This window comes from Mustela putorius, unplaced genomic scaffold (genome assembly GCF_011764305.1).
Source record: "Mustela putorius furo isolate JIRA1106 unplaced genomic scaffold, ASM1176430v1.1 tig00003983_pilon_pilon_pilon, whole genome shotgun sequence".
NCBI lineage: Eukaryota > Metazoa > Chordata > Mammalia > Carnivora > Mustelidae > Mustela > Mustela putorius.
In genome coordinates, this window is record NW_025422123.1 from 10,032,106 (window position 1) to 10,104,194 (window position 72,089).

The 72,089-nt window shown below is 46.7% G+C and overlaps 2 protein-coding genes and 1 pseudogene across 2 annotated transcripts; 2 read left to right on the forward strand and 1 right to left on the reverse strand.

The window, feature by feature from the left end:
- The first annotated feature begins 7,557 nt into the window (after positions 1-7,557).
- On the forward strand, positions 7,558-8,053 carry LOC101678002 (histone deacetylase complex subunit SAP18). The gene has a single exon (XM_013061295.2). The coding sequence runs from the start codon at positions 7,573-7,575 to the stop codon at positions 8,029-8,031; it is 459 nt and encodes a 152-aa protein (XP_012916749.2). The 5' UTR covers positions 7,558-7,572; the 3' UTR covers positions 8,032-8,053.
- A 10,149-nt stretch (positions 8,054-18,202) lies between these two features.
- On the forward strand, positions 18,203-40,637 carry LOC101677699 (transcription initiation factor TFIID subunit 10-like). Its single transcript, XM_045071018.1, has 2 exons — positions 18,203-18,207; positions 40,023-40,637. Exons 1-2 carry the CDS (start codon positions 18,203-18,205, stop codon positions 40,558-40,560), a joined length of 543 nt encoding a protein of 180 aa, XP_044926953.1. The 3' UTR covers positions 40,561-40,637.
- A 29,997-nt stretch (positions 40,638-70,634) lies between these two features.
- LOC101677425 lies at positions 70,635-71,374 on the reverse strand (annotated as a pseudogene).
- Between the last annotated feature and the right edge of the window lie 715 nt (positions 71,375-72,089).

Consider the following 72,089-nt stretch of genomic DNA (forward strand, 5'->3'; position numbering starts at 1 on the left):
TCATTACTAGATATTGGCCTCTTCAGGTTGTCAATTTCTTCCTATTTCAGTCTTGGAACTTTATAGGTTTCCAGGAATACATCCATTTCTTCTAGGTTGCTTAACTTATTGGCACATAACTGTTGATGATCATTTCTGATGATCATTTCTATTTCCTTGGTGTTAGTCTTTTCTTCTGGATTCATTGTCAGTGGTTTATTGATTTTTTTTAAAGATTTTATTTATTTATTTGACAGACAGATAGGCAGAGAGGCAGGCAGAGAGAGAGAGAGGAGGAAGCAGACTCCCTGCTGAGCAGAGAGCCTGATGTGGGGCTCCATCCCAGGACCCTGGGATCATGACCTGAGCCGAAGGCAGAGGTTTAACCCACTGAGCCACCCAGGCACCCCAGTTTATCAATCCTAATGACAGAATTAGCACCTAAGCTGTGAATCTGCCCATACCTTTACATAATACGTGGTTATAATTTTCAGAGAGGACATCTCTGCTAGGTCCTACCTTAGATGTTGACATACTAGATTGTTGATATTAGGCATGCATTTGTCCTCTGCATCACTGAAAAGACTGGAGTTTAAAATATCTAGAATGTTTTTTTTAATTTTTTAATTTTAAAGATTTTTATTTATTTGAGAGGGACAGACAGCATGAGATGGGGCAGGGGACACTGGGATCATGACCCGAGCTGAAGGCAGATGCTTAACTAACTGAGCCACCCAGGTACCCCTTTAGAATGTTTTCTAATGATAATTCTATTGAGATTTTAAGTCCTTGTGCAAGGGTAACAGTAATATTTTCTTTTTAAAGCATTTTTATATATAAATTAGGAATTCATATGCCATATAGAGTTTATTGGTTTCCATTTATTCTTCCTTAAAACCTTATTATTAGTTAGCCCCTTTCTTAAAAAAGAAAAAAATTGTTTAATGTGGCTGTCTGTAGCTACCTTCATATTTCACTTTTCTTTTATTCCAAACTTCCAAAGTAAGTGGTTTATACCAGCTTCCTCCTTTTCTGCATTATCTTTCCTTTCTCACTTTTTACCAGAAATCAGGAAGCTGGAAGGAAGTGGACACCGAGCATTAGGCTGCATCTTGCTCTTGGCACTCTTCCCTGGTCAGGACACTTAATCTTTAAATCTAGGTTGCCAGGTGTCCAGTACTGAACCCACATAGTCTGGTATTGTAGTTTCTTGTTTGGCAGAATGAAACTTATAAACAAAAATGTCCCTTGTTTTTTGTATTTTTTTGGGGGGTGGGGTGGGGTTCCTTAAAGGGTTGTTTATGGCTCAGGATTCTCTGAGACCAGACCTTGGTGTTACTAAACATTGGTAGAAAAAAAAAAAGGTCCCAGGAATTTGCTCCTGGAGGTGCTAAGGATAGAAACCTGTCTGTGTGGGTGCCAGCCCTGCCCAAGAGAGCTTGCTCTTCTAGGGCTTAGGGTCCTGGAGATGGATGCCCAGTGCTCACACTCCAGATATAGCTGGGGTCTCTACTGCCACAACAGAAGACTCTCCATCTAAAACCAGTTGCAAAGTGGCTGTGCCATTGTGCATTCCTACCAGTAAGGAATGAGAGTTTCCATCGCTCCATATTTTTAGCATTTGGTGGTGTCAGTTTCCTGGATTTTAGCCATTTTGATACATGTGTAGTGGTGTCTTGTTTTACCTTGCAGTAGTATATGATGTGAAGCATCTTTTCACATACTTATTTACCATCTGTATTCTTTTTTGATAAGGTGTCTGTTTAGATCTTTGTTCATATTTTAATTGAGTTTGTTTTCTTTTTGTTTCAATGGTTCTTTATGTATATTTTGAATACAAGTTCTTTATTGGATATGTGCGTTGTAGATATTTTATCCCAAGCTAGCTTGTCTTCTCATTATTTTAAGAGTGTTCTTTACAGACCAGTTTTTAATTTTAGAGAGGGAGGAGGAGGGACAGAGGAAGACAGAATTTTAATCAGGCTCTATACCCAGTGCAGAGTCCCACATGGGACTCATTCTCACAACCCCAAGATTATGACCTTATGACCTGAGCTGAAATCAAGAGTTAGGTTCTTAACCAACTGAGCCACCCAGGTGCCCCACAAACTGGTTTTCAATTTTAATGAAGTTCACCTTACCAGTTTTTTCTTTCATGGATCATGCCTTTGATGTTGTCTCCAAAAACTTACTGCTAAACCAAGGTCATAGACATTTTCTCTGATGTTCTTAGAATTTTATAGTTTTTCATTTTGCATTTAAGTCTATGATAGATTTTGAGTATAATTTTTGTGAAGGTGGAAGGTCAGTGATAGGATCACATAATTTCCCTTTTCTTCCTTAGCTTGTTGATGTGATGAATTGCCTTGATTGACTTTTGAATGTTGAACCAGTCTTGCATACACAGAACAAGTTCCACTGGTCATGGTGTATAATTCTTTTCATACATTACTGGAAATGGTTTGTTAATACCTTGTTGAGGATTTTTGCATCTCTCTTTATGAGGAATACTAGTTCATAGTTTTTCTTTCTTGCTGTACCTTTTTAAAAAGATTTTATTTATTCATTTGAGAGAGTGGGAACATGATCTGGGGGGCAGGGAGGAAGAGAGACAAGCAGACTCCCCACTGAGTGTGAAGCCCGGTGTGGGACTCCATCCCAGGACCCTGAGATTGTGACTTGAACCAAAGTCAGATGCTTAATCAACTGAGCTAACCAGGCACCCCTTTCTTGCTATATCTTTATCTGTTTTGGTATTAGGTTAATGGTGGCCTCATAGAATAAATTAGAAAGTGTTCCCTTTGCTACTATTTCCTGGAACAGATTGTAGAGAACTGGTATCATTTCTCCAAATATGTAAATATTTTGTAGAATACACCAGGGAAACCATCTGGGCCTGTTGATTTCTGTGTTTGGATGATTGTTAATTGTTGATTTGATTCCTTTATCAGACATAGGCCTATTCAGATTATCTATTTCTTGTGTGTGTTTTGATAGATTGTGTCTTTCAAGAACTTCATTTGTTTTATCTAAGTTATCAAATTTGTGGCATAAAGTTTATATTCTTTTAATGTCTAGGAGGTCAGAAGTGATGCTACTCTTTAATTTCTGATATTAGTACAGGTTTGGTTCTAGATATTGTGGGTTTGGTTCTAGACCACCACAATAAAGTCAGTCAAATAAATTTTTTGGTTTTGCAATGCATATGAAAGTAATGCTTATACTGTACTTTGGTCTGTTAAGTGTACAGTAGCATAATGTCTTTTAAAAAGTATGTACATTAGTTTAAAAGTATTTCTTTTAAAAAATGCTAACCATCATGTGAACTTTCAGTGAGTTGTAATCTTTTTGCTGGTGGGGGGTTTTGCTTGATGTTGATGGCTGCTGACTGATCAGGGGGGTGGCTACGAAGGTTGGGGTGGTTGTGGCAAGTTCTTAAAATAAGGCAACAGTGAAACTTGCCACATCAATGAATTCTTTCACAAGTTATTTTTCTGTGGCATGTAGTGCTCTTTGATAGCATTTTACCTACAGTAGAACCTCTTTCAAAATTGAAGCCAATCCTTCAAACCCTGCTCCTCCTTGGTCAACTTAGTTTATGCAATATTCTAAATCCTTTGTTGTCATTTCAACAGTCTTCACAGCATCTTCCCCAGGAGTGAATTCCATCTCAAGAAACCACTCTTTGCTCATTCACAAGAGCAGATCTTCATCCATTCAGATTTTATCACAAGACTACAGCAATTCATTCCCACCTTCACATTCCACTCCTGAATCCACTTCTCTTGGTGTCTCCACTGCATCTCAGTGACTTCTTCCAAGCTCCTGTTAATGGTATTTTGACCTTTTCCCATGAATCACAAATATTCTTGGTGGTATTTAAGAGGGTGAATCCTTTCCAGAAGGTTTTCAATTTACATTGCCTAGATCTATTGAAGGAATCACTGTTTATGGCAGTAATAACCTTATGAAATATATTTCTTAAATTGTAAGACTTGAAAGTTGAAATGACTCCTTGATCTATGGGCTGCAGAACAGATGTTGAGCTAGGAGGCAGGAAAACAGCATTAATCTCAAGGTACCTATCAGAGCTCCTGCAAAACCAGATGCCTTGTCAATGAACAGTAATATTTTGAAAGGAACCTTTTTCTCTGAGCAGTAGATCTCAACAGTAGGCTTAAAATACTCAGTAAACCATAGTGTAAATAGATGTGCTGTCATCCAGGTTTTGCCATTGCATTTTCAGAACACAAGCAGAGTTGACTTAGCATAATTCTTAAGGGCCTTAGGATTTGGGGAATGGTAAATGAGCATTGGCTTCAACATAGTTACCAGCTACATTAGCCCCTGACAAGAAAGTCAGACTGTCCTTTGAAGTTTTGAAGCCAGGGACTGACATCTCCTCTTTAGCTATGAAGATCCCAAAAGTCCTAAATGGCATCTTTCTTTTAATATTAGGCTATTTCATCTACACTGAAAATCTATTGTTTAGCATAGATAGGACAGGAGCCATCCCCTTTGCACTCACAGGAGGCACAGAATGATCTGCCAGATCTTCTGGATAACTTGCTCAGCTTCTGTATCAGCACTTGTATTTCTACATCACTGTGTACTTTTATGTTATAGAAAGAGCTTCTTTGCTTAAACTTCATGAGCCAACCCATGCTAGCTTCTAACTTTTCTTCTGCAGCTTCCTCACCTCTCAGCCTTCATGGGCTTGGGGAGAGTTAGGGCCTTGCCGTGGATTGGGTTTTTGCTTAGGGGAATGTTGTGACTAGTTTGATTTTCTATCTAGACCACTAAATCTGTCTCCATATCAGCAGTCAGATTGTTTTGCTTTCTTATAATTTGCTCACTGGAGTGGAACTTTCATTTTATTTTTAATTTTATTTTTTCAGTGGCACTTTTAATTTCCTTCAAAAACCTTCCCTTTGCATTCACCACTCAGCTAACTGTTGTGGTGCAAGAGGGGCCTTACTTTCAGCCTATCTTGGCTTTTGACATGCCTTTCTTACTAAACTTAATCACATCTAGTTGTGTTTTTTTTTTTAAGATTTTATTTATTTGACAGACAGAGATCACAAGTAGGCAGAGAGGCAGGCAGAGAGAGAGGAAGAAGCAGGCTCCCTGCCAAGCAGAGAACCCCATGTGGGGCTCAATCCCAGGACCCCATGACCTGAGCGGAAGGCAGAGGCTTAACCCACTGAGCCACGCAGGCACCCCACCCCTAGTTTTTTATTTAAAGTAAGAGATGCATGAATCTTCTTTTCACTTGAACACTTTAAGGCCACTATAGGGTTATTAATTAGCCTAATGTCAATATTGTCTATCTCAGGGTATAGGGAAGCCTGAGGAGAGGAAATGAGGCAGGGGAGCTCTTGGTTCGTGGACTAGTGAGAGCACATTTAATAAGTTTGCAGTCTTACATGGGTGAGGTTCATGGTGCCCCAGAACAATTATAATAGTAACCAAAGATCATTGGTCACAGATCACCATAACAAATATAATACTAATATTTTATAAAGTTTTTATAAAACTTTATAAAAGCTTTAAAACTTTATAAAAGTTTAAACACTTTTATAAAGTTTGAATACTTTTGAGAGTCACCAAAATATGGGTCACAAAGTGAGCAAATGATGTTGGAATATGTATGGCACCAATAGACTTACTTTACATGGGGTTGTCACAGACCTTCCAATTTATAAAAAATGCAGTATCTGGAACGTGTGATAGGGCAGAGCATAATAAAACAAGTTATTCTTATTATTGTATTATTTTTCTCTAGGTCAGCCCAGCAGGAGGTTTACCAGAAGTATTTTAAAGAGCTAGCTTTTGATTTCACTGACTGTTCTTTATTGTTTTCCTGTTTTCATTTGTTTGTGCTCTAATTTTTATTAGTTCTCTTCTTCTGCTTGCTTTAAGTTGTTCTTTCTCTGGTTTCCTAAATTGGAAGCTCAGATTATTGACTTTACATCTTTCTTTCCTAATATACACATTGAATGCTATAAATTCCCCTCTAAATACTGTTTTTGCTGTATTGCACAAATTTTGGTGTGTTATATTTTCATTCAAATAATTTTACATTTCTCTTGATTTTCTCTTTAACCCATGTGTTACTTACAAGTATGTTGTTTCATCTCCAAATATGTTGGGATTTTTTCCAGCTAGCTTCCTATTACTGATTTTTAGTTTGATCCCATCATGGTCTGGGGGGCATTCTTTGTATGATTTCCATTCTTCTAAATTTGCTGAGGTATGTTTTATGACCCAGAATGTGGTATGTCCTAGCGAATGTTTTGTGTGAGCTTAAAGAGAATGCATGTGTGATGAGCACTGGGTATGATATGCAACTAATGAACTAATGAACACTACATCAAAAACTAAGGATGTACTATATGTTAGCTAACTGACTGTTAAAAAGAAAAGAATGTGGGGTGCCTGGGTGGCTCAGTGGGTTAAAGCTTCTGCCTTCGGCTCAAGTCATGATCCTAGGGTCCTGGGATCGAGCCCCACATCAGGCTCTCTGCCCAGCAGGGAGCCTGCTTCCTTTCCTCTATCTCTGCCTGTCTCTCTGCCTACTTGTGATCTCTGTCTGTCAAATAAATAAATAAAAATCTTTAATAAAAAAAAAAAAAGAATGTACATTCTTCTGTTAGGTGAAGTATTCTGTAGTTTAGAACCAGTTCATTGATGGTGCTCTTCAGTTCTGTTATCCACATGTTATTCTGCTGGCTGGACCTGTCAGTTACTGAGAGAGAGTACCGAAGTCTCTAGCCAGTATGGTGGGCTTATCTCTTTCCTCAGGCGTTTCAGCTCTCTCTGAGGGGTGCATACACATGAAGTATTGCTATGGCTTCTGGGAGAATTGATTCCTTCATCCCAATGTTACGCCTCTCTTTATCCTGGATCATTTTTTGTCTTGAAGTCTGCTCTTAACGAAATTACTATAGCTATTCTAGCTTTCTTTTGGGGTGTTAGCTTGGCATATCTTCTCCATTCCTTTACTGTTAACATTATATGTGTCTTTATATTTTAAAAGTGGCTTTTTTGTAAACAGAATATACTTGAATCTTGTTGTCTCCTATGCTGATCTTTTAATTGATACATTTAAACCATTTATATTTAAAATGATTAGTGACATGATTGGATTAATATCACCATACTTGTAATTGCTTTTAATTCTTCGCACTTGTTCATTTTCTTTTTAAAAAATCTTCTCCATCTTCTGCCCTTTCTGGTTTTAATTGAGCATTTTCTGTTCCATTGTCTTTCCTCTCTTGTCATATTGATTATACTTTAAAAAAATATATTTTCTCGTGGTTGCCCTCAGGTTTGGCAGTATATATTTACAACTAGTCTGGGTCGATTTTCAGATTGCACCATACACTTCACGGGGGGGGGGGGGATTGGGGGCACAGATTCCTTGTGGCAAAACATTACCATTCCTCCATCCTGTCCTCTGTAGTACTGTTGTCATTAATTGGGACTTGATCCACAAGCTGGAACCACTCTGTATGTTGTTGCTATTATTACTTTGAGTAAAGAGTTATCTATTAAGAATAAGAAACAGGTCTCGCGGGCCGTAGGAGGAAGATGGCGGTGGAGTCGCGCGTTACCCAGGAGGAAATTAAGGAGCCGGAGAAACCGATCGATCTGGAGAAAACGTGCCCGCTGCTGCTGCGTGTTTTCACCACCAATAACGGCCGCCACCACCGAATGGACGAGTTTTCCTGCGGAAATGTACCGTCCAGCGAGCTGCAGATCTACACCTGGATGGATGCAACTTTGAAAGAACTGACTAGTTTAGTAAAAGAAGTCTACCCAGAAGCTAGAAAGAAGGGCACACACTTCAATTGTGCAATTGTTTTTACAGATCCTAAAAGGCCTGGCTATCGAGTAAAGGAGATTGGCAGCACCATGTCTGGGAGGAAGGGGACTGATGACTCGATGACCCTGCAGTCGCAGAAGTTCCAAATAGGAGACTATCTGGACATAGCAATCACACCTCCAAATCGGGCACCACCACCTTCGGGGCGCATGAGACCATATTAAATTTTATTTACTATTTCTTGAATTATTTTTCATTCAGTTATGTAAAATAAATTCTTTTTCCTCCCCTCAAAAAAAAAAAAAAAAGAATAAGAAACACAAAGTTTAATTACCTTCATTTATTTCTTCTTTAATGCTCTTCATTGATGTCAACCTTAAAAGTAAAATAGCCAGCAACATTAGTTTATTTGGGAATTGCAATTTGGGGTGTGCAACTATGACAAACCATAGGCAAATGCAGAAAACAAAGGAGGAGAACTTGCTTTTACAGAGGAAAGGAGGAAGTTAGGGGCTGTGGGAATGAAAGCCCACTGAAGGAGGGAGAGAGTTCAGGGTTATGGGGACTTTTCATGGCTGAGCTGTTGCTGGGCAGGAGGACATTTTTCCTCCTCCTGGAGTGGTAAGCTGTTTCTTGTTGGGAAATACAAACATACTGCTTTTTTCCTGCTGAGGTCTGTAGATGGTACAAGTGCTGGTGCATAGTAACTCCCCCTTCAGGGCTTTCTGACTCCCTTTGAAATGAGTCTTCTTTTGTTCATTTTCATTTCTTTATGGAGATCCAAGTTTCTGGCCTATATAATTTTATCTGTAAGAACCTCAAACTTCAGTTTTCCTCTGATGTCCTTGTTTTTATTTCCCTCTACCCCCTCTTGTCTTTCAAAAATCCTTCCAAATGAAGTCAGATGTCAACCTTGTTGATGGGTGATATAAATAGTAAAGTAATTGAGGAAGGGGATAATTCTATAATTTTATATTTAATCTCCATTTTTTTGTTCTGTGGGGTATTCTTAATTTTTAGTGGGTCACGGTACCTGGGATATGACCTTCAGAAGAGTTTCTTAGCCTTCATCCCCCTGACCCCCCCCCCCCCCCCCTTATTTGAGACATGAAGGCTAGAGAGCTGGATTTAGCTAATTGTCCTTCTTCAGGTCAGATGAGGCTTTAGTAAAACAGTTTTCTCTTGAAGGCTGGCCTTCCTTGTACAGGAAAAAACAAGAGCAGAACAACATTGGGCAGATTTCAAAATGGTTATTTTCCCCCTCTCCTGCCAGAAGCCCCAGGGGAATTTTCTCCTGTCTTCATAGTAAGAACTTGGTGGGGGCTTCTAGCAGTAATAGTCATGAAAGTGTGAGACTCCCCTGTAAGACTGAGCACCCTGGAATTTTTAACTGAAGCTTCTCCAGGATGAGCCTCCAGCAACCATCAGTTACAGGTGAAACTATAGTACTAGCCCCAGCATTGGTTTCTGCTGCCAGTAAACTATGATTCTCCATATTGCCTATCTCTGGTTTGGGGGGCATATCTTTACCTATGAACCTAATTTTCTAATGAATCTAAGAAGCACTTTGTTTTTCAATTTCTTTGGCTTGTTTCTTGATGTGGGTAAGAGAGTGATGATTTCCAAGCTTTTTACATGTTGGACCAGAAACTAGAAGTACTCTCAGTGGTTCATTTCTAACCACCAGTGGTTACTCAGATGTGTCTGTTCTCTAATGGGTCATTCTTGGTACAGTTTAGCTATGGATTGTCAGTACTTAAAACTGAAGTGCCAAGTATTTTAATAAAGGGAAAGGCTATGAGGTGGAGGAAAGTAGAGTATACTGTGTGTGTTCTTTTTTTGATAATAGGAGATGGACAGTTTCTCTTTTGGGGACCCTAGGAATGGAGGAATAAACATAAGAGGAGCACTGAGCGGAGCTTAGGAGAGGTAGGCGAGCTTTGTCTTTTTTTGTTAAGTTTTAATTTGAGTTAATTTAAGGTTTAATTAAGTTTAAAGTTTAAGATGTTTAAATCTGAAACATTTTAAGTATATTAAAGTATTTGAAAGAAATACATAGATTTGTGTATATATATAAGGAACAAATATGGAAACAAATGTAGTAACTAGTTCTAAGTTGATGCCTTGTATGTGGAGTTTATTTCTAGAAAACAAGTACTCACCCAAAAAGAAAGCCATATGGGTCTATTATTGGGTATCATGCAGATTGAACTGATTTGGTACTCATGTCTGGATGCACACACTTTAACCAGCCACTATTTCTCTTCAGAGCACAGGAAAACACTATACTCACCAACCTGTGAAGTAGATATCCTAGTTATCATCATACAGCTGAGAATATTGATGCTCCTTGAGGTTACCTGGAGAGAGGAGGTGAAGGAACTTACCAGAGGCTTGTCTGGCATCATTGCATCTTCCTGCAGATGCTCTGACCTTTGCCCAATCTTTGTGCCCCTTGAGTTCTCTGTGGGTGATTACTGTCCAGAGCACCCACTTTATGAAAATGCTTCCAATCTTTTTGCTTTCATAGCACCCTGTTCTTTTCCAGTCTCCTTGACCAGCCTTTCATTTTCACAAGTTCTTCTTCCTAAACATCTTATGTTTGTCACTGAGAGATCAGCAGTAGCTCCTGGCCTTTTATTACAAAAGAACAATGTCCTTTGGGCCACCTGTTCTAGGCCAATATATAAAAGTTCATTTGTTCTGTGTCTAAAGGGACTCCACTTCTCTCCAAGAAGGGAAGAATGTTTAGATTTGTAGCTACAACCCTTTGTTTGGCTCACAGAACTCAACATACTTCTTCAACCAGCACGGGATTGACCGTCAGAGGAAGATGAAATAATTTTATTCTTCAAAAATAAATAAATAAAGGGGCACCTGGGTGGCTCGGTGGGTTAAGCCTTTGCCTTTAGCTCAGGTCATGATCTCAGGGTCCTGGGATCGAGACCCACATCGGGCTCTCTGTGCAGCAGGGAGCCTGCTTCCTCCTCTCTCTTTCTACCTGCCTCTCTGCCTACTTGTGATCTCTCTCTCTGTCAAATAAATAAATAAAGTCTTCAAAAATAAATAAACAAATAAATAAATAAATTTAATACTGGCTGAAGAATTGGTAGGAAATAAACCTGTATCAGAAACCCTAAAAGGGGATGTATTGTCAGGAACACAAGATCTTACCTCGGAAATGCGAGGTCTTTGTGATTAGATCCAGGTAGATTCTTGGCTAGAATGCTAAGTTATTTTGTGTCCTGTGAGTATCAAATCTGGGTATAAAGGGTTCATCTGCCTCTCATTTGTTACACTGATTTTGATTGCCCAGTGAAGGGTTTGTCTGATTTCTCCACTGTAAAGTTAATATTTTTTTTTCTACTACTGTTACTAATAAGCTATCTGGGGGAGAAAACTTTCAGACTATGCAAATATCTTATTCCTCATTAACATTTGTTCCTTTGATTTAGCATCTGTTGATGAATTTTGCCTGGGGCCAGTGTTTACTTGTTGCTGAGTGATGATTTTCTAACTCTAACACTCCCTCTGTGTTTACCAGTTGGCACTTGGCATTTTACTTTTAGCAGGAACCCTGCTTTCTTGCCTTTTTATTTTTTGTTGTGGACCCGTGGATTCCAAGATTTTTTTCAATGATTTATAACTTATTACTGTCCTTAATTACTTTGGTGCTCAAATGCTTTTTTGCTTTTTCCCTCCATGAATGTTGTTTACGGGTATAGTACTAACATTGACCAGAGGAGAGCACCTCTGACTGCATCTAGGGGCTGTGGGTGGGCAACTACTGAGGGCTATTCTTAGATGCCGGAAAGGCCTTTCAGGTTTAGTCACATGTTCATGGTTACTAATCTGCCTCTGTACTAATTCAGTGCTGGTGACTCTAATCTGTAGGATACACGCTTGTGTATTTAACATATCCTATCTGCATATAGTTTGCTTTTGCCTCCATTATATTTTCTCATCACATTTGATATTTTGAGAATAGTCAGAAAAAAATATCTCCTTTTTCTAACTACATTTTTGGTCAGGTTTACTTTAATTCATAGAGTATAACTTTAGGCCCACAGTTGGTTGGCTTCCACCCTGTCATTTTTTGTCTGATTCCACTTGAAGTAACATGGAGGCAGGAGCGTGTGACTCAGTCAATGCTCTGTGCTTTCTGGAAATACAATATTCTGATTATCCGTGATTGAATATAAATGAAAATATGTATGCCTACATGTTCAGCACCTGTTCTGTGCTATTCATGTCCATTAATAATCTCCATTCGGTTTCTCTAAATTTATACCATGAATTGATGAAGAATTATCTAGTAGAAAATATATTAATAGTCCAATGACTAATCTATACGTCAAATGAAAACTTTCTATGTGTTCTTACCAGTAATACTCTAATTTTATTCAACTTTTTAAAAGGCCATTCTGCTTATTGACTAAATTTGTATCTTTATATAGCATTGTCCAAAATTTTGGACATGTTTGTTCATAGCTCCTAAAATTGGAGTGATATCACTATCAGCTATTTGTATGAATTTTAGGGAAGAACTGTTGGTAGACATTGACTTTTAGCAATGTCAAGTTCATGGTTTTGAAATATGTATATATTTAAATTCCTTTAATATTGCCATTTAAGAATGTAATTTACTCAGACTGAGTCATACTACTGTACTTACTGTAGTTACATTCTTCCCAGAATGTCTTCTCAGAACCTAAAAGGGAAAAAGGAAATGGTTGATCCAGTACATACAGTGATATGATTTCTGAGACCAGCACATTGGTTCCCGTTTGGGTGGGTATTTAGTTCTGCTCCACCCTCTTGAAAAAAATTTTTTTCTTCTCAAATGTAGTTTATGAAAAATTAGATTACAGGGCTAGAAGTAAATAAATGTGTGTGATGCCACATTTTAGACATATTGCTATATTTAAGAATAAACTTCTGTAGATTATAGGCTGTTTTCATTTTCCGTTTCAAGGTACACTTTTGGCAGCTCCCTAATCACAGTAAAGATGTTTTCTAATCCTTCTTTTGACAGAGGACTGCTGCTGCTATTAAGTCAGCATTTAAATTCCATGAACTGTGAGAGACAGGAATCACAAGGATAAGGCCAGGTGTTCTGTTCCTGCCCAAAGAGTGAATGAGCTGTTTCGTGCCTGAAGGGAGAAAACTCTGGGTGGGGAGGAGCCTCAGGAACTAAGCACCAGGTTCAGTAGTGCCCGTTTTTACTAGAGAGCCCCGCTAGCACTTGCTTTTGTTTTGGCAACATGCTTCCCAGAGATCCACATGATAAAAGGTTGTAGTGATAAAGTTCATGATGGTCTTGGTGGGGGCGGGGTGGTGGTGGGATATGACTGCCTTGAATGTAGCCTGAATCTCTCTGATTTGAGCACAATTATTTTGAGACTTTTTTTTTTTTTTTTTTTTTTTAAGTAGATCTGACTTGCCAAGAGTGGAGTCCTTAATTTTCAAGTAATTGAAGTGGGGTTTTTTTTGTTGCTGTTGTTTTTCATCTCCAGCCAGGAGTTATTTATGGGTTTAAAATGGATGTGAAAGTAACTCAGACTATTTCAGTGTCTGAAATCACTAAAAGATAAAATGATATATTAATATAATCATATTCTTGATCATGTGAAGGTTACCTTTGTGAAGAACTCTGATTTGTTTCACGTTGCTTTAGGAAAACTTAATTATGGGAGAAATGAAGTCAGTGTCATTAAGGATGGAGGGTGGGTATCTTGATAACTTGGTGTGGTGTGGGTAAGTGCTGGGGATGTGTCTGCCCTCGCTCTCAGGTTTGTCCAGCAGGCTATTCTGTTAGAGGTTCCTAGAATAACAGGCTGCTTAGGGACTTACAAGTTATGCACCTATAACCTTCTGAGGAGAGTCTCTGTCCCAACCATGCCATGGTTATTTTAAGCAGCATTGTTCACAGTAGGCATCACGCTGAGGAGTTGGGTTTATTTGGGATACCATGGGGGCTAGGGGAATGACCTGGTACTTTTGATTTTCAAGGATCCCTGGCACCTCGGAGGAAGAGGGTTTGGAAGAGAACAAGCTGGGAGTCAAGAGAAATGATAAGAGCTTGAGGGGCAAGACCTAAGAGGTCCAAGTGGTGAGTTTGACTGTATTGTTGGGGACAGACTAGGGAGACTCATCCCCCACCCCTCATGGGACAGATGATGGGGTCCACAGAGACGTCACAAGTCATTCCCACATACATTCTCTCCTAGGCAGGGAAGGACTGGCACATATGTTGCCCAAGGAACCAGGATGAGTAAGGGACATGATTTCACAAAGAAATGAGTCTTTGTCATTGAGTGTGACATATGGGTAAAGTGTCAATCAACCCCATGGAACTGTCTGTGAGCTGGCAGCCAAGAGCTGGGATTAGAGACTATGGGATGAATTCACTTTTAGACATGTTGAATGTGAGGTACCTAATGAGATATCCAGGTGGACATTTTCAGGACAGGGATGAATTTCTTAGTCTTCAGATGGGGTAGGGAGATTAGACTGGCCATTTGAGAGTCATGTGTCTTTTTTAAAAAACATTTTTATTTATTTATTTGGGGCGCCTGGGTGGCTCAGTGGGTTAAAGCCTCTGCCTTCGGCTCAGGTCATGATCCCATGGTCCTGGGATCAAGCCCCTCATCGGGCTCTCTGCTCAGCGGGGAGCCTGCTTCCCTTCCCCTCTCTCTATCTGCCTCTCTGCCCACTTGTGATCTCTGTCTGTCAAATAAATAAATATAATTTTAAAAAAGATTTTTATTTATTTGACAGATAGCAAGAGGAGGAGCACAAGCAGGGGGAGTGGGAGAAGGAGAAGCAGGCTTCCCAATGAGCAGGGAGCCAGATACGGGGCTCAATCCCAGGATTCTGGGATCATGACCTGAAGGCAGATGCTTAACAACTGAGCCACCCAGTCACCCCGAGAGTCACATGTCCTATTTCTAAAACAGGGCACCGTAGTATTGTAAAGTTTTTTCCGGCGAGATAAACACAACACCAGGCAAAGTGGGTGCAAGGCAAGATTTATTAAAAACGCTCTCCAGCGAGTTTCAGTTGTGCCGGGAGGAGGTGGGCACCCTCGGGCGAGGTTCCGCCACTCTGGAAAGCAGAGTGGCGGAAGTCACACCCAAGGCAGGGAGGAGGGGGCTTTTAAGGGGTCTCGGAGGAAGCTCAGGGGTCTTTTGGAAGTTTCCCTTGTTTGGATATCCCGCCTGCTCATCGGGATCCCATTTTGGTCCACGGGAGCCCGGGGCGGGGGTCTCAGATTCCTGCTTGGGCCTTTGTTCTCCTGTCCGAGCTCAGGTCTTGTGGAGGGAACTTTCGCCATCTTTAGTAGCCCTTCCTGCCGGCCCAACAAGTATCATTTGTGTAAAGTTGATAGCTGAAGTTGATGAAGTTCTAGAACCTAGGTGAGGTTTGGTGGGCTGAGGTCCGGAGCCGATGACCAAGAAAGAATTCTTGAGACATCTTTGGTGCAAAATGGTGGTTTATTAAAGCACGGGGACAGGACCCGTGGGCAGGAAGAGCTGCTGCCCCGGGTTGTGAGGGATGGCAGGTTATGTACCCTGCTGTTGGGGGAAGGTGAGGGGAAGGGAGGTTTCAGTGGAGTTTTCATATGCTAAAGAGGGCCTACAAGGTGCCAGGATGTTCCAGGCCTGCCGGAGGCCTTGCCCTTGCTGCTGGATCAATGTTGTCTTTAGACCAGCCATTAACATTTAAGATAGTTGGGAGACTTTTTGGTGGGGTGTCACAATCCTGCTATCAATCGTCTTTGTTAGTGAGATTTAGGACATTTGTAAGCCAAGGGAGACTCCTGTCTAGCAGGATTGTGAGCTCTGCAAGTTAACTATTTGCTTATTGTTCATGGCAGTCAGGGCTGCCTGAGGGATGCTACACTTATGGAGGGGAAAGGGTGAAGAGGGGGTGCAAGGTGCCAGCTTTTGCTTTGTCCTCAGCCAGCCTCCTGCTCCCTCATCAAAGTCATAGTCTAGTTGGTGTTCTGTTTCTTTCTTTGTATCTACAATGGTCTTAATTTTAATTCTCCTTCAGCTGCAGCCTTTCAGTTTACCCAAGGAATTCCTACCAGGCTGTGGGAGGATCTACCCAACATATTTTGTTATTGTTTATTATGGTCTGGTGGTTGTTTGAAATGATTGTTTTTTTTCCAGTTCTTAGGTCTCAGACCCCTTCGGTTCCTGCAGATAAGTGAACAGGGACAGGCTCTTGTTCACCTTTATCAGAGTTTAGTAGCAGAGATGCATCACACTGCCTCAAACTGTAAGAGATGTACTTTGCATATCAGGTGGTTGTCTTGCTGCTTTTGGAGTTAAGCTCAGAACATTCTCCATGTGACTGTACTTGTTTCAAAGAATTGGTGTAGTCCCTGGAGATATAAGGCAGAGTACTGCCCTTGCTGCATTTTCCTATGGTATTAATATTTTCCAAAATGATACAAGAACTAATATGAGATAAAATAACCTTTATCTTTTATTACTTGACAGATAATCAGATTACTCCGGGGATTCGATAAAAATAAGTCATTTATTCTTATAGTTACTATAATGACCATGGTAATCTTGCATAAGAGAATTTAAAAATTGGATAAACAAGATTCAGCTTAGGGAATGAGAAGATACGGAAAGCATGATGTGAATCTGAAGACAAAGTTGGCATTCTTTGGATGAGCAGTGTTGTAGAGTAAGTTTGCTGGTGCCTGGGTCCCTCTGGCACCAACCCTGCCACGGACACACTGTCGGTATTTCCAACATGCCACAGGGCCTGATGCTTCAAGGTACCAGAGGGTGGCAGTAGATTGTGCTTCATTCCATTATTTTAATTTATTTAATATCTTTACAAAATCCACACAGTGACTTTTCCCCTTAATATCTGGTTTTATTCCAGGCCGTGTTCTCATAAAGATTTCAAGTGCCTACAAGAAACTCAATGAGAGTCTTGATGAAAATGTATATAAACTATTTTTATACTTATAAAATAAAATATATTTTATTTCTAAACTTTATGTTGGTTAATGTCTCTAATCTGGTATGGCTTTTTAATTCCTTTTGTTAACATTTTTTAAAAATCCCATAAAGAGATTATACATGAGCTGGAGAAGAACTTGATGTGAAATGGAACTTGATGTAAAATATATAAACGTGAGTACATTGTTTTCTCCACCTCCATGGTTGGACATGGGTATGGGGCATGGGGGCCTGGCATTTGGGGAGGCTGCACTTGCCTGATTTCTGAGCTGGAAGAGAACTTTCTTTCCCCATTTATCCAGCAGCAAAGAACGTGGACAGAGCTTAGTGTTGAGTATATACACAGATGCATGAAACTGACAAGGTCTCTTGAAGCTGGGTGCCCTGTTTGCTTTAACACCTGAGATCTTTATTAAAAAGCAGAGAGGAGTATATTGCAAGGAATCCTCCTGCTCCTCAGAAACACTGTTTTCAAAGGACACATATATGGGGACAACATCCACACCTGTATGAGTGCAGCTGCGCTGTTGCTTTCACAAACCAGCACTTCAGGATGTAAGACATGGGTGGGAGAACACCATCTAGGGCTCACTAGAGATCCCAGGTCCATTTATCAGAGACTGCTCCTGTCTGGTGTCCCTTGCCTGTCATCCAGTATTGAGGACTCCAGCAGTTTTCTCCTTCTGCCTGACCCTCCAGCCCTGTCACAGATCTCTTTCCATCTCCCTTATCTGCTAGGGAATACCTGCTTTCCTTGCCATTCAAAGTCCCCTCCTCACCAAGACCCCCCACATGGCAGTAAGCGGTGTAGTTACCCTGAAATCACCCCATTGCCCCTGTGTGCATGTGCTCTCTCTACACTGGAGGAAGGCGGCAGGACCATCGACAACAGCTTAGGGGGATGTAATGACAAGCATTTTCCATATATTGTCAGATTTTTATCCCTACAGAAACTCCATAATGTAGCTACTCTTATTGTTACTGTACGGATTAAAGGGAAAACGTGAAATTTAGAGAAATTAAGTAGTTGCTGAGATCACATAGGAAGTGAAGGATTTCACCAGAATTCTAACTCAGGTCTGTGAAGCTCCAAAAACACTGCTACACAGCAACTAAAATAATCTGAAGTGCTTGTACTTGCTCATTCTGTTTTTAAAAACTGGAAGTCATAAAACAGGAGCATGTGACTTAGTATTGTTTGTTTATTTTTATTTTATTATTATTTTTTAGTATTGTTTATTTATTCACCAAAGAACTTAACACTCAGTGTTCTAAGAAAACTGAGAAAATGAGGAAGAAAAGACAAGACATTCTTATCTTCTAAGAGCTGCCCAGGGGCCAGTAGCCCCTTGTAAGAACAGGGGACTTTAGGTCAGACAGCTACACATTGAAGGGAGGGACCAGTATGAGGTGAGGGTGCGCAGGGTGACACCGAGGGGAAATGTTAGTCAGTGTAACTGCCCAACAGCTGGGATGGTGCTGCACTCAAATCTGCGTAATGTTTAACTTACAGGCAACTCTCAAAAGACACCAAACAGAAATCTCAAGCTGAGTTGAAGATCAGAAGGAAAAGTCAAGGAGGATGACATGCACTCAGATAAGAACACACAGAAATCGAGGTGAACTTTTTAGTACTATTTTGATGTTGACAATTTGTACAATTTACAGGGCTGCTTACTTGGCTCAGTTAGCCTATACTATACTACACTACGCTATACTATACTATACTATACTACACTACACTATACTACACTATACCTATGCTACACTAACTACACTACACTACACTATACTAAACTACACTATACATCCACTCAGTGCTGTGCTGCTATTGAAGTTAAAAATGAGCATTTTTGACTTGGTATGAGCTCAAAGCTACAGAGTTTTCCAGAGTTAAGAATAATTAGTAGCCTCCTAAAAACATTGGCATTTTCTCCTGATTTGGGGGCAGTAGGGGTGGGGGGTGTTGGCAAGAGATGTTGCATGATTAGCATTACTCTCCCCATGTTACAGATGAAGAAAATGGGGTTTGGGCCAGGTCACGTGGTTGTTACTTAGAACTAGGGTTTACATATGAACTTTCCGGTTTCAAATCCCTTGATTTTCCAATAGAACACAATCTTATCCCTGAAACGTGAAGTAATATTTGGTGCAGATTGCCCTGTGCAGAATGTAAGGCCTTTGGCAACATCCTTGCACACATGAGTCAGGGATCTTAATGAGAATGATGATACCTGCTCAGATCAGATTTCCACTTTGTTACTGTATCTCATGTTTATCTGCATTTAGTGTTTACTCCATTTCAAAAGAAACCAAGTATAAATATGGCACAAGAGGAATGTCTGGCTGTTCAGCTATTTGATTACTCATGACATACTTGTATAATTATTACTTATCTTCCTAGTATGTAGAAACTGCTACATCTCACCAGAGCGAAATCCAGAGATTTACTGCAGATGGTTGCAAAGAATCTCTACTTGAGGAGAAAAGGCACTTCTGCTTTCTGGTCGACAAACACCGTAGTTTTGCAAATCACTTAATTATTATCATTTATAGGTGGGTTTGTGATAGCAAGTTTTTTTGCATTTTTTTTTAAAGATTATTTATTTATTTGCCAGTGATAGAGGGAGAGAAAGTGAGCAAGCACAGGCAGACAGAGAGGCAGGCAGAGGCAGAGGGAGAAGCAGGCTCCCTGCCGAGCAAGGAGCCCGATGTGGGACTCGATCCCAGGACGCTGGGATCATGACCTGAGCCGAAGGCAGCCGCTTAACCAACTGAGCCACCCAGGCGTCCCTTTTTTGCATTATTAATAATTTAATTTCATACTCAAATGCCCTTGGAATGCCTCACCTTCCACATGTGTCTCAATGTAAAGTGGGGGGCCTAGTTTGCCGATGAGAAGAGATGCCCATTTGGATATGTAAACTTTCAGAAATGTGGATGAAATGGTCAAATATTGCTTATAAGATAAATTTAGTAGTATATCCATATTTAACATCTTTCATAAAATAACACTTAATGATCGAGAAGTAGCACTTTTTTTCTTATCTCACCTATGAGTCAGCTGTTCTCAGACTCTCTGATGCGTCCTCAGCTCAGTGCCTTCACGAGAGCCATGGGATGAGAGTCCCAGTGGGCCCCAGGCCCACCCCAATTGGGGAGTTCAAGTGTTCACCTTGGGAGTCCATGCACAGAGGTGTCCCTGGAAGTTCCTGCGTCTGGGACATGCCAGCCCTCACTGATGATTGAGAGAAGCAGCGTGGTAGGGATGGGTTCTCTCCAAGATTTCAGTTGTGTATTTACTGATAGGACTTGGGCCAAATTTGCACGAAGAATGAAGGTCTTTGGTGGTGGCAGTCACTGGTTCTCCCCTCTTCTAGGGCCTCCCTTGGCTCACTCTGATCCCCTTACCTTCAGATTTGATATTAGCTGTGCAATGCTCAGCCCTGCATAGTGTTGTGTTATGGTTACTGTTTTTAATTGTAATGATTCAATTTTGTTAAGTTTATTCCCAGTGAAGGAGGCATTGGTGTCTTAGAGAATAATTAGCAGAACTCCGGTGCCATTCATCACAACATAAGGCACTTCAGAAAAAAGTAGCCACCAAAGTATTCAAGGTAATGAAATCAAGCATTGCAGTTTGCCGCTCCTTGAGCCTCAGCTTTATTACTTTTCACAAACATGGAAATTTGGATCCTATGGATAGTTTATACACGTGGGTCCACTCTAACCTCTGAAATGAAAGCAAAGATGCTAAAGGGCAGTTGACAACCTACAGGATAGATCTGAAACTGCATAGGGAGTAAGAGAAGGTGCTGTCATTGGGCCAGAAACACTGAAGGAGTCTCAAAGAGAGAAAGGCAAGATCAGTGTGTGGAGAATCAAGAGAGAAGAAAAACTCAGCCTCAAGCATGTGCAGGGCAAGACTACAGCAGAGGGCAGAGCAATGACCTCAGAGCCAGAAGGTATAAGAGGAGGTGGAGAATGGTACGTGGCATTCCTGTATGTGGTCAGTTCTAGACTATTTGGATCCTCTAAGCTCGTTGGTTTCTTCCCCCTGTCCCACTTGCATTGACCAGTAGGCAACAGGGACTTTTGTCCAGTGGCCGAAACTGTGTGTTTCCACAGAAGAAGCCAGGCACACTCCTGGCTGTATCTTCCCTGTCCCCACCTCACTGTGAGTAGTCTGTGATAATGAGAATAGGTGAAATATAGACTAGGATAAATAGGCAGAAGACTAGGGAATGCTGTGCAATACAGAGATGGACAGATAACCAGGAATCCCTGAACAAGTGAGGAAAACCGGTATCATGAAAAGACACACTGAAAGAAAAAAAAATGGGAATAACCAATATTGGAGGCAATAGAGGCAGTAGGGCTGAGAAGAAATCTTTAGAAAGAAAATGAAGATACTACGTCCCCAGGAGAAAATCAACTAAAAATTTTGGAAATTAAAAATGAATTATTATTCACAATTGAAATGTCCAGGCACAAGGGAAGAAGGATGTAGCATATATGAAACAATACTGGTGATGAGTTCTTAATTGTTGAAGCTGGGTGTTGGGTACAGGGAGATTTACTGTGCTGTTTCTCCTGTATACATGCTTGAAATTTTCCCCTCCCCTTCTCCCCTTCCACAAAGAACATAAACAACAAAACCCCCCACACCAACGGACGGGCTCATTAACAGAATGGAACTGCTTGGAAAATTAATCCAAAGACCTCTCCCAAAACACAGAACGAAAATGGAGAGAGGATGAAAACATAATGTTAAATTGGAAATACCCAACTGCCTTCTCAAAATCATCACCAGATATCTAATGGGAATCTCAGATTCAACTTGTCTAAAACCAGATTACTGATTTTCTCACTCTAAATGGGCTTCTCTAGTTTCCCCATCCGGGGAGATGGCATCTCCATCCTTTCAGTAGTGTGGGCATAAATGTGAACTTCTCTCCCTCCCCCTACCCCGTCCCCCACAGCCAACCCCTGGGCATGCCCTGTTGTTTCCAGCTTCAAAGTATATCCAAGTCTAGCCACTTCTCAACCCTCCACTGCCCTGTGGTCCCTGAACTGTAGTTGACTCTGCCTAGTCTTTAACACAGCAGCCAGAGTGAGCCTGGACAAATGAAAAAAACCCAAAACCTTGATAGATTTGTGGTCAAGTTGCAGAAGGGGATAGAGAGAAAATTTTAAAAACTTACAGAGGGGGTGGGGAATAGATAACTTACAAAGAGAAGAGAACTCCACTGGCACCAGATTTCTTTTTACTAAAAGAAGATGTTAGAAATCAATGGAGCAATGCACTCAAAATTCCTTGGAAAATTGATTTTAAATGTAGAATCCTAGAGTACCTGGGTGGCTCAGTTGGTTAAGTAATGGCCATCGGCTCAGATCATGATCCCAGGGTCCAGGGTCCTGCTTTGCAGGGAGTCTGCTTCTCCTGCCCCTCCTCCCACTTGTTCTCTCAATCTCTCAAATAAATACGATCTTCTTTAAAAAACAAATAAATGTAGAATCCTGTAGGTAAGTATTACCTAGGAGGGAGCCTAAAATCCACAGAGACAGAAAGTAAATTAGTGGTTGCCAGGAGGTGGTAGGAAATGGCGAGTAACTGCCTTTTAAAAAAATAAAGACCAAAAAAAAAAAAAAGAGAATGTGCTATCATGAAATAATAAGTATGGGACATTGCTATCCAACCAACAGAACTTTGGGAAGAAGGTGGAATTTAAAGCATGTTGAAATAGCCCTGGGAATCTCTAATTCCATCACTGTAATACACTAATATTAAACTAATGAGGAATTTTTTACAGGTTGGGAAAGATGATGACACTTTCTAAATATTCATCAAAGGTGCCCCCAGCTCCTTCAGCCAGTGTGTATACTAGTCTTTTGATCAATATGTTTAATAACCTAGCAACACATGGATAGAATTCAGAAAGGATGTAGAACTCAACAGGTAAGATATTTGATTTCTTTAAAAATACCTTTTTAGAGGTATCTGGGTGGCACAGGCTGTTGGGTATCCGACTTTTGGTTCTGGGTCATGATCATTGTCTTGGATCATGATCGCGGGGTCCTGGGAATCAGCCCCAGTCAATTTCTGGGCTCAGTGGGAAGTTGGCTTTATATTCTCTTTCCCTCTGCCCCGCTCCCTGTTTGTACCCCTCAAATAAATAAAGGCTATAAATTAGCTTGGGTAAAAATTAAAAAGCACCTTTTTAATTCTTTAAATATTTTGTCTGTTACCCTGAGGTAGAAGTAAATAAACATCTGTGGTAACACACATTTAACCCTGTGTTGTTGAACAAATTTTTTTTTAACATTTCATTTATTTATTTGAGAAAGCACAAGCAGGGAGAATGGGCAGAGGGAGAGGGACCCTGATGTAGGGCTCAATCACAGGACCCTAGGATCATGACCTGAGCTAAAACCAGAAGCTTAACCAACTGAGCCACCTAGGCATCCTGTCTTATTGAAACTTATATTTCAAAGTAAATAAACATCTGGTTTATTATAAAACCATAAGACATTTTATAAGTGACACATTTCTTTGACAAATTTTAATTCCATGTCCTGATTGATGTTTATAGGAAGGAAATGTACTATGGAAAGGAGTTCACCTCAGCACTGGAAAATTGGGCCTGTCATGCCCCTAGGCCCTAACCTCAATGCTAGGTTGGACTTTGAGCCTTCTGTCCCCAGAGGCCTCACAGCCAAGTTCTACATATTGGGGATATCTGAAAAATACCAAGGAACATGCCTGCCCTCCTCGTCCCCCGCCAAGGGAAACCATACCATTTGGAACTCTGGAAATAATTCAGGGCAGGAAAGAGATATCTGCATGCCCAAATGAGGCCACGCCCATGTTCAGTGGCCCCCTGCAGTCTATCCAGAGTCTGACAGTCACCCTGACACAGGCCCTCCACTCTGCTGCCTATAGAGTTCACCTCAGCACTGGATATTTGGGCCTGCCATGCCCCTAGGCCCTAACCCCAACCCTAGGTTGGACTTTAGGGCTTCTGTCCCCAGAGGCCTACACATTGGGGATATCTTAAAAATACCAGGTCTTGCCAGGCACCCAGAAAGATACTGTGGCATATGGACCCATGGAAAGGATTCCGAGCAGGAGAAGTCTGCGTGCCCACATGAGGCCACCCCTACATTCAGTGGCTCCCTGTTCTCGATCCAGAAGCCGGCAACTCACCTTGATCCAAACCCTCAACTCAGTCCCTGGGCAGTTGTTCGCCTCAGCACTGGCTTATCAGGTCTGCTATATCTCTAGGCCCTCACCCTAACCCTTGGTTGGATTTGAAGCTTCTGTCCCCAGAGGCCTGGCCACCAAGTGCTACCCATTAGGCATACCTGAAAAATGCCACTGGACTCTATCTGTCACCCAGAAGGAAACCCAACCATTTGTTTCTCCAGAAAAGATTCAGAGCAGGACAAATCTGCATGCCCATGTGAATCCACCCCACATTCAGGGACCCCTGGACACAACAGGGAGCCTGACACTCCTCTGATCCACACCCTCAACTCAGTCCCTCTGAAAGTTCCCTTCAAGGCCTACAAACCTCTGCCATGCCTCTAGGCCCTAACCCTGAAAATAGGTCTAGCTTTGGGTCTTCTGTCCCCAGAGGCCTGGCTCCCAAGCCCTAGGGACTGTGGACACCTGAGCAATACAAGGGGACCCATCCTGCCACCCAGAGGGAACTCGTGTCATTTGGAACTCCGGAAAGGACTCAGAGCAAGACAAATCTGCATGCCTCATGAGGGCACACCCAATGTCCATGGCCCCCTGGACACAAACTAAGAGACTGACACTCCCCTGACCCAGGCCCTCAACTCAGCACCTGGGGAAGCTTGCCTCACTGCCTGCAGATCAGGCCTGCCATGCTCTAGTCCTTTACTGTAACCCAAGGTTGGACTTTGAGGCTTCTGTGTCCCGAGGCCTGGCTCCCAAGCCCTACGTTGGGGAACATGAGCAAAGACAAAGAACTCTGCCTGTTTCCCAGAAGGAAACCATGCCATTTCAAACACCAGAAAGGATTCAGAGCAGGAGAAATCTACATGCTTACCTGAACCCACCCACCTTCAGAGGCCCCCAGCTGATGAGGGAACAGAAGGCAAGCTGAGGACAAACCAGAAGCTGGCACCCTACAACCCTGCCCCCATGGGATATTGTGACATTCCTTGGGTCTTCCTGGCTGCCCTAAAGGAAAAACAAATAGTTAAATTGTAGAGATCAAAATCCTGCAAGACCTGAATTTCCCTCAGTTCACAAATGTCCTAGTGATTTATAAGGAAGAGGCTTCCTTATCAATAGCCTAACTTGCAAAGACCCATAACTCAGTTCTTAAAGCCCTAACATCCTCTTCCCCACCCTAAAATTGAGGGGGGGGCTGAGGCAGAGGGAAATGTAAACAAAGTTAAATTTCTTCTAAACCTAAATTTCTTCTCTTCTTTGATAAGGACATGTGATAGCATGTCATTGATAGCATGTCCTGACATTTCTCCAGGAAGCTGCCAACTATTTTACTGTTCATGCCTTACTAAAAGCAAAAACACCGTAACCTGACAATGGCAGGACCTCTGGTATCTTGTAGGTACTCTTTAGCATAGGAAAGTGCTTTTGAAACCTCCCTTTTCCTTACCATCCCCCCCATAGTATATAATCAGCCAGCCCTTACAATCCCAGTGCAGCAGCTCTTTCTGCCCACAGGTCCTGTCCCATACTTGAATCAAATCACCTCTCTGCACCAGAGATGTCTTAAGAATTTTTTCTCAGTTGTCAGCTCTGGACCTCACTTCTATTCTAAACCTCATCACAGCTACATACGCCAGAGCCTGACACCCTCAACTAAGCCCCCAGGAAGTTGGCCTCAGTGCGAGCAGATCAGGCGTTCCATACCCGTAGGCCCTAAACCTAACCCTAGCTTGGGCTTTGAGGCATCTGTCTCCAGAGGCCTGGCAACTAAACATTGCACTTTGGGGATACCTAAGCAATGCCACAGGAATCTGCCTGCCACCCATAAGAAAACCATGCCATTTGGAACTCTGGAAAGGATTCAGAGCTGGAAATATATACATGCCCACATGAGGCAACCCCATTTTCAGTGGTCCTCTGGACACTAAGGCAGAGGCTGAGAGTCACCCTGACCCAGGCCCTCAACTCTGTGGCATAAGGAGTTTGCCTCAGCACTGGAAAATCTGGCCTGCCATACCCCTATGTAGGCCCTAACCCCAACCCTATGTTGGACTTATAGGCTTTTGTTCCCAGAGGCCTTGCAGCCAAGCTCTAAACATTGGGGATATCTGAAAAATAATGAAGAGCGGGCCTGGCATCCAGAAAGATATCATGGCATTTGGAATTGCAGAAAGGATTCAAGGCAAGAGAAATCTGCATGCCCACTTTAGGTAACTCCCACTTTCTGTGGTCCCCTGGACACTAACCCGGAACCTGACAGTCACCCTGACCCAAGCCCTCAACTCCACCACCTTAGGAGTTCACCTCAAGACTGGAAAATCAGGCCTGCCATGCCCCTAGGCCCTAACCCCAACCCTAGGTTAAACTTTCAGGTTTCTGTCCCCAGAGGCCTGGTAGCTGAGCTCTACACATTGGGATATCTGAAAAATAACAGGTCTCACCAGGCACCCAGAAAGATACTGTGGCATTTGGACCCACAGAAATAATTCAGAGCTGGAGAAATCTGTGTGCCTACATGAGACCACCCACATGTTCCTTGGCCACCTACACTCGATCCAGAAGCCAGCCACTCACCCTGACCCCAGCCCTCAACTCAGCACCTGGGAAGTTGTTTGCATCAGCTCTGGGTGATTGGGTCTGCCATGCCCCCAGGGCCTCACCCTGACCCTCAGTTGGAATTTGAGGCTTCTGTCCCCAGAGGCCTGGCCACCAAGTACTATACATTGCGATACCTAAAAACTGCCACAGGACTCCATCTGCCACCCAGAAGGAAACCCTACCATTTGGATCTCCGGAAAGGATTCAGAGCAGGACAAATCTGCATTCCCATGTGAATCCACCCCACATTCAGGGGTCCCTGGACACAACAGAGAGCCTGACACTCCTCTGGCCCAAGCCCTCAACTCACTTCCTTGGAAAGCTCATGTTAAGGCCTACAAACCTCTGCCATGCCTCTCAGCCCTAAACCTGAAAATGGGTTTAGCCTTGAGTCTTCTGTCCCCAGAGGCCTGACTCTCAATCCTTAGGATATGCCGACACCTGAGCTATACAAGAGGACTCCTCCTGCCACCCAGAAGGAACCTGTGCTATTTGGAACTCCAGAAAGGATTCAGAGCAAGAGAAATCTGCATGCCTACTTCAGGCCACACCCATATTTAGTGGACCTCTGGACACAAGCCCAGAGCCAGCAGTCACTCTGACCCAGGCACTCAACTCAGCCCTTGGAACACTCCCAAAAGTACCTTTAGATCTGTCATTCAATGCCTCTAGGCCCTAACCCAAACCCTTGTTTGGGTTCTGAGTGGTCCATCCCCAGTGGCCGTGCTCCAAAGAGCAGGAGTTTGGGATACCTGGGCAGCAGCAGAGGACTCAGCTGGACTCTTTGAAGGAAATCTTGCCCTTTGGAACTCTGGAAAAGATTCAATGCTGGAGAAATCTGCATGGCCATCTGAGGACCCCCTCCCCCATGTTCAGCGGCCTCCTGGGCACAAAGCTGGAGCCTGACACTCACCCTGACATTTTGTGTCAACTCATCCCCCAGTAGAAATCTAACAGCCTGGGTAGTTCACGCCTGACATGCCCCTAGACCCTCACCTTAACCCTAGGGTGGGTTTTCAGGGTTCTGTCCCCAGAGTCCTGACATGAATGCCCTACATGTTGGGGATACCTGAACAATACCAGAGGACTCCGCCTACCACCCAGAAGGAACCCCTAACAATTGGAAATCTGACAAGGTTTCAGAGTAGGAGAAATCTGTATATCCACCTGAGGCCACACCCACATTTAGTTCACCCTTGAACACAAATCTGGATCCTAACACTCATCGTGACCCACACCTTCAACTCAAACCCCCATCCCCCTGCCCCAGGAAACTCACCGATGCACCCTCAGTTTGGTCCAGTTAGGTCCAAGGCCCTAACACTTAAACTAGGTTGTATTCTGAGAGGTCCATCCCCAAGGGTCTGCCTGTAATGCCCCAGGGAGTGAGGACAGCTGAGCAATATCTGAGGACTAAGCCTACAACACAAGAAAACCCTGCCATTTGGAACCCCAGAAAGGATTCAGGGCAGGAGAAATCTGAAAGCAAAGCTGGGCCTATCCCAGCAATCCCCCCACTTTCATCAACCCCCTGAACATGAACTCTGAACCTGACCCTCACTTTATCCCTAAACTAACCCTAATCCTAAATCCTAAACCATAGCCTTAAACTCCTAACCTCTAACGCCTAACCCTCACCCTAACCAGAAGAGACCTGGAGAATAGTGAAAGATATTTCAGACAGTCGGGTGGGTAGACACAGTTTAAGTGGGCATATGGTCATTTTATAAGGTGGAATCTGTAATGATCTCCTCATTTCAGGTTATATGGTGGTTCCATGGGACAGTGTTCCTGTTTGGGGTGAAATGCACTGAAGTAGCCCCTGTGAAGTGGCAAACATGGTAAAGAAATGACAGCTGTGGAGTCTGAGTGTGGAGATATAGTGTATTTGTGCTGTTGTATCAAGTTACTGCAGATGTGCAATCACCGCAGAGTAAATGACTCTTCCAAACATCCACATTAGCATGTCACAGAAGCAGAGAGGACATCAGACTTTGGGATGGAGGCCAAGCCTTCCCAGATCCAGTTCACCCACTGTGGAGAGGCCACTCGCCCTTGGAGGAGGCCACATGTTAGCAAGAGACTTGTGGGAGGATTAATCGGGCTCCCCCACGGTCTCAGGTGCAGTAGAAGCAGTGGGATTCAGAATTCCAATTATCCACAATGTTCCACCACAACCTGGTTAGAACTGTGGAAAAAGCATGAAGGGAAGCCTCAGTAAAGTAGACTGGGGAAGCTGGAAGGGGGCACCTGCCGGTCAGTGTCCATTACAGACCCCACAATAAAATTCCCACAGTAGACACTCATCCATTCCAGGCCCCATAGGAGAAGCTGGAGGGTTCATCTCCTACAAGAAATCCACCATCCCCACAGCTCAGCTGGTGAGAATCCTCCATCACCCCAAACCCCTGCCTTTCTCCAGTGGACTTTCCCTCCAAGCAACCCTCCCAACTTCTTCCTTCTCCATGAAATAATGTTCCTCTCCTTTGTTTCTTGCACTTGCATGTGATGTGACCATAGTTTGCTCATCCCAGATTGTGATTCTCTGCTATTCCCAAATAAACCCATTTTGCTGGTAAAATAACTGGCAGTTTAAGGCAAAAAGAACGAATAAATTCAAGAAACTTGCAAGAAACAAAATCAATATACACAAATCATTTGCATTGCTATGTGCTCCAAAGGAACCATCAGAAAGAGACTACAAAGAACAATCTCATTTACTACTGCATCCAAAAGAACAAGATACCTAGGAGTCCTCTGAACAAAGAGGGTGACAGACCTGTCCTGACAGCCATGGGACACTGATGACAGACATGGAAGGAGACACACAGAGATATGAAGACACTCTGTGCTCAGGGAAGAACCAACACTGGGAAAATACCTGCTCTCCCCCCAAGCCATCTACAGAGTCTGCACCGGTGCTCCCAGACTTCTAGACTCTGGACCAGCCCTGAAGTGGGTGTGGACACGGGAAGAATCCTGCAGGGCACAGGCGGGGGGAGCATGAGCACCAAGACAGGCAGGTGCTCCCTGACTGCAGACTGTCTGAGGAGCCCCAGGAACCAAATCCGTGTGCACACAAACACAGATGCAGGGACCTGGGGAGCACCTCTGAGCCCAGAATGGGGAGAGCCCAAGGCCCTGCACAGAGCACCGTGGGAGGCCACATCACCACACACAAAACCACAGAAGCACCAGTGTCTACACAATGTGCCCTTCCTCAATGGGGTCCTGAGACCACGCACCCCCTCGCCAGTCCCCGCTCAGGTGGTTTCTCCTCACCTTGTCCTCCAGCGGCTGTCTGGTGGGGGCTAGACTGCTGTCAGTGTGAATGCAGCCCCACATCCACCACAGCAGGTCCTGTCAGTGTGGATGTGGACCCACATCCTCCCCAGCTTGTACTCTCAGCTTGGGAGTGGCCCCATGTCCTCCAGAAGTCTCTACAGTGGTCCTGAAGAGGCCAGTCTCCTGTCCCAGCTGAGGCTATGCAGGCCAGGCTAAGGAGGGAGCTGGGGTCTTGCACTCCGAAGGCAGTGGAGGCAGTGCAGGATTAGGGGAGCTCACCCTTCAGTAGAAGCACTTGCTCCCTCCCAGGTTACAGCTGAAGCAATTTAATTCTGGAAATTCAAGCTGTATGGAGCTCAATATCCCCCAGCTTCTCCAAAAACAGCTAAGGAACAATGAATTGGAAACAATATGGAATGACAACAGTCTCTAACCCAAAAAGTGGCACTGAACATGACCCTGGCCCTAATGTAGACCCACACTCTAACCTCAGCTTGCTCTCAAGCCTGGTGCTGACCCCAATCCAAGACCCTTACCCCAGCCCCCAACCCGAACAGTGTTCACAAGAATCAAAAGGTAGAATCTGCAAATATCCATCAATGGGGAATACATAAACAAAGTGTGATGAAGGGTTTGAATTTGGGTTCAGGTGCACGTTTCAGTCAGAGTTCTAGATCAGGTTTGGGTTTAGGATCAGGGTGAGGATTTAGAGTGACGGGCAAGGGAACAGTTAGACTTAGGGCATTAGGTTTATGATTTAGGGTTTAAGACTCAGGGCTTATGGGATAAAGTTCAAGGTCAAATTTGGGGTTTGGGTTCATGCTGGGATTTGGGTTCAGGGTTCAAGACTCAAAGTTCTGACTTATGGTTTGGCTTAGTGGTTCAGGACTTGGATCCAAGACTCAGATTCAGAGTCCAGACTTCGGGTTCAACTTCAGGTTTGGGATTCAGGGTTCCAGTTTGGGTTTCAAGGTCAGGTTAGGTTTTAGCATTAAAGTTAGGGGTTAAGGTTAGGTGTAGGGATAACACATTTTCTTCAGTTGCCATCATGGACACAAAATTCTATCTGAAGTTTCTTAACCTGAAATGTATTTCATCTGGGTGTCAGGAGCTGGTTTGGAATTTAGGATCCCCGTAACTCCCTACTGACAGCATTTTGGTCCTAGAGTCTCCCAGTCACCCAGAAATGTCTTTTTTCTTGGCCCAAACATACCCTTGGCAGAGAAGGGTGAGCCGGTACCAAAGTTGGGATGATTTCACAATGGTAGGCGTGTGAAACCAAATACTGTGGAAATGTTCATGGAAAATGAAACAGGAGACAAATAATTGGTTGACTCATGATTCTTCCACAGTAACAAAGACCAAGTTTCCAATAGAATCTGATAATGTTCCCTAGGAAGGCCTATGGTACTCATTACCACTACCCAAAGAGGGGCCCCTCTCCTGGTTTAAACTAAGAATCACAGCAGGATACTTCCTACTTTGTGTCAAAAATAGAATTTTATTATCTGGCTGTTCCAGTGTACAATTTGTGGAAGCACTGACAACATTTTCCTTTCCCAAATCCTCATCAACACACATGTAAAATGCAGGCAACGTTGTAATGCACTGCTCATTGGAATACCAAGTACAAGGAGGGCTATGAGAAGCAAAAAGATATGAAATATGAAACTCAGAAAAACCACCTTTTATGAGCACTTAATGAGGATCCCTAACCATAAGATCTAACATCTCAACCTACAGAATTCACCCATAAAAATTATCAATACCAATAGCCTGCTGGCAATTGTAACTGCCTCCCCATTGACCTCTAGGCTTGTAATACACACTCAAACTGCTAGAGACACACTTCTCAGCAGAACAGGACTTGCCCACTCCCGGTGGACCAACCCTTACGGGGAAGCCAAAAAATCCCACTCCTTGGAAATCCCAGCCTTTAGGACAAAGTCACAGAAACCACACCCAGCACTCAATAAAGGACAGACATCTCTTGAAGCAGATGCTGCAGCTCACCACCACTCCCACAAAGTAACCCTACAATGGACTCCAGATCTGTCTTCTTCCCAGAATTACATGGGGCACCACATTCTTCCAATACTCCATCCTTAGAACAAAACTGTCAGTCCTGTGGGCAGGCTCACAGTGAGCCCTGTCAAAGCCAGACACCTTCTTGAGGGCACTCAGCCTCTCATGCCTATCCTAGCAGATGGAGGGTGCTGCACTCCCCGACCTCCATACCAACTACAGAATACTTGAAACAAGTCTTGCCATACTCCATGCAAAAGGCATATTCTTCATCTGCAAAATGATGGATAGTGAAACACCACGGATTTCCCGAACCTTCTTGAACCTAGATAATATGGAGATACAGCTTGGCCAGAGCTATTATCACCAACCCCCTACACACAGACACACCCTTGCCTTGTGCACTCCAGATCAGTTTCCATCCGCTTTGCTCATTCTCAGCCGTTGTCTCTGTAGAGTAGTACAGTAGTACCGAGGGGCTGGGACTGAGGTGCTAGGTGCTAAGCCAACACCTTGGACCCACCTACTATCAGAAATTAATATTTGTTTTATTAACAGATGCATCCCAGAAGATCTTGCCACCACTGCCATTAGAAAAGTCATTACAACAGAGGTCCTAACAACCTATGCCAATCTCCACGGCTCCACTTCCTGGCTCCAGGGATTGGCTCATCCATGGGCATAGGACCTGGTCCCAGCCAATGAGGTGGGAGGAACCTCAGGTCTCAGCCTGCACAGCCAAGCACAGTGTGGACCCCCAGACCAGGGACTTTTCCATCATGACTGCAGAAGTGGTATAGGCCAGTCCCATGCCAGTGCCATAGAGGGCCCAGAAAGCCAGGCCATAACATTTCTGAGTGCTGAATCAGACTTGTCCTGAAGCCCACACATGCTAAATCCTCTGCTAATTCAGGAGAACCCTAAATGTGCTCATGGTCTTGGCCTGAACAAGATGACCATCTGTGTGGTATATCACCCACATGATATACCCACCAGCAATGGGGACTTACTCAGCCAAACAATACCTACATAGAATTCAACCACAGACAAACATATTGTGGGAAGCTCGAGGCCTACAGAGAAAGGGCAGGGGGGAACAAGGAACAAGTTCCTGAGGACTTAATTGTTCACCAATCTAACTATCTTTTTTTTTTTTTTTCAAGTGAACTGGCCAGGGTCACGCAGGATAGATCCCGGTGTACTCCCACTCTGCCACTGGAAAAGAAGAGCCCTCACCTGCATCCTCCATCATGTTGCAGATCTGGAGTGTGGGAAACTATTACCCATGGGCCAAATGGGACCTCCCCCTGTATTCTGTCAATCAGTTGTGGCTGGAACATGACTTATGGATGGTCTGTGGCTGCTTTCATGCCAAAATGCAGGAGTGGAGTCATTGTCAGAGAGACCACATGGACTGAAACACCTAACAGAAAATCTTCACAGAAGACTTTACAGAAAGGTCTGTGCCCATCCCTGGTCTCTAAGATCCTAGGATCACATCACTTCTTTGAGTAGAATGTAGCACCTTCTGGACAAGATCTAATTTCTTCACCCCCAGAGGCAAGGACTTCCATCCTTTTAGCCAGAACTCCATCTCCATCCTCCTTTATGGACACCTTGAATGGCATGTCTATAGGTCTGCAGCCCAATGGGAATTCACGGTAGTTTCCATGGTAGTGATGCTCAGGAATGGAGGTGTATGTGTGAACTTGTGAGTGTGAGTGTGTGATTCCTCTTTGGTAGCCACAGTGTACAAGGAGAATAAATACAGCAGCGTGCTTTCTGTCCCACAGGAATGGCCATGCAGTGTGGTGCCATAGTGATCTCAGAAGGAAGCCACCTTCATAGAACAAACTTCATCTGGGAGGACTCCCAAATCCCTTGTCCTGCACTCAGAGTGACAGAGAGCCCCCCCTCCTCCCCCCGCCCATCAGGGTTTTGAAGGATGCCTGCTATTTCAGGAGAAAAGATCCCAAATCATTCCTCCACCTGTCATCCAGCCAGGCACCTGTGAGAGAGATCTACTCGAAGTCTGACGTGCTGCATCACACCCTGCCTCAACTCAGCCCCTGGGGAGTCTGTCTCAGTGCTGGCAGATCTGGTCTGTCATGCCCAGGACTCTACCTTACACCCAGGAGGAAACCATGTTGCTTGGAGCAGCATAAAACCATCACAGTGGGAGAAACTTGAATGACACCTGAGGCCACCCTCACATTCAGCAGCCCCCTTCCCCACAAACCCGAAGTCTGATGCACCACCTGACCCTCCCTTCTCAACTCAGCCGCCTAGAGAGCCTGGCCCATGCCAACAGATTGGGCTTGCCATGCCCTAGGAACCTTACACTAACCCTAGGTTGGGTTTAGATGCTTCTGTCCTCAGAAGCCTGGCTCCCAGGCCCTCTAGGTAGGGGACTCCTGAGCCACACCCGAGGACTCCGCCTTCCACCCAGGAGGAAACTGGGCCATTTGGAGCTGCTCAGAACTCTCAGAATGGGAGAAACCTGCATGCCACCCTGAGGCCAAAGCCATTAACAGCGGCCACTCTGGCCACAAACCCAAAGTCCTACTCTCTGCTTGACCCACCCCCTCAACTCTGCCTCCTAGAGAGTCCACCTCAGTGTAGTAGATAAAGCCTGCCATGCCCCAGGCCCTAACCTAAACCCTAGATTGGGTTTTAAGGATTCCATCCCCAGAGGCATGGCTCCCAAGCTCTCCAGAAGGAGGATCCCTGAGCCTCTCCCCAGGGCTCCGACTGCCACCCAGGAGGAAATTGTGCCCATGTGAGCTGCACAGAACCCAAGAGCAGGAGAAACCTGGATACCCCCCTGAGGCCAAGCCTAACATTGGTAACACCCCTGGTTACAAACCCAGAGCCAGACACAACACCTGACCACCTCCCTCACATCAGCCCTCAGGGTAGCCCGCCTCAGCACCCAGATATCAGGCCTGCCATGCCCTTAGGCCCTAACCCTAAGTTGGGATTTCTGGCTTCCATCCCCAGAGGCCTGGTTCCCAAGCCCTCCAGGTTGGGGAACCCTGAGTCACTCACCAGGACTCTGCCTGCCATCCAGGTGGAAACTGTGCCATTTAGAGCTACACAGAACCCTCACAGTGCAAGAAAACTTCATGCCCCCCTGAGGCCATCCCCATCACTAGCAGCCTCCCTGGGCACAAACCCGAAGTCCTACTCCCTACCAGACACACCCACAACTCAGGCCCCCAAAGAGCCCACCTCAGTGCAAGCAGATGGAGTCTGCCATGCCCCTAGGCCCTAACCTTAGCCCTAGGTTGGGTTTTCAGACTTCCATCCCCAGAGGCATGGCCCCCAAAGCCTCCAGATTGGGGACACCTGAGCCACTCCCCAGGACTCTGCCTGCACCCAGGAGGAAATTGGGCCATTTGGAGCTGCACACAACCCTAAGAGAAGCAGAAAATAGCATGCCCCACTGAGGCCATCCCCAAGATCAGCGACACACTGGTTACAAATCTGTAGCAGGAAGCACCACCTAACCACCACCCTCACCTCAGCCCTCCAGGTAGCACACCTCAGCACCTGAATATCAAGCCTGCCATGTCCCTAGGCCCTAACCTTAACCCTAATTTGGGATTTCAGGCTTCCGTCCCCGCAGGCCTGGCCCCCATGCCCTCCAGGTTGTGGAACCTTGAGCTATACCCCTCAGGGTATACAGGACTCCACCTGCCACCCTGGTGGAAATTGTGCCCTTTGGAGCTGCACAGAACCCTCACAGTGCGAGAAACCTTCATGATCCCCGTGAGGACAACCCCATCAGTAGTGGCCACCATGGCCACAAAGCTAAAGTCCTACTCCCCGCCTGACACACACCGTCAACTCAGCCCCCCAGGGAGCCTGCCTCAGCCTTAGCAAATGGGGCCTGCCATGCCCAGAGGCCCTAACTCTAGGTTGGGTTTTCAGGTTTCCATCCCCAGAGGCTTGCCCCCCAAGCCCTCCAGGATGGGGAAACCTGAGCTACTCCCAGGACTCTGCCTGCCACCTTGGAGGAAACTCTGCTGTTTTGAGCTGTGCAGAACCCTCAGAGCAGGAGAAATCTGCATGCCCCCGAGACCAACCACATCAAGAGCAGCCGCCCTGATAGTCCTACTTCCTGTTAACCCACACCCTCAAATCAGCCCCCCAAGGAGCCCACTTAGTGCTAGCAGATGGGGCCTGCCATGCCCAAAGGCCCTAACCCGAAACCTAGGATGGGTTTTCAGGCTTCCATTCCCAGTGGCATGGCCCCCAAGCCCTCCAGTTCGGGGACCCCTGAGAAACACAATAGGACTCTGCCTCCCACCCAGAAGGAAACTGTGCCATTTGGAGCTGTGCTGAACCCTCAGAGTGGGAGAAACCTGCACACTCCATTGAGTCCAACATTGGCAACCAACCTGGCTACAAACCCGGAGCCAGACACACTACCTGACCACCACCCTCAGCTCAGTCCTCTGTGTAGCCTGCCTCAGTGCACCCAGATCAGTCCTGCCATACCCCCTAGGCCCTAACCCTAACTCTAAGTTGGGATTTCAGACTTCCATCCCCAGAGGCCTGGCCCCAAAGCCCTCCAGTCTGGGGAACTTTAATCCATACCCAAGGACTCCACGGGTCACCGAGGTGGAAATTTTGCCATTTGGAGCTGCACAGAAACCTCACAGTGGGAGTAACCTACATGACCCCCTGTGGCCAACCTGGCTACAAACCCGAAGTCCTACTCCCCACCTGACCCACTCCCTCAACTCAGCCCCCCAGGGAGCCCGCCTCAGCACTAGCAGATGTAGCATGCCATGCCCCTTGGCCCAATCATAACCCTAGGTTTGGGTTTTCAGGCTTCTGTCCCCAGAGGCATGGCTCCCAAACCCTCTAGGTTGCGGATCCCTGAGCCACTCCCCCAGGACTCCGCCTGTAATTCAGGATAAATTTGTGCCATTTGGAGCTGTGCAGAAAACTCAGAGTGGTGAAACCTGCATACCCCACTGAGGGTATCCCAAACATCGACGACCCTCTTGGTTACAAACCTGGGGCCGGATGTACCACCTGACCACTGCCCTCATCTCAGCCCTCCAGATAACCTGCCTCAGTGCCTGCAGATCAGGCCTGCCATGCCCCTAGGCTCTAACCCTAACCCTAGCTTGGGTTTTCAGTTTTCCTTCCCCAGTGGCATGGCCCCCAATCCCTCCAGGTTGGGGAACACTGAGCTACTTCCCAGGACTCTGCCTGCCACTCTGGAGGAAATTCTGCTATTTGGAGCTGTATAGAACCCTCAGAGCGGGAGAAACCTGCATGCCCCCCTGAGGCCAACCCCATCAATAGTGGTCACCTTGGCCACAAACCCAAGTCCTATTGGTCCTATTGGTCCTTGCCTGACCAATGCCCTCAACTCATCCCCCTTGGGAGCCCACCTCAGCGCTAGCAGGTGGAGCCTGCCATGCCCCTAGGCCCTAACCCAAACCCTAGGTTGGGTATTAAGGCTTCTGTCCCCAGAGGCCTAGCCCCCAAGCCCATGAGACTGGGGACACCTGAGCCACTCCCCAGGACTCAGGAGGAAATTGTGTCATTTGGACCTGCACAGAACCCTCAGAGCGGGAAAAACCTGCATACCCCACTGAGGCCACCCCCAACATTGGTGACCTCTCTGGATACAAAACTGGAGCTGGACGCACCACCTGACCACCGCCCTCACCTCAGCCCTCCGGTAGCCCACCTCAGCACCCACAGACTGGTCCTGCCATGCGCTGAGGCCCTACCCTAACCCTAAGTTGGCTTTTCAGGCTTCCGTCCTGAGAGGCCTGGCCCTAAGCCCTCCAGTTTGGGGAACCCTGAACCATACCCATGGACTCCTCCTGCTACCCAGGTGTAAATTGTGCCATTTGGATCTGTGCAGAACCCTCACAGTGGGAGAAACTTGCATGGTCCCTGAACTACACCCCAGGACTCCACCAGCCACCCTGCAAAAAATTCTGCTGTTTGAAGCTGCACAAACCCCTAGAGCAGTGAAACCTGCATGCACCCCTGAGGCCAAGCCCATCAATAGCTGCCACCCTGGCCACAAACCCGAAGTCCTACTCCCCACGTGACCCATGCCCTCAGCTCAGCCCCCAGGGAGCCAGCCTCAGCGCTTGCAGATGGGGACTACCATGCTCAGAGGCCCTAACCCTAACCCCTAACCCTATATTGGATTTTCAGGCTTCCGTCCCCAGAGGCATGGCACCAAAATCTGCTATGTTGGCAACTCCTGAGCCACTCCCCAACTCCTCCTGCCACTGAGAGGGAAATTGTGCTTTTTGGACCTGTACAGAACCCTTAGAGCTGGAAAAAAACTGCATACTGCACTGAGGCCACCCCTAATATTGGCAACCCCCCTGGTTTCAAACCTGGAGCTGGACGCACCACCTGACCACCGCCCTCACTTCAGCACTCCAGATAGCATGCCTCAGCACCCACAGGTCAGGCCTGACATGCCCATAGGTCCTAAACTTAACCCTAAGTTGGAATTTCAGGCTTCTGTCCCCAGAGGCCTGGCCCCCAAGCCCTCCAGGTTGGGGATTCCCTGAGCCACACCCAAGGCTCCGCCAGCCACCCAGGAGGAAACTGTATCATTTGAAGCTGCACAGAACCCTCAGAGTGGGAGTAACCTGCCTGCCCCCCTGAGGCCAACCCCACAAACAGCAACCAACCTGGCCATAAACCCAAAGTCCTAACCCCGCCTGACCCATGCCCTCAACGCAGCCCCTCAGGGATCCCACCTCAACGCTAGTGGATGGAGCCTGCCATACTCCTAGGTCCTAACCCTAACCCTAAGTTGGGTTTTCAGGCTTCCATCCCCAGAGGCATGGCCCCCAAGGCGTCCATACTGGGGACCCCTGATTCATTCCCCGGGACTCTACCTGCCACCCAAGATGAAATTGTGCCATTTGGAGCTGCACAGAACCCTCAGAGTGAGAGAAACCTATATACCCTACTGCGGCCACCCCTAGCATAGGCGACCCCCCCCCCGTTACAAACCCAGATCTAGACGTACCACCTCTCTACCTCCCTCACCTCAGTCCCCCTGGTAGCCTGCCTCAGCACCCACAGATTGGAACTGCAATGCCTGTAGGCCCTAACCCTAACCCTAGAATGGGTTTTAAGTCTTCCGTCCCCAGAGGCATGACCCCTAGGCACGACCCCTAAGCCCTCCATACTGGGGACCACTGAGCCATACCCCAGGACTCCACCTGCCACCCAGGAGGAAATTGTGCCCTTTGTAGCTGTGCAGAAACCTCAGAGCAGGAATAAGCTGCATGCCGCCTTAAGGCCTGAACAACCATGGGCGGCCCCAATTATTTCATGGATGATATGCAGAATTTAAGAAATAAGACAGAGGGTCCTAGGGGAAGAGAGGAGAAAAGGAAGCAAAATGAAACCAGAGAAGGAGACAAAGCAGAAGAGACACTTAAACCCAGGAAACAAACATGTTTTCTGAAGTGTACAGGGTTGGGGGACTGTAGTGGCTGGTGATGGGCATGGAAAGGGTATGTTCTGTTGTGAACACTGTGTGTTGTGTAAAACGAAAGGATCACAAACCTGTACCCTAGAAACAAATAACATATTACATGATCTTTTTTTTAAAAAGTGAAAGAAAAACATTTAGAATACAAATGTAAAGTAAGTAAAAATAAATAAATAATCTCCCTGAAAAAAAGAGCAAGCAAGCAAGCAACTAAGTGACCTGGAGTTACCACACTCCAATTTCAAGCTAGTTTACAAACCTACTGTCAAAAAAACGGTGTGGTACTGGCATCCAAAACAGACACACAGGTCAACTGAACACAATAGAAAATTCAGAAACTGGGCGCCTGGGTGGCTCAGTGGGTTAAGCCGCTGCCTTCGGCTCAGGTCATGATCTCAAGGTCCTGGGATCGAGTCCCACATCGGGCTCTCTGCTCAGCGGGGAGCCTGCTTCCTCCTTTCTCTCTCTGCCTGCCTCTCTGCCTACTTGTAATCTCTCTCTGTCAAATAAATAAATAAAATCTTAAAAAAAAAAAAAAAGAAAATTCAGAAACTGATAATCATAGTACCTTTGGCAAGGTTTATTTATTCATATATTAAATGAATACAGAGCTAAGGCCAGCCCCGCGGGGACTGCAGGGGGACCTGGGGCTGGAGCTGCGGCAGGGGGCACGGGACCCATGGTGGCGCGGGCCGGGGAGCCTGCCGAGCGGCGCGGGGCCGCTCCGGTGTCGGCTAGCGGCGTGGCGCCCCCGGAGGGGGCCATGTCTAACGGGGTTTATGTACTGCCGAGTGCGGTCAACGGAGACGTGAAGCCGGTGGTGTCCAGCACGCCTCTGGTGGATTTCCTGATGCAGCTGGAAGATTATATGCCTACGATCCCAGACGCAGTGACTGGTTACTACCTGAACCATGCTGAATTTGAGGCTTCGGACCCACGCATAATTCGGCTCATCTCGCTAGTTGCCCAGAAATTCATCTCAGATATTGCCAACGATGCCCTACAGCACTGCAAAATGAAGGGCACAACTTCTGGCAGCTCCCGAAGCAAGAGCAAGGACCACAAGTACACTCTAACCATGGAGGACTTGACCCCTGCCCTCAGCGAGTATGGCATCAATGTGAAGAAGCTGCACTACTTCACCTGAGCCACCCAACCTAAATGTACTTGTCTGTCCCCTTGTCCCCACACCAGCCTGTTTTCATAATAAACTTTATTGTGACAGGCAAAAACAAAAACAAAAACAAAAACAAACAAACAAAAAAAACGATGGAAGAATTTAAACTTAGCTCTGAAGAATTATTAACATTGAATGGGAATTAATAATATTTATGTCCTGTTCCAACCGTGGCTTCCAATAAATGCATTTCTTTAAACATGCTGTTTCAGGTAAATATATATTATAAGGATGATTTGGAATCCACACTTTTAAGAGAAAGTAATTTCACTTGAATAAACCTACCACGGAGTTATGGACATTGGGGAGGTATGTGCTATGGTGAGTGCTGTGAAGTGTGTAAACCTGGCGATTCACAGACCGGTACCAATGAGGCTAATAAAACATTATATGCTAATTTAAAAAATAAAAAATATTAAAATAAATAAACCTACCACGGAAAAGGAAATATAGATATACATCATCAGAACTGAGAACATCACAAAAGAAGACAAGCAGACACAATCTGGTGTCTGATGGAAGAATAGAATACTACTTCAGTAGTTCTGCCCAAATGTTCAACCTGTTGAAAGCAATAGATTCATCTACTCATCTACAAAAACGCAGATGACAGAGAAAAGTCCTACCAAAGTGTATGAAGACATCATCAATGAAGTCCACACTGCATGTATGCCTACAGGAAAAATATTTTCCCAACAAATAAACTGTAAAACGAGAAAGGAAGGGAGAAGGGAGGGGAGAAGGGAAGGGAAGGGAAAGAAAAGAAAGAGAAAAGGAAAAGAAAAGAAAAGAAAGAAACCTCAGAAGCTAACCCACACATGTATGGTCTTAACTTATGACAGAGCAGAGAATATACAATGGGGAAAAGGACTTTCTCCTCAGTGAACGGTACTGGGGAAACTGGACACGAAATGCAGAACCATGTGACTGGATCCCTTTCTTACATCACACATCCAAAACATGAAAGGATAAATGACTTGAACATAAGAACTGAATCCATAAACCTCCAACTAGAAAACACAGACTGTAAGTTTCTTGATACTGGTTTGGGGGAAGAGACTTTTACATGAGACAACAAAAGCAAAAATAAACAAGTGGAAGGACATCAAACTGAAATTTCTGCATGACAAAAGAAACCATCAAACCCTTAAAGGCAACCTCCCCAATGAGAAAAAATATCTGCACATTGTATGTGTGAGAAGAGGCTCATATCCAAAATACACAAAACACTCCTACAAATCCACACAAAAACTGAATAAAAACTGGGGAGAAGATGTGAATAGATACTTTCCAAAGATGGCATCCAGGTGGCCAACATGCACAGAAAAAGTTGTTCAACATCACTAATTGTCATCAGGGAAACAGAAGTCAAAACCGCAATCAGCTATCACCTCACAACTGTGAGAACGATAATCATCCCAGAGACAGACACCAGGTGTGGTCAAGGGTGTGTGGACAAGGGGACCCTATGCACTGTTGGTGGGAACGGAAACTGGTGCAGCCACTGTGACACTTGCTATGGAGGTTCTGGGAAAAATGAATACAACACATGACCTGGTAATTTCTCTACTGAGTATTTCTTTGGTGAACACAATAACACTCCCACCAAAAGAGAGATGCCCTCCCGTGTTCATGGCAGCCTTATTCACAATAATCAGACATGGAAACATCGACATTGGGAGTATCACGCTAAGTCACTCAGACACAGAAAAACAAACGCCAGAGGCTCTCATGGACATTCCACATGGAAAAAAAAAAATACTGAACCCATAGATAATGAGAACAGATTGGTGGTTGCCAGATTCAGGGAAAGGGGGAAAGGGGTGAAGGTGGTCAAAGGTGCCATGTTTGAGTGATAAAATCTGCAGGTCATGGAATATTCTGTGCAGCATGGAGATGAAAGCTAACCCTACAGGATGGGGTACAGGGTCCCCTGCTATTCGGAAATACAGTGTTCCTAGGAAAGCTTTCCCAGCAAAAATGATGTAAACAGAAAAAGGAATGACCACTCATTTCTACTGAAAAATAAGTGAGCATGTTCAGACACCAAAAGTTCCCTCTCTTTGGCTCTTCTTAGGCCTCGGGACACATGCCCTAATGGATGCCCAAAATAAATGGAGATAAAGCACAGCAGATGCTCACAGACACAACTCAAAGTGCTGGTGGCTGGACACAGAGAGCAGTACCCAGGAAGGAGCTGTTTGGGGTGCACGCCACCTCTGTAGTGGCTCCCCACAAAATAGATGGTGAACACGATCCCACTTTTTGACTTTTTTCATAGGAGGGAAATCCTCCTCAGGTTTCTTCTAGCTACTGGAGCTGGGTAATAACATAGATCTTTCCAAAATGCCAAGTGTCTTACCATGAAATTTGAGAAAAGCGGGGAAAACTGGTACTTGAAAGTTGCCAAGGGGGTAGATGTTCTCCCAGACACAAACATCAGCAGATCCACTGTGAAAGGCACCTTCCTCAGCAGGCAGAACACGGACTACCTCCCACCCCAGAAACCTCTCCTTTGCCTCATATGGGACAACCAACAAGAGCTGGGAGTTAACTCAATTCCTCCTTTCTCTCACTCCCAATATCAAACCCATCAGCAAATCCTGTGAGCTCCATCTTTGATAGGAACCCTGAATAGCACTAACCCCTCCTTCCAAGCCTGCCTGTCTGGTACACACTAGAGCCCATCTCTTGCCTGAGTTCCTGGAAGAGTTTCATCATTGACCTCCCTTGCCCATCCTCAACTCTGTGTCCTCTGTTCTCAACACTATAGCCAAAATGGCCCAGTGAAACAGGGTCCCATGGGGTCATGGCCCTGTAATGGTTTCCTGTCACTGTACTATCACCTCCCTGAGGTCATGTCCTAACTGGTCTCCTGTGATCAGGCCTTCTTGCTGCTCCTAGACATACCTGGTATGCTCCTGCCCCAGGACCTTTACATATACTTTTCCTTCTATTTAGAAGACTCTTGATATGGTATCACTCACCTTCTTTTGAACTTGACTCAAGCATCACCTTCCTAGTGAAGACCCACCTGGCCCCATGTAAATAACAATCACCACTGCCACCCTCTCTTCAGCATCCCAGTCCTGTCTCCTGCTTTCTATTTCCAGAGCAATTATCACAGTCACCAGGTCATCTCAGCAAGAGAGAAACGGAGGTCTACTCAGATGGTTTCACCACTGACTCCCTGCAATTTCTTAGTCAAGAGCCCTAGGGGAAAAGGTGACCAGAGCTCTCGCACAGCCAGGAAGCCCGGGACAGTGTGTCCCCCTATAGTACCCTGAAGACCATCAGGAAAATGAGCCATAAGAGGAATCCACTTGCACATGAAACCTGAAACCAGACACCTTGCTCCATCTCAGGTGAGCACACACACGTCCTCCCCTTGCCTGATGTGCTCACCTGAGAAAGCTGAGCACAGAAGCATCCCAGGGTCCAAATCTCCCTCTGGCCAAGGTCCTGGTCCTGGGAAGTAGACATCTCTCATCCCTGCACCAGCCACGTGTGATTGACGCCTGGCATCCTCCTGTGCTGGAGCAGAATGGTGCACCTGTCCCTCTTTCCTGGGACGTCATCACAAACTAGGCTTTGCTGCACACTTTCCAGGAAGGAACCTGCAGCAGCAGCAGGCAGCAGGCTGCCCAGGTTTGCTCTAAGTCTTGCACATCAGCCCCCATGTGGAACTAGAGCTTCAAGGAGACTGGTGTGCTCTGTGGCTTTGGAACCTCATGGCAGGAGCTGAGATTTCAGTTCCAAATGAAAACCAGCCATTTCCACACAGCACAGAGGGGTGGAGGATTTCTCAGGGGTGTGGCTCCGGAAGAAGTATTTCTGCTGGCTGAATTCACAGACACCAGGCAGAGGACACCTGCAGTGCCTCATCCAAGGAAACCAGGAGCACACTGGGCAAGTGTCCAGAATGCTGCCTGCAGCTGTTTCCCACCAAGCCCCCTGCTGAGACAAGGGCTGGAGAACCCAACAGGAAGCAAGTTTCCTATCACATCTGTGGCAGGAGGGCTGGCTGGGGAGCAGAGCCCTGACCCTGGAGCAAGCTGGCCTGTGCATCAAGAGCGAAGGCCACCACCAGCTCTCTGATCTGACTCCCCTGCTGACACGGTGAGTCCCAAGACCCAGAGACTGCTTTCCTCCCCAGCTCAATGCTGCTCAGAGAAGCCAACTCCAGTCTCAGAAACATGTTCCTCATTAGCTCAGGAATTCCCTGGGTTTGTCTACATTGGCCCACTCAGGTGTCCCTTCCAGATCATTCCTCCAGTGCCCTAGGGTTTCAAGCCACCTTCAAGCTGCTCTTCAAAAATCAGGAATGGGGGCGCCTGGGTGGCTCAGTGGGTTAAAGCCTCTGCCTTCGGCTCAGGTCATGATCTCAGGGTCCTGGGATCGAGCCCCGCATTGGGCTCTCTGCTCAGTGGGGAGTCTGCTTCCTCCTTTCTCTCTGCCTGCCTCTTCACCTACTTGTGATCTCTCTCTGTCAAATAAATAAATAAATAAATAAATCTGTAAAAAAAAAAAAATCAGGAATGGGTCTGATTAAGCAGACCAGCCGAGTGACTCTGTGTGCGGGAAACTCAGACCACATTCTCCCTGAACACCAACGCTTCCAAGTCCAAACTTCAAACCCTCACTCATTGGGCACGGAGCACCACATCAGCATGAACACTGCTCCTTCAAATCTCTTGTCTCCCATTCCTTCAAATCAGACACCAAACTCCAGTCACCACTCTATTTTCCCTTCAGAGAAGTAAGGAAAAGGATAGAATAAAACACTGCATGGGCAGAGCACACTTCTATCCAAATAAAATTCCCTGTTCCTTCTCATAGGGGCAGCCCGACATCACCCATACTAATGAGCGGCACCACAAGTTCCGTCCTCATGTATATACTGGACCTTGTGTTTTTCCTTTTGATATTTGGATCTCAAAGTCAATGTCTAGATTGCTTTCTTAAAATAACAAGAATAATAATGACATGGTCACATAGAGGTCTGAGTCTCCATAATCAGACAATATGGCTCTGGTTCAGATAAGGAGGAAGACATAACCTCTTCCCAGGAAGCAAAGCACACACCCACAGGGATCCTGACTGCCTCACAGGTGATGAGCTCCTTTACTCCGTGGAGGTGTCCAAGTGCAAAGGATGCAGGCACCCTCCAGAGTTCATTCTGTTTTCTTCATAAATTCCCCAGTTCAAGTCACAAGTGAATCACTGTGTCAGGTTTCAGTGCCCAGGAAGCATCACCAAGTAAGCAGCCACTCCCCCTGGGATGGGTAGATTTTCTCTGGGAGCACAATGAGTCCCTCCCTGAGCTACTCAACAATATACACTCTGTCTCCATGTGTCCTCCTCACCAAGGTCACTGCATTCTGTTAGAGCCCTGTGGTGGTGTTTTACTTTAAAAAATATTTTCTAATATTGGAATGTGATTCACAGAAGAGAAAAACATGAACACCCACAAAAAATTCTTTTAATATTTCAGAAGGTGTGTTTCCCATTATTTAATTAAAACAGGAAATAAAAATGCACAGTTCGCCCCTCCCACTGGCATGTACGATTCACAGCGGTGACTTAAAGGAAAGCAGGAAATACAAGAGGAACAGATGTTCTGATGACCCATCATTTTATCATCTAGCTTGTGAAACTCCACACATTCAGAGAAAGAAGTCCAAACCAATGTCAAAGCCTGACAACGTGGAGAGGTCTGAACTGGAGGGACAGGGAGAGACGAAGAGCTCGTGTGTGTTAGCTGAGGCTGGTGGCACACAAGAAGGTGCCCTGCCAGCTCTCCACCCGGGCCTCCCCTGTCCTCAGCCAGGAACCTGCTCACAGCCCTGACCTGTCACAATTGTCACACGGGGGACACAGATCCACCCCCGGAGCCAGCCTTGCCCACACCCTCCTGCAGAATGCACTCTGCTCTTGTCCAGGATCCCTGGCAGCTCTACCCAGACTTGGAACTCCCCTGTCTGCTGCAACTCTCCAGGATTCCCCACTCTTGTCAAAATGACACTGCCCCAAGGCTTTCATAAATTTGTCGTATTTCACTCTACTTACCCTCCTGCCCGTGCAAACTGTCAGTCATGTATCAATGAAACATGAACGTGCTCTGAGATCTGAGTCTTTCATTGTAGACTTCTGAGGACTCATTGGGCAGTAAATACCATAGCCTATGACGGGGGTTATGAAACTATTCTTTACAGAATAATACAGCCCAGATAACATCATTTTTAGTTGCTCTTCATTAGCCCAAAATTTTCTGTGTAAAAAGCCTTTCCACAGACATTACTTTCCAACAACTTCCTGAGGAGAAACAAACTCTGTGGGATAAGCCGACTCACCCAGCATCAGGCAAGCAGTTCCAGAATTCACCCCAGGGTTCCTGGAGTCCACCAATCTCCTTGAAGCCACCAGCGTGCCTCTATCCAGGAGAATTCCCAAAGAGTCCCCTTCTGACTCCACCACAAAGAAACTACAGAGAAAATACAGCATGTCAAAATATCTAGATGATACATTGAGTCAAACTAGAAAGTCAAGCTTTACTTTTAAATGGTAAAAGCCTACTTTGAATAATTTTGAATTTTTCCTCTACCTTAGCTGGAACTCTTTTGATGAAAACACTAATCAATTATGAAACATCAGTTTTGACAAATGACAGGACATCATGCAAGTCTCTATCTGGCTGCAAAAAGCCACCTACCTCTAGATGGTGGCCATTCAACCATCCTCCAAGCCCAAGGGAATAAATGCTCTTAGATGAAGGATCCAATTCTATGCTAAAAACACACAAAGAGTAAATCTCATATTCCTTCTCTAATACAAGTGACTTCCTAGGAAACAGAAGTGAGATTACATTTTGCAAGCAGTAAATGAACAGAGAAAATGGTATTTATTCCCTGCGATGTTCTACCTGCAGGGAAACTGAGTAACTCTTGCACCAAAGCCAGAATGTGGACAGCTACTTCAGTTTGACTTCATGGCTCAACTAGAGAAAAGAGAAAAGCCCAGGAGGTTTTGGGTTAAAAAGAAGTTTTACCTCCAGTCCTGACATGTAAGTGACATTGTGCCAATGTCCCCCTGATGCTTTCTCGGAACACTCACGTCCTGCGATGAGATGCATGACTGACTCAGATGCTGCTGTTCAAAACTTTGGGTCTTGTGGGGCCCAATCAGAGAAGTGTTGTCAGCTGGGAATAAGAAGGCACCTCTGACCTAAGGCAGGCACACCTGCTTCTGTTCCTGGAAGAAGGAAACACATATACTTGTTTCTTTTCTTTTATTTCTTTCTTTCTTTCTTTTTTTTTTTTTTGAAACACATATTTCTTTCTTAAGTAGTAATTATCAACATTCTAAAGTAGACCAATGGCTTGGTCTTTTTTGGACAAGTAAAATTACCCTTCCAAATGAACACCTAAACTCACCTGTTCCTCCTGCAACTTGAGTGGGGTCTGGATTCCTCCAGCTTCCAGGGCTCCACCTGGAGGATGCTCCTACAGGATCCTGATAGCCCATTACTGCCATCCCCTGGGACTCGGAGCACAATGCTAAAATTAGGGGATGGCTCTGGGGCTATTACCACCATACCTTGTGCCTGGGGAGGTCAGGAACCTGGAGGACCCTCCAGTGAGATCCTGACAGTCCATCACCATGAACCCCAGGGAACACAGGGAACAATGCTGAAGCTGGGAAACTGTTCTGGGGCTTGCTAGTGCCACACCTGTGCTGGGGGTGGAGGGCAGGAACCTGGGGGACCCTCATGCACAAACCTGACAGTACATTACCACCAACCCCACGGACAGGGCACAAAATGCTGAAGCTGGGGAACTGTTCTGGGGCTTCTTCATGCCACACCTGTGGGGTGGGGGACAGGGGACACCCTGCTGAACTCGGGGTGCTGCTCAACATCCATTACCTGCACTGTGCCAGGGGATGGAGGCACGCCACGAAGTTGGGGACTGTGAGCTGTCTTTACATGCACTCTTCCTGGAGAACATGGGAAACCTGAAAAGTCCACAACCCATCCCACAAAAGCCTGGGTGAGTGTGAGCTCTGGAGTTCAGGGGTCTGGGGGATACAGCCAGTTGATGGACATCAGACAGAAGATACTTTCAAGGGAAAAATAAAACCCATCTGAGTCCCCACAATGAACTCTCTTCATGTGCCCTTCAAGGACCCTACCTCCTGGACCCCCACACTAGTGCACAGCTGGCAATCACCAAGCCAGGACCCGTCCAGGTTCTCTCCCAGTGCCCCTTTGCCTGCCTTGCCTCTGCATCATAAGGAAGCTCTGGTCTGCCCACAGAGAACATAGTTCCAACCCCACCTGCTGATGGATCGGGAGGGTGGTGCCCTGAGCCCATTGGATGCAGCTCCTGCCTGTACCAGGCAACCCACCTTACACCCACACCTCCCTGCTTTTGCAGGTACTCCGGGAGGTGGTGCCTCCTCCCTCTAACACCTGGCTCCTTGGGGCAGCCATGGGAGGGTGGTAAGCAGGGTCCCCCTCCCCAAGACATCTGGCCCCTTCCAGGGACCCCTCTGGCTGCAGACCACCCTCAGAGCCCTGCCTCTCCCCTTTCTGCACCAGCTCTGCCTGTGGAGCTGTTTTTGGCTCCTGGCAAAGTTGGCTGCTCTCAGACCTTCCCAGCCTTGGGCTTTAGGAAGTGCGATGACTGGGGTGCCTGGATGGCTCACTTATTAAGCTTCTGCCTTCAGCTCAGGTCATGATCCCAGGGTACTCCAACTGAACCCTGCACCTGGCTCCCTGCTCAGCGGGAAGCCTGCTTCTCCCTCTCCCACTGCCCCTGCTTGTGTTCCCTCTCTGTCAAATAATAAGTAAAATCTTAAAAAAAAAAAAAAAGGAAATGCAGGGGTTCCCCACATTTCCAAGGCAATTTTAACACCCCAAAATTAATGCTCCAAACAGGAGGAGCATCACCTTCTGGTCTCACCCACGGAGTGGATAGTGCTTCTCAGACATTCCAAGGATCCTTCTAGGATGAGCCCATTTGTGCTGGAAAATATATTCATATGCTTGGTTCTGCAGGGCAGCTCCAGGATGAACCAGAAAAACCACCCTTCTGTGCTGTTGGAGGTGTGAACCAGGAACATAGATTTTTCACTTAAAAAAAAATATATTGTTATTGTCAACAGTAAAGGAACAAACCCTTTTAAACATTTTAGAGAGAAAGGAAGATGGTTTTTTTCAAACCAAGTCAAGACGACCTGGGAGACACAATCTTCACAAGGAAGGGAGTGCTCTGGGGAAGGAACATTTGGGGCAGGTTTCTATATTACTTCAGTTTTGCTTTAGGTACTGTTACACATCATCATGAGGAAGAACATTCCGAAAGTTACAGACTTTTTCTTATGTTTTCAGTATGCGCAAGTCAGTATAATTTTAATCTATGGGAGCAGGAGAGGTTCTTTTCTTTTTTTTATCTTTGTGTTTGCAGTGGTATTTTTTGGTTATCCTTTTCTTCTTGAAGCAGATGTATAACATGTGCTTGTGGCAGAAATAGGGCCTGTGCTCTGAGGTTTTGCCCAGTCATTTTGAGCTTGGTAAAATGTTAAAGGAGAGCTTCCCTAGGAGCCCAGGAGTCCATGGATGGTAAAAGATAAAAAATTTCAATTATCATTCTAATTACTACTAAAGGGAGGAACTTGAGACAAAAACACCTTTAACAATATTACCAAGAAATCAAAATGATGCCTACAGAAGTTTACCTGTTCCATGCTCAACACAGGTAACAGAGGTGTTCACAGAAGCTGGGCTCCTCCCTTTCTTCTGCCCAAATCTCTGAAGCACACAGATAACTTAAAGTCAGAGTTTTAGAACCTCCCGCTATCTTAGAGATGTCTGGCACCATTCCCTTGGACTACAGAGTAAAACAGAGTAGCTCATTGTCACAACACTAATTTAAACATTAAGTCCCCCCTAAAGCTTGGATACATTGTCTTAGTTCTTTTCCTGCTGATTTTGACTAATGTAAGACACAGTCATACCATACAAACACTACGATGGTTGGGAAGTAAGTAATAGTGGGTAAGGGAATAGTTTAGCAATGTTTATAAGCATTGTCTCACTTTGTAGAAGAGGCTGAGCCGAGTGTTTTTAAATGCTGTTTCAGACCTGTCTTACAGCATACTCTGAACATACCAGAGACTGAATCAATTTTTTAAAAAATAGTTCTTTCAGTAACTTTAACATCAGAAAAATATTATAATGTGTCTATTCCTAGGGATCTTTGGGATCTTACTCAGAGGTCCTCCATTCTTAGTGATCGTGGTGGGCAGAGGTAAAAAGGCCAGCTGAATTCATTCCAGTTGACCACACAACAAGAAAATCCTTGAGATGTTTCCAGATTGAGAAGACCAGAGATAAGAGGGAAATAGTACCGTGTATGGAATAACAAGGGATTTGGAATCAGTTTTGGGATCCCAATTGTGTTTATGACGCTCAAATCCTCTGTGACTCGAATCATCTCAGAGGCCCTGTCTAACCATCTAGAAAATGTGACCAATAATATCTACATCATAGTTCGGATGTTTAAGAGGGAGAATTCCACAAAGAGCCGCTGTGATGGCTCTCAAGAGCAGGTGCTCAGGAAGCCATGATGACTTTTTGGGTCTATTTCTTTTCCAGAAGAAAGAACACATATTGAAAATTATTTTCAAACCTTAAAGAAGGTCAAGAACCTGTTATTGTGTCATATTTCATTCAGAAAACAGGCTGTTGGACTGGTGAGGATGATACAATAGCACTGTCATCACTCAGGACGTGGAGCTTCTCATTTCCATACGGCCATGTTGTTCCCTTAGCTCAGGGCCACCAGAAAGGGATGCTTGGGTGGGGGTACCATCATCACTAGGAGTGGGGAGCTTCCCATTTCCATATGGCCCTGTTGTCCCTCTTAGCCCAGGACTACCAAAAAGGGCAGCTGTTGGGGGGACCACAAGTCAAGGCTCCCAGGTGAGGCTGGGACAGGCAGAACTCTGACTTAAGGCTCAACTCCTGTCTAGCTAATGACACTGCTCTTCACAGATAGGGTGGCATTGCCTGCAAGCTCTGATGTAGGAAAGGTTGAGAATTTCCCTTGTGATTCCTTCTCTGACCCTTGGAATATGTAGCAAAGTTACATTTAATTTTTAAACGTTGAGGGACTTCCTGGTTTTCTTTTCATTATGACTATGGCTCAATTCCCATGTGGTCTAAGAATATAATCTAATTAATTTCAGGCTTTAAAATGTGTAGACTTGCTTCATGGCCCAGCATTTCCTCTACTTGAGTAAATATCCTCGGAGCACTTGATAATAATGTATTTTGCACTTAATGTGTAATGTTCCATATGTCAATTAGGTCATATTTGTTACCAGTGTTTCCTCTGCTTTTTCAATCAGATATTGAGAAAGGTATATTAAAATCTTCAAACAATGCTACTCTAGTCAGCATTGCCTTGGAGAATCTACCAAGTGTTATAAGGCAAGAGAAACAAAAAGAATAAGAATTGGGGGGATAATTGTGACTATGCACAGATAATATGAGAGTGTACATAGAAAATATAAAATAGTCTATAGATATACATTAGAATTCAAAATGGAAGACTTGCAAATCTTAGAACCAAGAATGCAATCCAGAAAGCAGCCAGGGGGAAGAGATTTCTTATGTACAGAGGCAGGAAATCAGAATAATGTCAGACCTAGCCACAGAGACCTGGTAAGCCACAAAGGGCTGGCAAGACATATTCAGGATATTAAATGAGAAGAACATGCAGCCAATGATATCTTATCCAACATGGCTTTCATTCAAAGAAGAAATAACACCTGTTCTTCCAAGCTGTTTCAAAAAATAGAAACAGAAGGAAAACTTCCAAAGTCAATCTATGAGGCCAACATTACCTTAATCCAAAAACAGGCAAAGACCCCATCAAAAAGGAGAATGACAGACGAATATTCCTGATGAAAATGGGTGCCAAAATACTCAACAAGATCCTAGCCAATAAGATCCAACAGTACATTAAAAGGATTATCCATCATGACCAGCTGGAATTTATTCCTGGGATGCAAGGGTGGTTCAACATTCACAAATCAACCAACACAATAGAGAACATTAATAAAAGAAAAGACAAGAACCATAATATCCTCTCAACTGATGCAGGAAAAGCATTTGACAAAATAGAGCAAAATACAGATAAAACCCTGATTAAAACTCTTTGGAGTATAGGAATACAGGGGACATTCCTTAGCTTCATAAGCTTCATAAAAACCATCCATGAAAAACCCACAGCAAATACCATTCTCAATGGGGAAAAGCTGAGAGCTTTTTCCTTAAGATCAGGAACACAACAGGGATGCCCTCTCTTATCACTATTGTTCAACTTAATACTAGGAGTCCTAGCCTCAGCAATCAGACTACAAAAAGAAATAAAAGGCATTCAAATTGGCAAACAAGTCCAACTCTCTCTTCACAGATGACATGAGACTTTATGTGGAAAACCCAAAAGACTCCACTCCCAAATTACTAGAACTCATACAGCAATTCAGTAATGTGACAGGATACAAAACCAAGGCACAGAAATCTGTTGCTTTTCTATACACTAACAATGTAACTGTAGAAAGAGAAATTAGGGAATCAATCCCATTTATAATAGCACCAAAAACTGTAAGATACCTTGGAATAAACCTAACCAAAGAGGCAAAGAATCTATACTCTAGAAACTACAGAACACTTAGAAAAGAAATGGAGGAAGATGCAAAAAGATGGAAAAACCATTCCATGCTCATGGACTGGAAGAATAAACATGGCTAAAATGTCTATGCTGCCCAGAGCAATCTACACTTTCAACCCCAACCCTATTAAAATACCATTGGCATTTTTCATAGAGCTGGAACAAACAATCCTAAAACTTGTATAGAACCAGAAAAGCCTCCACAAAGCCAGGGGAAGGTTGAAAAAGAAAACAAAGCTGAGGACATCACAATGCCTGATTTCAAGCTATGTTACAAAGCTGTGACAGCATGGTATGTGCACAAAAACAGACACACAGATCAATGGAACAGAATAGAGAACCCAGAAATGGACCCTCAACTCTATGGTCAGCTCATCTTTGACAAAGCAGGAAAGAATATCCAAAGGGAAAAAAGACAGTTTCTCCAATTAATGGTGCTGGGAAAATTGGACAGCCACATGCAGAAGAATGAAAGTCAACCATTCTCTTATATCACACACAAATAAACTCAAAATGGATGAAAGACCTCAATGTGAGACAGGAATCCATCAAAATCCTTGAGGAGAACATAGGCAGTCACCTCTTCGACATCAGCCACAGCAAATTCTTCCTAGACACATCATCAAGGGCAAGGGAAACAAAAGCAAAAATGAACTACTGGGACTTCAACAAGATAAAACGCTTCTACACATCAAAAGAAACAGTCAACAGAACAAAGAGGCAACCTGTGGAATGGGAAATGTTTGGAAATGACATGTCATATAAAGGGCTCATATCCAAGAACTATAAAAAACTTCTCAAACTCAACACCCAAAAACCAAATAACCCAATCAAATGAGCAGAGACATGAACAGACATTTCTGCAAAGAAGACATCCAAATGGCTAACAGGCACATGGCAAAATGTCCAACATCACTAGCCATCAGGGAAATACAAATCAAAACCACAATGAGATACCACCTTACACCAGTTAGAATGGCCAAAATTAACATCAGGAAATGACAGATGTTGGTGAGGATGTGGAGAAAGGGGAAACCTCCTACCCTACTGGTGGGAAAGCAAGTTGGTGCAGCCACTCTGGAAAAGTATGGAGCTTCCTCAAGATGTTAAAAATAGAACTACCCTATCACCCAGTAATTTCACTACTGGGTATTTACCCAAAAGATACAGACATAGTGAAAAGAAGGGGCACCTGCACTGTAATGTTCATAGCAGCAATGTCCACAATAGTCAAACTGTGGAAGGAGCCAAGCTGACCTTCAACACATGAATGGATAAAGATGTGGTTCATATACACAGTGGAATATTACTCAACCATCAGAAAGGATGAATACTAGGGCACCTGGGTGGCTCAGTGGGTTAAAACCTCTGCCTTCTGCTCAGATCATGGTCTTAGGGTCCTGGGATTGAGCCCCAGGAGAAGCCTGTTTCCCCCTATCTCTCTGCCTGCCTCTTTGCCTACTTGTGATCTCTATCTGTCAAATAAATAAATAAAATCTTTAAAAAAAAGAAAGAAATGATGAATACCTACCATTTGAATCAACATGAATGGAACTGGAGGAGATTATGCTGAATGGAGTAAGTCAGGCAGAGAAGGACAATTATCATATGGTTTCACTCATATAATGGAACACAAGGAATGGTGTGGAGGACCAGAGGGGCAGGGAAGGAAAAATGAATGGGAAGAAATCAGAGAGGAAGACAAATCATGAGAGACTCTGGACTATGGGAAACAAACTGAGGGTTACAGAAGGGAGGGGGGTGGAGTAACAGGGTGATGGGTATTAAGGAGAGCATGTGTTGTGATGAGCACTGGGTGTTACAACTAATGAATCACTGAACACTACATCAAAAACTAATGTACTGTATGATGACTGACTGAACATAATAAAACATGTAAATAAATAAATAAATATGCTTTCTACATGAAAAACACATAAAAATGGGTACAGAATTTTAGATTTGCATGATGAAATATTCTGAAGATATGTTTCACAGCAGTGTAAATATGCTTAATACTACCAGACTTTATACTGAAAATGTTTAAAATGGCAAAATCAATGTTGGGATTTTTAATTTTTTTTAAAAGTACATTCTGTATAACTCCATTTTTATAAAGATTTTAGTAATTTATTTTAGAGAGAGAGAGCATGGCATGAGAGTCGTGGGAGAGTCCGGATGGGGAACAGAGAATCATGAGCCCACACTGCACTGAACACAGACCCTACATGGGGCTCGATCCCACACCATGAGATCACATCCTGGGCCAAAAATCAAGAGTCAGTGTCTTAACCGACAGAGCCACCATCCATGTCCTTGGGCATTAGTATTGGCGCATTCCCTGCTCTCTCCACCACTGCAGTTCTGAACACCTCTGAAAATACATCTATGAAAAATCATGCCAGAGTTTCCTGGAGTGAGTACGAGCTCTGCTAGGTGATGGGTGCACCTGCGGCCTGGGGTGGGTGCTGCTCACTGCTCTCTCAGACAGGGGTGCTCATCACCCTTCTCTTCAGTCCTCAGGCATCTGAGGGCCACCCGGCCAGGAATTTACCTTCTCTCGCAAAGGACAGATGGAACTTCTTTCTCTGGGCAGGAATATGAACCCTGATCCTGGGAAAGGAGAGCTCTCCTGGGACTCCTGGCCCAGCCGGGCAGCCATGGCCACCATGTATGTGACAGAGCCAGAGAAGCTGGGCCATGGAGGGAATGAGTGCCTTAAACCAGCCTTGCATGGGGCTTATGGGAGCAGCAGCCCATTTCTTGGGGAGCAGTGATGTGTGCAGAAGGAGGAAGGCTGGGTGGAGCCTTCTAAGCCACACCACAGTCCCTCCCTTGGTCCTGAAATCAGCAGGAAGGGAGCTCTGAGGGCAGAGACTCCAGGAGGATTCCCATCCAGAGAAAGGGGGCCCGCTGGAGGGCACTGAAGCCACCAACCCTGCTGGCCACAGGCCATTTGCACAGAATCGCCTATGGTGCTCCCTCAGCACATAGTCTCTGTTCATGTCTGGATGGTGATTGGCCCACTCAGTGCTGGTGCATTTGCAGAGGCAGACTAGAACCCTTCCAGGGCCTGCTAGTGGGTCAGAGGACTCCCACCCAGAGAAGCAGAGGATGTCCCTCTTCCTATGGAGCTGGGGAAAGCAGCCACCATCCTGGGACAGGTCCTGCTCCAGGCATGTGTTCTTTCTGAAGCCCCCATGTTCAGTGGGCATTGTTGTGCCTGAGAAAGGCTCCCTCAGCCCTAGAGTCAGGAGCCATGAGAGGCTGTCTCCCATCCTGGTTCAGAATCATGACCTAAAACGATCCTATCTTTGGTTTTTGGAGGTTTAGAGGAAAGCAAACTGCACCCAGACCTCCCTCTCAGAGAGAAGCCTCAGTCTGTTCCCCTCTGAGTGCTTCAGCGCACATAAGTTCCCCCTTGGCTGCTGGCAGAGCACGTTCTGAGTTGCGGTCTCTGGGGACACAGGAACTCCCGCTTGTACCCAAAACCACCACACCGGCAGCTGTCTGGGCAGCTCCAGACTACCGGAGAGGTTCCAAGCAGTGATCGCACACTGAGATTTTCCCGCTGGCCTGGGCTGGGAGTACTCAGGCTTTCTGGGTCTGACAGCATGAGACTAGCACCTTCGCGCATCTCTCTCAGGGGAGGGTGTGGGGGGAACACATCTCAGGCTCTGATAGCACGGCTTGGTGCACACATGGGGACTGCAAAAAGTCTGTGCTTCTGCCAGCTGGTGAAGCTCCCAGCCCCTCACAGGAGCCGGACCCCATGCACTCTCAGAAGCGCTAGAGGCTCAGGGACCAAGACCTGGTTTCTCCGCTGCACTCTCTCTGGCTCAGTGCCAGGGGTGGCTGTCCTTGGTCTGGGGACTTAAGCCCCTGTCCCTAACCTCCCCGATTCCCACAATTTCCCCCCAATCCTTTGCTCTTTTTGAGTGCTTTCAACCAGACTCCCAAGTTGATGCTGGTCCCAGTCGCAGGGCACTCTTGTATTGGGGTATTACTTTCCATTGGGTCGCTTCTGGTGGCTCCCTCCCCCTTTTGTTTATCTTCTGATATCAGTCCAACGTTCCCAATCTGCTTTACCTGCCCACTGGCGTCTTCTGCCCCCATAGAGATCCAGATGTGTATAATTCTAATCTCAGGCTGATTTCATGGGTGATCGGAGTTCTTTGGTAGGTAATGAGCTCACTTTAGGGTACAGGTTGAAACGGTGCCTCCTCCTACTTCCCCACCACCTTGTCTCCATGATCCTGTCTTTGACAGGCCCCTCTCCCCTCCCCAGGTCCAGGATACATGGGACCCTCCAAGAGCTCTTCATTTGAGGATGAGTCATGGAGAGTGTGTGTGTCTCATTGGCCCAGCAACTGAAAGAACCAAAGCCCAATGCTCAGGTCCTAACAGAAGCAGAATTTCAATGTCCTGTTTGGGGGCAGCCACCTCCCCTTTTATATGGTCTTGGGGAATCCCAGAGAAAGTCTTCCTTGCTCTTGTGCCCTCAGAGAGAGGAGCTGACCCCATGGGTCTCCACCCTGTCCCACTGATGAGGAAGAGCCATACACAGGGACCTGATGTCAGGAGTGTGGCCTCCTAGGGACCTGGTAGCTACATGGAAGAGCTGGATTGATTTTGGGGAAAGGAGTGCTCACTGGTGACACCATTCACCGTCCCCCAATGCACTCTGCAGTCCAGGCTCTGTGCCGAGCTTAGATCAATCACCAGAACCCCACATGCTCCTGCCATGGGAGCGATCATTCAGCATCACCACATTGCACAGAGGCAGAAAGCAAGGCCCAGAGAGGGGAGGCAAATGGCTCTAGTCACAGGGCTGGTCAGCAGAGGGGCTGGAAGGCCAGCCCTCCCGAGCCCCTGTGAGCCCAGCCAGGGACACCCTGAGCCCAAAGTGAGCCCTTCCCTCTCTGCCCAGCCACACCCTGGCCCCTGAGCTTGATGACAGACTGTTCTCCTTGGCCCTGAGGGTGTTCCTAGATGACTAGGAAAGGGAGTGCTGCTGGTGGGACAGGCTGTAGCTACAGGACAGAGTGACAGGTCTGAGTTAGCAGGAGACACACTCTGGTCTCCCTCCCAGAGCCTGCCTGGGAGCTGGAGTCTGGGTACCCGAGGGGCCAGCACACAACAGGGCCTGTGCTGACCAGGGAGCCATGGCACCCAGGGGGAGTCCACTCTGCCCTCTCCCCTCTACTGCCCCGTATAACCTCCCCTCACTGTGGGGCTCCAGGGCCCAGAACCAGGCCCCATAGGGCTGACTCGGTTCCAGCTTGTAATGAGTTTGCAGCCCCCAGAGCAGCTGGATTCCCTGGGGCTGGAGGGAGGACCGGCTGCAGACAAGGACTGGGCTGGGGGAGATGCGGGGCCTCATGGAAGATGAAGGATGGGGCAGGGGACGAGTCCTGGGGTCACAGCTCATGTCTAAAAAGGGCTGAAATCCCTGAATGCCCATGGGGTCCCTCATTACAGTAACAACGCCCTCACACTCGGACATCCTGGTGGTGGGCCCCTCCTCTCTCTCCTCCTTCTCACACCTCTGACTCTGGCTAGGGCTACAGCCAGGGACAGGCTGAACCTCTGTCCCAGGATCCTACCAGGAAGACAAAGCAGAAGGAAGAGGAGAAGGGGAAGGGGTGCACTGCTCCTCCCTGCCCTGAGTCAGCCTCCACTGCTGCCTCCAAGTCCTCTGGCCCAGCCCTGCACTTAGCTAGACTCTGGGAGGGAGTATGAATTCCAGCCCAGCTGGCAGGGGCCAGAGGTTATCCAGTGACCTTTGCATCCCCAGATGTTCAACACACCTAGCCTTGCACCCTGAGGCTTGCTGCCCAGGATAGGCATGGTTCCAGGGCTAAGCAGACTTTGGGGTTACAGAGCCCTTGGTGGTGGTGAGGAAACATGGGGGACAGGTCAGGTGCAGAGCCATGGGTCTCATGCACATGTGCTGCAAATCTGGGTCATGGTACAGGTATTGTGTCCAGGTCCCCTGTGCACACCTGGCCCTCTTGGGAGGGATGCCTGTGTACCTGTCCTCCACCTACGCATGGAGGAGTGGCCAAGTTCAAGCATTTCCATGTCCAACCCTCAGGGACAGCTGGGAACCTGGGGTCAAGAGAGGCAGGGACAAGACAAATGAGGGGTACTGAGTCCAAGGTGCAGGGCTGCTCTCCAGTTCTAGGCCAGCCCCAAACCTTCCATGAGGTTCACTTTGGGGGTGAGAGCCCCTCAGATCCCATCCCATGTGGGTACATGATCTTGGGCATCCCCAGACAGGTAGAGGCATGTGCGCCAGCACGCATGCACACACACACACACACACACACACCACTCTGACTACCCAGCTGGAGGTCAGAAGGGGCAGACACCCTGGGAACAAGGGGGGTGACAAGGGAGAAAGAAGAAAGAGGTCAGAGACAGCTGGGCAATAGGGCAGGGGCATCAGGACCCCTGGCAAGAACCCAGATCCATAGCATGGGGAGGGCCAGACTGATGGTCAGGGGGCCCCAAAAGGCCCAGGGGAGTGGCCAGGGCACTGGGAGAGGGCAGGGTCTGGGGTCTGGGATCCATCACCATCCTGAGCTACTGGAAGTAGAAGAGATATCTGCCCCCCCCCCCAGGTCCAGAAGGAGCAACAACACAAAAAGCCTCAACTCACTTTTCTGTCAATTGGGATGTGGAGATGGGGTGTCCCTAGAGTCCCACAGGCTTGTAGAAAAGTCTGTTGGCCTTGGATCTTCCTCCCTGACCCACGGTGCTCCCAGTCCTCGGAAAATGCTTTGTACTCCCTTGAGGTCCTTCTGAGCAGAGGATAGCCTGGGGGGTTGGGGGGCTGAGGACATGGGTTTGCCGAACATGGCAGAGCACTGGACCACTGGTCTGGGGACCAAGGTCAGTACCCTCCTTGTTGCAGCCTCAGGGTCCCTATTTGGAAGAGGTTCCAGAGTCAGTGCTCTGGTCAGGGTGAGGAGGGCTTAGGAAGGAACCAAGCACCAGAACAGGAGAGGGAAATGGGAAGAAGATAGGCTTCTGAGTTTTCTCATATCGCTCCCAGAGCCCCCAGGTCCTGCTCCTGGGAGAGACACAGAGACACACAGAGAAGACAGAGACAGAGAATGAACACAGAGAGAGAACCAGGAGAAATCACAGACTTTCTTCCATCAGGTTGGAAACAACACCCTGTCATTTTGCTCCATTCCATTCCTTAGAGTGTAGTCACACGGGCCATCCACGCTGGAGGGGAGAGAATTCCACAGGGATGTGTGACCAGGATTCAGGAATGCCAGGAACCACTGGGGGGACTGCCCAGCACATGGGCGCAGATGAGGCCCTAGGATCTGGGCCTAAACCTAATGGGAGACCCTGGAAGTCTGTGTCACGAGAGGACAAGGTCGGAATCAGTTCACTGCGACCTTCCCATGGGGGCTGGAAGATGGGCAGGAGGAAGGTGGCTTTGCCTGGACCCTAGAGCAGACTCAGGCCCCTCCAAGCTGTGTTTTATGCCCCGCTCAGCCCCTAACTCATCCTCACATGCCATGTGCATGTCCCAGGCTCTTGGGATAGCAGGAACGTATGTAGAGGTCTACCCCTGATGGCATCTGTAGAAGTAGAAGACCCCACTGTGCAGACAGGGAGCCTGGGGAGGTCCTGAGATGCACAGGGTCTGTCCAGATTCATAGCCCTGCACATGAGCAAGAACCTGGTCTGAACCCAGCTCTGTGTCCTCAAAGCGGGGCACTGGCTGCACCCAGGCCTCACGGGGGTTGTGGGTGGGCTGTGTGGGTGTCACTGTATGGATGGGGCATGGGGTAGAGGGTGAGCATTGAGCACCTGGCAGGGGGGCCCTCAGGATCATTCCAGGATCTCCAAAGAAATGAGCTGAGCAAGGGTGTGTCTCTGGAATGTGGGTGCCTTGGTTACCTGGTATCACCTCTGAAGAGCCAGAATGGGCCCCAACTTCATCCACAGCTCCAGAGGGAGAGATGGTAACTGGAGAGACTTCTTCAGGAGACCAGGAGCCTGCAGGTGACCAGACACCTGCCCACAGAGAGCCTGATGCTGTCCCAGAAGAGTTGGTGCCTGCTCCCACCCCTGCTGTGTCCCTTCCAGAGCCACTCCCCCTTTCCCTGCCCCACCCAGCCTGTGCTCCTGCTCTTGCATCTCTCCCAGCTCCTGTCCCTACCCCTGTCTCTACCCCTGCCCCTACTCAAGGCCCTTCAGGGCTCCCAGAGCCACATCCAGAGCCCATAGCCCTGCTCCTTGTACAATGATCCCTTCTTCTATCCCCCAGCCCTGACAGCCTGCAGGAATGTTCCATCCCCAATCTGTATATTCTTTCTCTCTGGTACATATTAACTGTTATTTTATCTTTCCATGGTCTGCATACTGTTTATTATTTGTTTTAAATGAAATTACTTGTTTGCACTTGAATACGTCACGAGCATTAAGCACGTTGCCAACACTGTGCCACCATACCGCAGAACACTGCTGCAGGATATCTCCTTCCCCCAAAGGAGACCCTGAACCCAAAGCCCTCCCTGCGCATTTCTCCTCCAGCCTGGCCCCTATGCTGCTTTCTCCCTCTGATCCTTTACCTGATCCAGATGTTTCTATATGCAGAATCACGCAATAGGTACCTTTATATCTGCCCACCTATCTTCAAAGTGGACTCACTTTTTTCTGTGTTTATTTGGCATAAAATTTCCCTTATTCAATATTGAAATGCCCAATGGATTAGATGAGGTGTAATCATAGAGTCCCGTTTAGGAATTATGGGCACAATCTCGGGGCTAAGACCCGTGTTCCTGCTGGGACACCACAGCCTGACCCCAGAGGACCTGGCTGGTTCCTCCTGTGGCCCACACAGAAACCAGGCAAATGCAGAAAACTGGCAGACACACCACAGAGGGCAAACACATCACTCACAACCCAAGGCCAGAGAAAAGTTTCACCTGACTCTGCTCCAAACCAGGCTCCAAGTCACATAGTCTCACAGGGACAGACCAAACACACGCAAGTCCAGGGGGAAGGATAGGCATGCGGGGAATATATGTCAGAGATGTGGGAGCTCCCAGGGAAGGACTCTGGCAAAGGAAACCTATGGGGACAGCACTGGTCACCCTCAGACTGGCAGGTGTCTAGTCTGGGAACCAGCAGCCCTGGGGAGAACGTGATGACACCGAGGTCCAATGTCTCTTCCTTCACTCCCTCCTTCCTTACCTCATTTATTCTCTCATTCATTACTCCCTCGCTCCTTCCCCTCCACCCCTCCCCTCCCTCCCCCACTCCGTCACTCTCCCTCCTCCCTCCCCTCCCCTCCCTCCATTCTACTCATCCTCCCTCCCTCCTTCTCCCCCATCCCCTCCTGCAGCCTTCCCTCCCATCCCCCCTCCCTCTGCTCGTCCTCCCTCACTCCTACCCTGCCATCCTCCTTCTCTCCCCTCCTTTTCTCCCTCACTCCCTCCCTGCCTCCCCCCTCCCTCCCCCCTCCTTCCCCTCCCTTCCTCCTTTCCTTCCTACCATCTTTTCCCTCCTTACCCTCCCTCTCCTCCCTCCCTCCCTCATGCCCTCCTTCATTCAGCAGAAGATCTGGGGTCCCTGATCTGTACTGAGCGCTGGGGCTTCATCAGTGAGCACCCCCCAACCCATGTGGTCTTGTCCACCGTGGGAGGTGACAGGGGGCAGTCCTCAGGGCTAGCAGTGGTGATGAGCACCAGGAATTTGCTCCTGAAAACAGAGGCCGGTTGCACAAAGAAAAGAATGGAGAGACCCATGCTTAGCACTTCTAGAAAAATCTAGTCCTGAAAAGTGATGAAAAGTAAGTATATCCTAGACTTCATGCAATGTGAGTGCTAATGGCCCATACACCCTGATTCCTAGAAGCAACAACGAGTAAATCAGCAAGTGTTGACTGGGGATTTGTGACACAGCTTTTCTGACTGAATGGCAGCATTTCAGCCAACATCTCCAGGGCCTCTGATTTTTCCCAAGGGTCTCTGTGACCCTCTGACTTTTCCATGACCCTCCTTGGGAAGCTCTGTCCTGTCATCTTCCTTGTATCCTGCCTTTTCTGTGATCCTTCTGTGGTCTCTGCTCCCCCCACCGGGGCCACCCTGTCCAGGATTCCCCATGCCCCTTGGCTGGGTGCCCACATCCCACACTGGGCTCCATGAGCCCCATGTTTTGTGCAAGTCCTGTGCGTTCCCTCTGATGTCACCTGGCTTTTCCATTGAGGCAGCCTGCATTTTCCTGCACTGGGTCTCCTCTGATGAGTCTGTGAGGCCAGCCTGCGCCCATGTCACAGGCATGGAAGCGCGAGTCCAGGAGGTCCAGACGACCCACTCCCAGTCCTAGCGTGGGGAGCCTGGGCCGAGAGTGATGCCTGAGCAGAGGAGGAGTTGGGCCCAGGGAACTTGAGGGAGGACATGGCACAGGGAGCCCCAGGAGGAGAGTGAGCACCATTTGGGCCTGGTGCTCAGGCCTGCTGGGAGACCACATCACACCCACACTGGATCTGTCCCCAGGGCTGATCCTGGCTCCCAGGCTGCAGGCTGGCAGTGACTGGCAGGGAAGAAGTAATGCTGATACAGGAGAGAGTTTTCCATTGTGGGGGAGGGGGGAGCTCCCCCAGCAGCTAGAGGAACTTCGGGTATCCTCCCTCCCAGGCTGCAGGCTGGAGGTGACAGGGGAGGGGCATGACCTGTGCAGGAGAGAGCCCTCAGGTAGAGAGGAGGGGGCAGGCCCTCCCCCAGCAGCAGGTGCACTGAGGCAGACTGAGGAGGCATCAGCAGACAGAGGTGTCTGCACATGTCCACACAGGCCCCCTTTGGATTCTCAGCACAAGCTTGTCTGGATGGTCTGTGCCCCCAAACACAAAGTCTGGCCCAGGAACTCCCCTCAAGCTTCTACTCCCAATCCTTTGTACTCAGCTCAAGTGCAAAAAATGGACAATAGTTTAGGTGGTGTTGGGTGCACAGAGATTTTCTGGCCCATGCTTTAACAATGCTGGCATTTTAAAGATCTCAGGATTTTGATTCAAAAACTGTAAGGTGCCAGGGACCCCAGATATCTTTATGGAAACCTGCCTTTGTGCCTTGCAGCCATCCTAATCCACCAGCTCTGCTCAGAACCATTCCAGGCTACAGACCCACAGTCTTGGGTCCTCGGACGGCCCAGACAATGTGCCTTCAAAAGCGATCAAGGTGGGGCAGCAGGACACACTGTGGATTCCAGCAAATCCCCCTCCCAAAAAGGGAGGGTACTGCTGGACGAGCTCTCCGAAAACAGCCAGGTCAGGGTTCCAGGAAGACACCAGAGGCTCAGGAGTAACTGAGGAACATCTGAAGATCAGGTAGGGACAGTGGGAATCTCAGGTGGTTTTGCCTAGTGGCAGCTCCCGTCCCCCTAAACCCTCAGTGTGATGGCTCCACTGGGGGAGGGGGGAGGAATCATGTCTGGAGGAACTATGACTCCCCTGTCAGAGGTCGCTAACTTGATCTCTGCACAGGTGGGGGAACCGGCCACACCCTGAACAATTTCTGGAAACAGTAGCCATCTCAGTGGCAGCTGACCTGGGAGGTCAACCTTCCAGCTGCCTGAGGTGGGATCAAGCCATAGACCGGCACCCCAGCCAGAAATGGAAGGACAACCAGTTCTTCATTCTAAGTTTATGAGTTACCAGTTTGTTCCTATGGTTAGTATACTTTGCAAGGCCTTGAAAATGTTCTCCCGGTATTCTCTGCTGGAGAGGTTCTTGAAAAATAGGGACAAATAGGTAAAAGATCACCTGGAATTAACCTTGGTTTAGGTAAAAATCATCTGGAATTGGTACAGCCATGCTGGGAAAAAGTATGGAGTTTCCCCGAAATACTAAAAATAGAACTCCTGTATGATCCCGCTACCAGGTGGACATTTGCAGGACATGAAGTCAGTTTCTCTAAGTAAGATTTGCACACTGTCACCCAAAGTCCCCAAGAAGGGTGGCCACCCTTACCCACAGAGCACCCATGTAGGAAGTCCTAGGCAACACTCCCCTGGAAGCAGGTGCCTCCCTGGACAAGGGGCTGCCCCAGGGCTGGGAGGTCTCCACAGCAGCGCATTCAATGTCCTGGATACTAGGAGGAGACAGAGTAGAGCACCAGGCCAGTGAGAGTCAGGACACACTGCCCCAAATACGGCACCTTGGCAAATTAAATATAGAAACTGAAAGAATTTTTCGTAGAACAGAAGCAGGAAGATCCGTCTGATTCCCAGTCATCAGCCCTTCTTCCCTGAAGCAGGTCATATACTCCCATGTGGCACTTTTTCTCCCCAGACAGCAGGGAGGACATGCTTATCAGCAGAGTCAAGGAATTTAGGGCCACAAAGGCTGTAGGAACAAATCTGGTTAAGCTAACCTTTATGTTCCTAGTTACTTTTTTACCCTTTACCAGCCCTGGCTCAAACCCCTGTGTCTCTCAATTATTCACACATTAATTGCTTCTTTGCCTAAAATGTAAGAAGATCTGTCTGCTCCAATCACCTCTGCTGGTCTCCATGTTCTTGTGAGGCTCCCACCAAAAAAAAAAAAAAATCAATACATATTGCCAGCTTTTGTCCTGTTCATCTGTCTTTGTCAATTTCCAGACCCAGCCAGGGACCTTAAGAGGAGTTGAAGAAAACTTTCCTCAGTTGCAGTCCTGGGACAGGGGGGCGACGGCAGGTGGAGTTGGCAAAATCCACCCCATCTTCCTGACCTTGGTTAAAACCACCCTCTGCTAGGAAGGAGCACAGGGCTGTGCAGGCTGGGGGAGCCAGGGAGAGGCAGATGGAACATGTAGGAAGCTACCTCAGCCGGGGGACTTGGCCCCACTGACAAGTCCAGAATGTGATGATGAATATTATAATGGAAGAATCCTGAAATCAGACCTTCCCCACCCCAGGCTTCATTATTGCTGCTCACTGTTGGCTTAGTGACTTTTCTGAACTAACTTTGTCAAGTCTGTGTTCTTTGCTGTGTGTGGCTACTGAAGCAAGCCCTGGGCTGTAACTTACTAGATGACCAGTTCATTGAAAGTAGCAGAGGCTCAGAGCTCCCCTGCTCTTGGAGTGAAAGAGGCCTTTACTCTCCTCCACTCTGACCTTGTCTGTACTTCCTAACTGATGATGTCCTTCCTTTGGGCTCATCTGTTAACTCAAGTCAAAGACCTGGCAGGCACCAAAATGACCGCTCAAGAAATAACCACTGCCTGACACCAGCAAGTCCTCCCGTAATGGACCCCAAGACAATGACTGACTGGAACTTGACTGACCCCCTGCACCTAACTAGCTATGTCCTAGATTTTCCTCACAGAGAGCCCAGGAGTGTTTTCAACACCTTGAGACCATACCAGTCCTCTGCCTTCCAGTGTCGGCTGCACTGAAATACATTCCTTTCCTGTGTCACCACTTCTCTCTGCCTTTGGATCTGAGACACCGCGAATAGTGCAATGCAGCAAGTCAAATGCCAGTCCTTCCCCTCCCCAGGGTTCACTGCTGCTGCTCCTCTCACTGCTGTTCTGCTGTTGGCTTAGTGACATTTCTGAACTGATTTTGTCAAATCTGTATCCCTTGTCATGTGTGGCCACAGAAGTGTCTGTTCTGTGAATGTAGTGGTCAACTGTCGATTGGGCGAGATTTCCTTAAACATCTGGAAACTGCCCTCCTTCTGAAAAAAAAAAAAAAATGACATCCAGTTTTTTTATATGGGAGGAGGGCTCTGGGTGTGTGGGTGTCAGGATACACCTTCAGCACCAGCCAGGCCTCTTAGCACTCTGCCTTGGCCTTCACTTCCTACTTGCCAAGTCTGACAATCACCAGAGGGCAGAGCCTAGGGCCTTCTCAGGTCAGCCATGAGCAGGCCCCCAACCCATGCACGCAGTGTCTCAGGGGCTCAGGAAGAGGTCAGAGCTTCCAGGCCCTTCTTCCCTAAAGCTCCTCATCACTCAGCCTATCTTCCAGTGATTCTGCTTGGTTTCTATTTGCCACAACTCTTATCCATTGCCCTAGGCAGCAAGACTCACATATGCCTTTAAATGTTTTGGACATTAAATGTTCTTCAGTAGCCACCTCACTACTGGGAGAGTTGGTGGAAAGCAACAAGTCACAGAGGAATCCAAGGGTCTGGGCTTGGTGTTTCCCTCTCCTGAGATGGGGACATCTGTGAGAGGAGCAGGTGGCCAGCTGGTGGGGGTGGGGGGGATGCAGGCTCGTGATGAGGACAGGACAGATGGGGTTGGTGAGGCCTGAGACCCCCAGGGTATGTTCTTGGCATCTGGACTGAACTGATCTTCAAAGCTGCAGATCAGTTGAGATCATCTTCAGGCTGAGGAGGAAAATGAGGGGAGCAGAGGAGACTGAGGAGGCTTAGACAGGAGAGGGCTGAGCCATTCCTTTGGGGGAAACATGTGTCAGGTCCAAGCTCATGGGAACAGAACTTGAGCCCATTGTGCTATGTGAAATAAGCCAGTCCCTAAATGACTGATACTGGAGGATCCCACTTGTGTGGGACGGAGAGCACTCCAACTTATAGAGGTGCAGGGAGCTGCTGGGTGCTGGGGCTGAGGAATGAGGGGGTTCAGTCTCATGGGTAGAGGTTCAGTTTGGGATGATGAGGAAGTGGTGGTGATGGATGGAGGTGGAAGGTCCAGAACAGTGAATGCACTTATTGCCACTGAACTGTACCCTGAAACATGCTTAACAGTACCAGTTGTGTGTCAATTACATCACAATAGGAAAGAAGTGAGTCAGGAGGATGGGGTGAGTCAGGAGGACCGGCCATCACAAGTCCCAGGAGGGCAGGGATCCTGTATCTTAGTTCTCACTCTCATGCTCTGTGCCTTGTTGTTGACTGAGTTCACAGTAGACACACGATGAACACTTGCTAAGACACACTGCAGGCAGATAAGGGCACACGTGCTGACCCTCCAGTAGGCACTGAGAAATCCCAATGGGACATGCATCCAGAGTGAGTGAGTGTCCATATTTCACAATCACCAGCACAGAAATAGCCATTTAAAACCAAGGCAGGTGGCCATAAACTGTATTACAAAGCAGTGATCATCAAGACAGTATGGTACTGGCATAAAAACAGACACATAGATCAATGGAACAGAATAGAACCCAGAAATGGACCCTCAATGTTATGGTCGATTGATCTTCAACAAAGCAGGAAAGAATATCCAATGGGAAAAAAAAAGTATTTTCAATAAATGGTGTTGGGAACATGGGACAGCCACATGCAGAAGAATAAAACTGGACCATTTCCTTATACGATACATAAAAATAAACTCCAAATGGATGAAAAACCTCAAGGTGAGACAGGAATTCATCCAAATCCAAATGAGGAGAACAGAGAGAGCAACCTCTTTGACCTCAGCCATAGCAACTTCTTGCTAGACACGTCTCCAAAGGTAAGGGAACAAAAGCAAAAATGAACTGTTGGGACGTCATCAAGATAGAAAGCTTTTTACAGCAAAGGAAACAGCAACAAAAACCAAAAGACAATAAATAGAATGAGAGAAGATATTTTCAAATGACATATCATATAAAGGGTTAATATCCAAAATCTAGAAAGAACTTAACAAACTCAGCACCCACAGAACAAATAATCCAATCAAGAAATAGGCTAAAGACAGGAACAGACATTTCTCCAAAGAAGACTTCCAAATGGCCAACAGACATGAGGGAAATACAAATCAAATCCATAATGAGATACCACCTTACACCAGTCAGAATGGCTAAAATTAACAAGTCAGGAAACAAGTGTCGGTGAGGTTGTGGAGAAAAGGGAACCTTTTTACACTGTTGGTGGAATGCAAGCTGGTGCAGTCACTGTGGAAAACAGTATGGAAGTTCCTCATAAAGTTGAAAATTGGGGCTCCTGGGTGGCTCAGTGGGTCAAAGCCTCTGCCTTCAGCTCAGGTCATGATCCCAGGGTCCTGGGATTGAGCCCCGCATCGGACTCTCTGCTCAGCGGGGAGCCTGCTTCCTCCTCTCTCTGCCTGCCTCTCTGCATACTTGTGATCTCTGTCAAATAAATAAAATCTTAAAAAAAAAAAAAAAAAAAGAAGTTGAAAATAAAGCTGCCCTACAACCCAGCAATTGCACTCCTGGGTATTTACCCCAATGATACAGATGTAGTGAGAAGAAGGGCCACCTGCACCCCAATGTTCACAGCAGCAATGTCCCCAATAGCCAAATTGTGGAAAGAGCCTGGATGTCCTTCAACAGATGAATGAATAAAGAATGAATAATGAAATGTGGAATAAATGAATATTCCACATACAATGGAATATTATTCAGCCATCAGAAGGGATGAATACCCACCATTTGCATCAACATATGTGGAACTGGAGGGGATCATGCTGAGAGAGATAAGGCAAACAGAGAAAGACAATTATCATATGGTTTCACTCATACGTGGAACATACCAAATAGAGTGGAGGACCACAGGGGAAGGGAGGGAAAACTGAATGGGAAGTGAGAGAAGGAGACAAACCATGAGATACTCTGGACTCTGGGAACCAAACTAAGGGGTACAGAAGGGAAGGGGGATGGGGTAGCTGGGTGACAGGTATCAAGGAGGGCACATGATGTGATGAGCACTAAGTGTTACAGGCAATTAATGAATCACTGAACACTATATTAAAATCTACCAATGTACTATATGTTGGCTAATGAATTTAAACTTGAAAAATTAAATTAAATTAAAAAATAAAAAATAAAACCAAGGCTGAAACCGTACATAACCCAGAGGGCTCCGTGCTCCTGGAGGCTGAGCTAGAGGCCACAGCCAAGTTCTCTGGTAGTCAGGGGACTGGAGGTCTGAGAGGTAGCTCAGTTCAGCCCTGACCCTGAAGCCCCATCACAGTGGCAAGGTGCAGGGACTAGAGGGGAAGACCCGGACAGAGGCCATCCTGGCTCCAAGGATCCTGCAGGACCACTCCCAGCCCCCCAGGCAGTGTCTGTCTAGAACCAGGAAGAAAACCTTTTCCCTCGTTTGTTCTTTTTAAGGACGTTTTTTCAGAGAAAAACATCCGACATAAAACTGGAACCGTTCATAGCTGCAAATGACCCAGTAGTTATCAGAATGTAGTGACCATGAACAGAGGATCTTGTGTCCCCAGGCAGGCCTCCTGTGTGCGGGTGCAGCTGGGGGCCCTTGACATGCCCATATAGGCAGGGCTGGGCTCCACAGTCTTCCTCAAGGACAGAAGTAGGAACCCGCTCTGACAGCTCTGCTCAGGACAGCATCCCCGATGGAGACGGGGACAGCCCCTTTTAGTCCCAGATGTCCTGGTGGTTCTTGGGCATGGCCATGAATCTCAGCTTCTTCATGAAGGGCTGGGAAGGGCAGCCCAGCAGCCTCGGATCCCACAGGTCCTCCTGGGACATCCCCTCATGTGTCCCAGATGCCCTGGTAATTCTTGGGCACAAATCCAATCTCAGCTTCGCCCAGCTACCACAGGTCCCACAGGTCCTCTGGGGATAGCACCTTGATGGGCTTGTGGTCCAGCAGGTACCTGTTCAAGTGGCTCTCATCATGCCACACAACCTTGATCCCACTGGCCAGGTTGACCCCCATCACCTTGACAGGCCAAGGTCAGTCTGTGAACCTCCACCACCAAGCCCCTAAAAAAGGCCCCAATGTAGTAAACATCACCCTGGTCCCTGGGGATGTGGGCCTGGGACTGTGACTGGCACTGGTAACTGAAGTTTTCATGATCTACCTGGTAGAAACTGGGGTGCAGGGTACCAAAGAGGGAGGACAGGATCTCCATGCCCACATGGTCACAGAACTTCATGTTTACATCCGCACATACCAGGTCGTCCACCTCACAGAGGAAGTGCTGCTCACAGAATTGGTGGACCAAGGCCACGCACTACATGGACACATCCTGCCATTGCGGGGATCACAGGAGACCTCAAGGACCACCACCCTCCAGCCCTCCCAGGGGCCACACAGGCCTGGCAGCCCGCTGGTCGGTGAAGACCTAGTAGGTGACCTTGTGCCCTACCATGATGGGCTTCTGTCCCCTCTACAGGAAGAGCTCAGGAAGACCACCTATCTACAGGGACGAGGGACAAGGTGGGAGGAGGGTCACTGGGAGAGGCTGGCAGCAGGACCCTGAAGCTGGGGGCCAAGGACATGTGCATCTTCTTCAAGGAGGCCGGCCCTGGGTCACTTTAAGCAACAGCCACTCCCACAGCCTGTCCTGAGCAAGTCTTATAAGGGCCTATTTAGCCAGAGCGGCCCCACCCCGGCTGAACTGCCATTTTGCTGTAAAACTTAAGTTGACCCTGTCCCCCCTCCCAGGGAAACTTACTTAAAAACAAGTCCTGGAAACCAGTCCCAGGTAACAAAGCCCAAACACAAGGGTGGGTCAGGTCAGGTGGAGACATTCAATCAGTGGGGGTGCATACTGTCTCCTAGCTACCAAGGAGTATGAGCCCTACCCTTTGGGTACCTTTTGGGCACCAATTCTGACCAAAGTGATAGGCTGGTTCAAATGTCCACTAGGGTAAATTGTAATTCAATTGGTCACCTAGCATGACTGTGCAGCTTTCTCTGTGTGTTACAATTTCACTGGCCACCACATTTCGTGGCCAGGCCCAAAGGCCAGGCCTTTGTTCAATAAAGGTTAGTCTGTGAAACAGAGAGAGGTTGCCCTCTCTGTAAGGGGCGGCCCCGACCGGTCCATTTGACGGTCGGTTTAATTCTTGATGCTTGGTGAG

What these genes read in the sequence shown, in the direction of transcription:
- LOC101678002 (XM_013061295.2), top strand. Translation starts at nt 7,573, where the DNA reads ATGGCGGTGGAGTCGCGCGTTACCCAGGAGGAAATTAAGGAGCCGGAG.